General features: G+C 41.5%; 3 protein-coding genes across 3 annotated transcripts; 2 read left to right on the top strand and 1 right to left on the bottom strand.

The window, feature by feature from the left end:
- Positions 1-19243: 19243 nt before the first annotated feature.
- Positions 19244-19672, bottom strand: LOC138886110 (cytosolic calcium-binding protein 2-like). The gene has a single exon (XM_070167143.1). The coding sequence runs from the start codon at positions 19670-19672 to the stop codon at positions 19244-19246; it is 429 nt and encodes a 142-aa protein (XP_070023244.1).
- Positions 19673-20855: 1183 nt separating this feature from the next.
- LOC138886109 (uncharacterized) lies at positions 20856-21802 on the top strand. Its single transcript, XM_070167142.1, has 2 exons — positions 20856-21095; positions 21179-21802. The coding sequence occupies exons 1-2, from the start codon at positions 20856-20858 to the stop codon at positions 21800-21802; spliced, it is 864 nt and encodes a 287-aa protein (XP_070023243.1).
- A 28268-nt stretch (positions 21803-50070) lies between these two features.
- LOC138886108 (uncharacterized) lies at positions 50071-55887 on the top strand. Its single transcript, XM_070167141.1, has 3 exons — positions 50071-50370; positions 52152-52220; positions 55831-55887. Exons 1-3 carry the CDS (start codon positions 50071-50073, stop codon positions 55885-55887), a joined length of 426 nt encoding a protein of 141 aa, XP_070023242.1.
- The last annotated feature ends 16202 nt before the right edge of the window (positions 55888-72089 follow it).

The following is a 72089-nucleotide window of genomic DNA, read 5'->3' as shown; positions in this document are numbered from 1 at the left end:
ACCGAGTACCCTCCCTCGAGGGTCATCGACACTCGAACTCAGGATAAAGACGACCTCGGCGATGGTAGAAATGAGAAGCTCCCTAGGCGCACGGCTAGGACTGACAAAGCCTAGTGGACTAGTCTAAGACCCGAATCAGGGTGTCATCTAGTTGTCAAATTTCCATATCTTTGTAATTAATGTTTGTTGTACTATGATGGGATTCCCTTCCTATATAAAGGGGATCCCTGTCACTTTGTAAGGTTGTTGCTTCAATTGCTCCACACGAGATATACAAGGACATTCTATTTGCTCTCTAATATATTTTCTTGATATTATTGTTTTCATTTATTATCTTCATATTTGTTCATCATTTATTGCTTATCATTGGCCATAAAAAGCCTCTGTTAATTCTGTTATAACGGTTAGCCGTACTCCGACCCCCTCGATAGCTCCCTGTCAAGCTCCAGAATCGACCTTGAGGCCCCGAATCAGCAAGCTCGAGGCCCCGATAATTGGCCCAACGGTTTGATTATCGCCCTATTCTTAACTCTTATTTTGTTTCTAAGTCTCACATACATAGCATCAACTGCTTATCAAACTAGCATAAAAATAGATCACGTATTTTTAATGTCCCATAAACAAATTTAGTTTTTATTACCATTTTCATGGTAAACAGTTTGGCGATCACCGTGGAGCTAAAAATAATAGTGATTATTTTCTTGTTGGTTTCGTCACGCAACGCAAGTTATCTTTCACGCTTTTTCTTGTCCAAGATCTTTGATTTTCAGGTCAGAATATCTAACTCAGTGAATGGAGGTGAAAATAACAATCTTGAGGACCATGGAGAAAATGGTGTGGGTGTTTTAGGTGTTGGTATGCCACCACAAAACCCTGAGAATGCGCCAGAACCAATCCCCGTGGACGTTGTCTCATGCGACGCCCAACACATCGATATAAGCTATCATACCAACAGGAGCATGCATCAGAGAGATCCACAAGAAGCTCAGAAAACCCCAACTAGGGAAGAATGAGAGGTTGGCCTTCATGTTAATTTGAAATGTTGCAGGCACAACAGTTGGCTATTGCTCAGCTGCAAAGTCACCAGAAAACTCCTAGCACGGTAGCACCGGGGACAACTTCCCCAGCTGAACAGGTACCGGAGAGATCAAGCAATAACGGGTCGATGACCAATTCCGTCATCGTAAAAATGCTCGATGACCTCACCAAAATGATCGAATTGGGCGAGAAAATGATAGAAGCCAACGATAAGAAGGTCGAGACCTACAACTCCAGGGTCGACCAAATTTTGGGCGCACCCCCGATCTTGAAAGGCGTAGATTCGAAGAAGTTCACACAAAGGTCGTTCCTAGAGGAAGTGGCTCGGAAACCCATTCCAAAGAAGTTCAGAATGCCAGAACTCCCAAAATACAATAGGACCTCAAACCCCAATGAGTATGTTACTACTTACACTTGTGCAGTAAAGGGCAACGACATAAAGGACGACGAGATCGAGTCCTTCTTACTAAAGAAGTTCGGGGAAACACTCTCGAAGGGGGCCATGATGTGGTATCACAACCTAGCTCCTAACTCCATATACTCATTTGCCATGTTGGTAGATTTCTTCATAAAGGCACATGTCGGTGCCATCAAAGTAGTAACAAGGAAATCTGACGTGTTTAAGATCAAGCAGAGGGAGAACGAAATGCTACGAGAGTTAGTATCCCGCTTCCAAATGGAATGAATGGAACTACCACCGGTCTCCGACGACTGGGCAGTGTAGGCCTTCACTCAATATCTGAATGAACGGAGCTTGATTGCTTCAAGGCAGCTGAAATAGAATTTGGTCGAGTATCCTGCTATGACCTGGTCGGACGTCCACAACCGATACCAGTCGAAGATCAGGGTCGAAGACAACCAGCTAGGATCCCCCTCGGGCTCAATATACCCAATCAGGCTTCTGGCAAAGGAGCCAAAGCCAAACAAAGAAAGATACCAGCCGTACACCGAAGACAAGAGGAATGCCCCGAGGCACAATCCACCTCGCAATGATCGAAGGATAGACCGAGGACAGAATTCTCGGGGACTCAGCAACAGAGCCAGATTCGATAGAAATATGGGGACAACGGAAGTACCTCACTTATCAAAGTACAACTTCAATGTCGATATGTTAGACATCGTGTTCGCCATCAGTAAAATCAAAGACTCCAGATGGCCCAGGCCTATGCAATCAGATCCCTCGCAAAGAAATCATAACTTAGTATGTGAATTTCACAACACGCACGACCACAGGACCGAGGATAGCCACCAACTCCGATAAGAGGTAGCCCTATTACTTAACAAAGGTCACCTCCGGGAATTCCTCAGCGACCGAGCCAAAAATCAGTTCCGAGAAAGAGAGGCAGCCAAAAAAGAATGTGACGAATGAGCCACAACATGTCATCCATATGATTTTGGGAGGCATCGATGCCCCACAGGAGCCCGTGATGAGAAAAACAAAAATATCTATCGTCAGGGAAAAGTGAACTCGGGGTTACATACCCGATGATGCTCTAACATTCAGCGACGGGGACACGAGACCTTGTCTTAGACTCACAATGACATACTGATAATCTCTTTCCTTGTAAATACATTTCAATGTAAACGTGTACTTGTGGATCCAGGTAGCTCGGTCAACATTATCAGGTCGAGGGTGGTAGAGCAGCTCGGACTGCTCGACCAAATCGTGCCTGCCACTCGAGTCCTCAATGGATTCAACATGACAAGTGAAACAATGAAAGGAGAAATCACCCTCCCAGTCAACGTGGCCGGCACGACCCAGAATGCCAAATTCCATGTCATCGATGGAGACATGAGATACAACGCCTTGCTAGGAAGGTCGTGGATACACTGCATGAGAGAAGTACCATCCACCCTCCCTCAAATGATGAAATTCCCGACAAAGGATGGGATAAAAACCATCTCGGGGAGTAGCATGCGGCAATGGAAATGTTCGCAGTGCATGACGTAGCGCCGACGCCAATACCTCTACCACCGAAGGAGCCAAAGGATAAGCAAATGATAAAATAGCGATGACAAGTTACATTCTCGGCTACGCCCGACTTAACGAAGCGAAGGACCATATCCTTATAGTAAACGATCGAGTCACACCGAGATCGGAAACGCCATTCACACTAAGATATAATCGTTTCCCTTTTTTAGTTGCATTTTATACTAACCGGATTGTAGGTATCTGATAAAAACAAACGAAACTCTTCCCAGCACGAAGGCCTTAGGTTTCAAAAGCATGTGTTGTACTCTTTTCCTTTGGCCGCGTTTTCATCCCAAAAAGGGTTTTACCGACAAGGTTTTTAACGAGGCAACAACTATATGCTACCTAAGGAAGACCCAACAAGTATACAAGTCTTCTTTTGCAATCCACCTCGAACACTGGGGGGCATCCCCCCGAAAGGTCACCCACTCGGAAAAGCTAAGAAACTCCAAATGGGGTCCTAACAGGAAAATGATGTACTAGGCCAAATGGCTGAACCAACCGTGTCCTTATATCCGGGCTCCCTACGACAAAAACATGTACACTTGTACCAAATAATTGAAGAATATCTTTTATCAAAGCATCTCACACCCCAAAAGAAGCTCGACACCTTCGCAAAAATGACTCCTTCACCGAAAATGTCCCAAATACACGGGAACTATCGTCAACAATTCAATACCTGAACGACCTCCGGGTCGGGACTCCAAGCTCATAAGCCCTCAAATGAGGCAACATGAAAATCGTGAAATGTCTCCAAAGCCAAAAGTGCCCCGAATACTCGGGGACTGGTGTCAAAATCTCAAAAAATGCATTACCTCAGGGTCGAGATCTCCAAAATTGTAAGCCCTCGATGACGCAATGTAAAGTTTGCAAGAAACGTCTTTCGAGCCAAGATACCCTCGATGACTCGGGGAATGTCGTCAATCGCCAATAATTAAAAAACCCGGGTCCATAAGACCCCGAGCGAGCAGTCTAGGTCTCGTAAGGCCTACATAATGCAGCAAATATATCTGTAAGACCTCAAGCAAGGCATGAACCACTGTTTACCGTGAAAATGGTAATAACAATTAAATTTGTAAATGAGACTCTAAAAATACGTGATCTATTTTTATGCTAGTTGTTAGAACAGTTGATACTAGGTGTATGAAGTTTAATGATGAAATACAAGTTAAAATGGGGCAGTAATCAAACCGAAGGGCTTGCTACCCGGGCTTTGGGCTGATCGATGAAAGGCCTCGAGGTCGATACCCGTCTCGAGCTCGAGCTATCAGGGGTAACCGGGAAGGGGATAACAGTTAAGATATAATTAAAGAAGGCTCTTTATGTCCAATATCAAGCAATAAATGAAGAACAAGTATGAAGGCAATAAATGGAAAGAGTAGCCTCGAGCGAGTAAGTTAGAGAGAAAAGAGAGAGAGAGAGAGAGAGAGTTATTATTGATCTTGTGTAGAGTGGTTGGAGCAACAACAGCCCCTTACAAAGTGGTGAGGATTCCCTTTATATAGGAGGGGAATCTTGTTATAGTACAATGTATATGAATTGTAAAAGCATGGAGATGGAATGGCTAGGCGCGACACCTCGATGCAGGCTCTGGGTAGGTCAGCTTTGTTAGGATTAGTCGTGTGCCTTGGGAATTCCCCATTTTTCTCCAGCCTCAATCTTTGTCTTCTTTGAGTCAGGCCTCGACTAGCCCCAAGGGAGGGAACTCGGCCGCAACTCCACGTCCTCGGGGTCTCGAGATATTCTTCTAAAATGACTTGATAGCAAGAAATTAGGCCCTCTAATTTTGCCGCATACAGATAGTCTCTGCATTTCTCATAACGAAGTGATGGTAAATGACTCTGACACCTAACTACTTGGGATCCTCGTAATGACGCCATACTGATAACTCGACCTATGGCGCGAGGTTTTGCGATAATTGGGACATCCCATAGACTTGTGTCTTCGACATCATTTAATACACTATCGATTCCCATTCTCCAAGGTGAAAGTACCACCATTGATTCGGTTCTTGAAGAACGCAGTAATTGCTTCCGCCAGTCAATTTTCCAAAAGCCTCGATAATCGCGTCATTATCTCCTATAAATGGGGGCGTTCTGGCATTGTTTTTCTCTCCAAGTGCCTTTATCTACTCACTCACCCTTCTCTCCTTATCACCTTCCTCTATTGTTGATCACCATGCTTGGAGTCTACGGCCTCAAAGCCATTTGGCATCGTTCTGATAGGTCGTGTCGTGGCCCTTTGCCTGAGCTCCTCTTTGCCGAGCACGACTATGCTGTCTTGTCGCTGTTGTGGTTGTTGTTACGTCTACTACTGTTGTCCCTATTTGCCCGAGATGATGACAGATGGAGAATCAATTCTCCCCTCTTTAGAAAGTCATTGGAACTATGCTCCGCTGCTCACTCTCCTACCCTAGCCTGGTGTGGCACTTAATCCCTCGGGTTTTTTCTTTCCCTAAGGATAATATGGCTCTACCAGTCGTTGAGGCTGGAGCCCGCTGAATCTTCAACCTTTGGCTTCGGTGGGCTATGTCTCTTTTCTCTGTATCCCTCCTTTTCCTCTTCTTTATCTTTTCCCTCGATGAGGGTATCCCGCGAGATTGAGTTGGGAACCTAGAGGAGATGGCGGTCGAAGGAGTTGCCTTTGAGAATGCGAGCTTGAGGGGGCAACGCTCGAGGATGCTGATATCGGAGATGTACCTTCGAGGATGGACTAGGTTCTTAGGTCCTCACCATGGGTGTATACACTTTTGTTTCTTTGTTTATGCATAAGGACCCTTTGCAGGCTTTTGTAATTGTATGTAAGGACCCCTTGAGGTCTGTTGTATCCAATATTTATGAAATATGAAAACATCTTCTTTACTTATGCTTTTCATTTTTGTCATGTTCTTGTATACTCTTGTGCTTTTGCGGTGATTTTGAATGTATGCCTCTGTTGATGGTCGTCAATATTTTTTCCGACCTTTGGTCGACAGAAATGGCTCCTTTCCAAGCTCATCGTTGTTCCCGGAATCAAGCTTAAAGCGGTCCGATAAACTAGGATCACCGGGGTCCTCAAGCCTCGCGGAGATAGAGCACCAAAGTGAAAGTCGACTTCGGGTGCTTGGAGCTTTTACTTTGAGCTTTGGCATAGATAACCTTTTAAGGTGTTTGTAGGCAGGTTTTTGAGGAAGGGGCTATTCATACTTAGGCGACTTCCTGAGGCCGAGCCCTCGTGGACGGAGCTCGAAGTGATTATTTTTCTTTTCGGGGAAAAACTTTGAGGTCGGGTACCAACTCGGAACAGGAGACGATGTCGCTGACCCTCTGTGGCCTAACTTCTTCTTGACGGAGATCTCTAGGGTCAGGTACCACCTCGGGATCCGTACCGAGGCCGTTGGCCTCCCGGGGCTTATCCTGGGTAGGCGAATCATTGTTATTTCTCACATATACATGGGGCGGCTCTTGCTTCTTTGGAAGACCCCATTATTTTAGATAGCTATCTTTCCGCCTTGACATCGAGTCCTTCATTACCTTAAGCTCTAAAAGTTTTGGTGTAGGTCCCTACTTCAGTTTGCCAATTCTACCATAGTTATGATTGCTACTTCAGGGCCTGCCTGGCATGGAGGAGAGAGTTCCACTCCCAGTGCTCAGTATCCATGGGAGTTTACTCTAAAGACGATGTCTTCGATAAGAGAGGAACATCTAGAGATGGTGAGGAGAAACTGCGAATGGGGCGAGGGGGTAGCGTTGCAGGCGTTTTCCCTGAATGGGGGTATTACAGACCCTGCTGATGGATTCCTAAACGTATACTTATACCATTTCGCACTAGGCCCCCTTGATATGGTCGTGCTTGATTTCTGCATGAAGTATCGGGTTACTTTGGTGCAGATACATCCATCGTTTTGGCGAGTAGTGCTGATGATGAAATTCTTTGCGGAGAAGGTTGGGCTTGAATTCACGCTTAGTGACCTTGTCAGGTTGTACCGACCCTTTCATCATCGAGGCCTGTTAACCCTACGGTTCCGTTTGTACACGCCCTTTGTTATTGATGATGAGGAATATGGGGATTGAGAGTGGGTCAGTCGATTCTTCTAGGTCCGTACGACTGACATTATCCCCATGGAGCTCATGCATTTCCCGAGGGACTGAATTATGCGCATGAGTGGAGTGTCTCATGCTTTCTTAGATTCGGTTAAAGCAAAAACCAGTTTAGTAATCATGTTTCCTCCTTTCCTGCAGCAACTTCGTGGGCTCTAGGCGAAGTTCCTGATTTTCCCGGCTGGGTCTGCAGGTTGGCAACCCATTCGACTTGCGACGAGCGTAGGTAGTGATCTATGTCCCGGGGAAGATGGGAAGAGAAATACCAAGGTATGTGCTTACGCTGCTTTTACCTTGGTCTTCGTATATTTGAGATGACATTTTCATTTTTTTTTTGTACTGGCTTTGCCGTCGTAGGTATCGGAAGGTCCTCAATAGCGAGGCTGTTCTCCTCCGGAAAGAGGCAGGAGTTGTCGGCTTCCAAGTCAAGGGATGATGGCGATAAACAGGATATGCACTCGCAGTGCGATGGAGCTTTTGGCGGGGCTAAACGGGTCCGTGTCTTTGAGGAGAAAACATCGCCCGAGCCTGTTGTTCCTGAAGTCTTTGGTTCTTCCGAGTGATCATGCTTCGATCGAGGTTGGTTCTTCCACGACCGAGGGGGATGGACTAACAGGAGTGTGCGCAGCCTTCGAGGAAGTCCGCCGGCTTCACTTCGTGGTGAGTTTCGGCATAGTCCTTTCGTATCTCGTGTCTTCCCTTCCTTATCGAGTTTTTCTTTTGTAGGCCTTTGATAGGATCAGGTATGATCTGCTCCGTCATGGGGCTAGGCTTCGGAAAGCTCTAGATGAGGGTGGGTCCCATAGGCTCCTCTGCGAGGAGAAGGAGGTTAATTTGATGAACTGGTAATACGTGGCATACCGGAGCTCGAGTTACGAGAGCTATTTGATGGAGTAGGTAACCTATCGTAGTACGCGTTTCGCTTTTTTAACCCTTAAGGTTAATCTTTTTGCCTATCTTAGTTATAGAAAAAGATGGAGGCTTTGGAGTACCTTAGGGGTGAAGATGACCGAGTTAGGAATGACTGTGGCAAACTAAGAGCTCAGGTGCAGGCTCAAGCTTCAAAGGAGAAGGGTGCCTTGGCTAAAGTTCCTGCCTTCGAAGTCCAACTTCGCTTGGCTCGTGACAACGCTTCAGCTCAAGCGGATATGATCACAAAGCTCGAGTCTGAACTTTCGAAGGTCAGGGCTGAGATTATTGATGCTCGGGTTGAAGAAGCATTAAGCCGGACTAAGGCTGATAAGGAGATGGTAATTCATTTGAAGGACACTACTGATGCCCAAGCCGAGCAGAAGAGGGCCCTCGATCATGAAGAGAGTATCAAGGAATATGTTCAGTGCAGATCCCGAAGAGAGGTACTTGAAGAGATCGGCGCCAGGGGTTTTGTCCTCCCAGAAGAGCTGGCTCGAGTGAGGGCACACGAGCGTGATGCCCGGTCACTTCTGGTCGATGCCACGGAGAGTGGAGATGAGGCTGGTAGGTCGTATCCTTCTGAAGCGAAGCGTAGATTTTGCCATTTTATATGTGATATTCGCAAAGCACATTTGTAGATGGAGAACGCACCTTTCGTGCATGAAAATAAAAGAAAACCTGAAGCTTTATATCTTATGTATCCCTTTCTTCTTTGGTTTTGACTAGGTGGGCTAGTTTCGTAGTTTGGCGAGAGTCCTTAGATTTGTAATACGGTTCTGAAGCTTATTAGGCAGGCCCAGAGGTTCTTTCATGTTCAGTTAATACGGCTTCTAATGCAAGTAGGCATTAGAACCCTTATTCTTTGCTCAACTGTTTTGGGTTTAGTCTCTGAGTCAGGTTTTGAGTCGAGCCTACTTGACCTTCAAGCTTCTATGCCTGCATGGGTGGATGACAATAGCTCACACGCCTTTCCCTTGGGCATTTGCATTTTAACTATTTTAGGTTCAGTTTCCGAGTCAGGTTACGACTCGAGCTTAATTGACCCTCAAGTTTTTTATGTGCTGGGGACTATGGCTCTTAGGCCTTGGGTCGAAGCAACCTTTTAGGTATATGGCCTTGAGGCTCGTGAAGTTGGCGACGGTGGTTCTTACGCTGCGCCCTTAGGCATGTATAGTTAACTATTTTGGATCCGGTCTCCGAATCAGGTTACGTCTCAAGCTCATTTTAATCCTCAAGATTTCAAATTTTAAGCTGGTGACAGTGGCTCTTACGCTTTTGGTCGTTGCGACCTTTTAGTGTGTGGCCCTGAGGCTCGTTTGGCTGGCGACAATGGCTCTTACGCTTCTGCCCAAGGGCATCTGTAGGCTTTGTTTTCCTCTCGTTAAGGACTTTTTAAAATAATTTTGCTTAACCCGTCGTCGGTTCGTGAAGAATCTCGATTTCAAGTCGTTAGCGGCGATGTTTGAGGACCTCGGAAGGTTTAGCTTGTAGGTTGAGTAGCTCGAAGCCTTGTGATTTGGAGCTAACATGGTCGAAGCTCGTTTGGCTATTGAGGGTAGCTTGTTTTAATCGGTTCTTTTCAAAGTAGATTCGAAGTAATGGCCTGTGATTTTGTTACTGACGGTCGGGCGTCCCCGAGTCGCGTTAATTTGGCTGGTGCAGCCATTTTGACTGTAGTCAAATGTGTTTGGCCAGAGCCATTTTTGATCCCGAGTGTGATAGTTTTTGCGTCTACATCGAGGGTATTCCCTTTCGGGAGTCTTACAAATGTGACACATAGCCTAAATTTCGGGATTGAGTTTTATGCCTGTAGTAAGGTCTTACAAAAGTTTCATGCCTGTTGAGGTCTTACAGTTTTTTCATGCCTGTTGAGCTCTTACAGTTTTTTCATGCCTGTTGAGGTCTTACAGTTTTTTCTTGCCTACTGAGGTCTTACAGTTTTTCATGCCTGTTGAGGTCTTACAATTTTTTGTTGTTATGTAAAATAGATCTGACTACATCGAATTTTCTCGCTCGGGGTCTTACGGGCTCGAGTTTTTCAGTGAGTGGCGATTGATGACAGTTTCCGAGTCATCGAGTTTGCTTAGACTCGAAAGTCGTTACTCATGAGCTTGGGATTGCCTCGTTGATGTCTTACGAGCGCGGAATTCCGACCTTGAGGTCATATGGGTATCAAATTGTTGACGCTAAGTCTTTGAGTATTTCGGGAATTACTAGATTGAGGGATCCTTGCCATGAGTATGCTGAATTTTCTTTTGAGTACGAGATGCCTTTGGCGAAAGATATTCTTTGATTGCTTAATGTAAGTACATGTTGTTTCGTTGCAGTGAGCTCGGTCTGCGCAGGCACAATTCTTCTGAGTGTTTGGCCCGGTACATTGTTTCCTATTGGAACATAGTTTGTCGTTCCCTGGCCCTTCCGAGCAGATGGCATATTCAGGGGGGTTGATTGCAAGAGAAGTTTTGAGGATTTGCTGAGTTTTCCTTAGGCAGATCGCAGACGTTGCCTCGTTAAAAACCTTGCCGGTAAAACCCTTCTTTTGGGGAAAAAACTCGTTCGAAGGAAAAGAGTCCAACGGGTGAGTTTTAGAACCTTAAGGTCTTCGGTCAGGGTTAGCATTCTGACCACTCTGATTGAGTGCCTGCATAAGGGTTAGTCCTAAATTCAAAACAAAAGGGGAGATGGTCGTACCTTGAAGTGAGATATGCAGCCGACGCCTCGGGATTGATTCGCAACAATCGTGACGGCTGATTTGCTTCAATTGCCCAAGGTGAAGATGTCGTATGGTTCTTTACTTCGTTTTGCCATGTTCGATCGAAGGTGAGGCCTGATTTGCCCTTTAGTTTACTTGGGGGAAGAGGTATGAACGTCGGTACCACATCATGTATTGCGAACATTTCCTTCTCCGCATGCTGTTCCACATAGACAGTTTTAATTCCGTCCTTTGTTGGAAATTGTATCATCTGGTGAAGTGTGGATGGTACTTCTCTCATGCAGTGTATCCATGGCCGCCCGAATAAGGCGTTATACCTCATGTCTCCTTTGAATCCATTGAGGACTCGAGTGGCGGGCATGATTTGGTTGAGCAATCCGAGCTGCTCTATCACCCTTGACCTGACAATATTAGCCGAGCTACCTGGATCCATAAGTACATGTTTTATTTGAAAAGAATTTACAAGGAAGGAGATTACCAGTGCATCATTGTGGGGTTGACACAAGGTCTCGGTTTCCTCTTCGCTGAATGTGAGGGCATCCTCGAGAATATATCCCCGAGTCCACTTTTCTCTAGTGATGGATATTTTCGTTCTTCTCATTACGGGTTCCTACGGGGCATCGGCGCCCCCCATGATCATGTGGATGACATGTTGCGGCTCGTTTGCCTTGTTCTTCTTGGTTGCCTCCTTTTCTCGGAACTGATTTTTAGCTTGATCACTAAGGAACTCCCGGAGATGTCCTTTGTTAGGCAGTCGAGCTACCTCTTCTCGTAGCTGATGACAATTCTCGGTCTTGTGGCCCTGCGTGTTGTGAAATTCGCATACCAAGTTGTAATTCCTTTGCGAAGGATCCGATTGTATAGGTTTAGGCCACTTGGCATCTCTGATTTTACTGATGGCGAACACTATATCCAACGCATCGATGTTTAAGTTGTATTCTGACAAGCGGGGCGCACCCGTTGCCACTACATTCCGATCGAACCTGGCTCTATTGATGAGCCCTCGAGGATCATGTCCTCTATCCACTCTCTAATCATTGCGAGGTAGGTTGCGCCTCGGGGCGTTCCTCCTATCTTCGAGGTATAGCTAATACCTTTCTTAGTTTAGTTTTGCTTCCTTTGCCAGGAGCCTGCTCAAGTATATTGAGCCCGAAGGGGCTCCTAGCTGGTCACCCTCGGCCCTAATCTTCAACTGGTACCGGTTGTGGACGTCTGACCAGGTCACAGCTAGATACTCGATTAGGTTTTGTTTCAGTTATTTTAAAGCCACCGAGCTTCGTTTGTTCAGACCTTGAGTAAAGGACTGCACTGCCCAATCGTCGGAGACTGGCGGTTGCTCCATCCTCTCCATCTGAAAGCGAGACACGAATTCCCACAGCATCTCATTCTCCCTTTGCTTGATTTTGAAAACGTCGGACTTCTTCGTTGCTACTTTGATGAAACCGGCATGTGCCTTTACGAAGGAGTCTGCTAACATGGCGAATGAATCGATAGAGTTAGAAGCCAAGTTATGATACCACATCATGGCCCCCTTCGAGAGTGTTTCCCCAAATTTTTTTAACAGTGCGGAATCGATCTTGTAATTTTTTATATCGTTGCCTTTTACCGCAAAGGTGCAGGCTGTAACGTGCTTATTAGGTTCAGTGGTCCCATTGTACTTAGGGAATTCCGGCATTTTGAACTTCTTTGGAATGGGTTTCGGGGCTGCCTCCTTGGGGAACGACCTTTGTATGAACGTCTTCGAATCCACTTCCTTAAGGAATGGGGGCGCAACCGGGATCTGGTCGACCCTAAAGTTGTAGGTCTCGACCTTCCTGTCATTGGAAGCTATCATTTTCTCGCCCGATTCGATCTTTTTAGTGAGATCCTCAAGCATTTTTACTATGGCTGGGTCGGCTATCGACCCGTTATTGCTCGATCTCTTGGGTACCTATTCGGTTGGGGGAGCTGTTTCCGACGCTGCTGTGTTGGGAGTCTTCGGATGGCTTTGTAACTGAGTGATAGCAAACTGTTGTGCCTGCAACATTTCAAAAATAACATGAAAACTAACTTCATGTTCTTCCCGGGCTGGGGTTTTGTGGGCTTCATGTTGGTCGCCATATTGTATGCTTCTGTTAGTATATGAGGCTTCGTTGACCTGCTGCGGGTCTTATGAACCCACGTCTACTGGAATCAGTCTAGGTGAGTTATCGGGGTTTTGCGGTGGCACGCCAACGACTGGAATAACCACACCATTTTCTCCATGATTTTCAAGGAAGTCGTTCTCAAGTCTGTTTACCGAGCCAGACATTTTGACCTGAAATCAAAAGATCTTGGACAAGAAAAAGCGTGAAAGATAACTTACGTTCATGTAATGAAACCAGCAAGAAAATAATCACTATTATTTTTAGCCCTACGGTGGGTGCCAAAATGTTTACCATGAAAACGGTAAAAATAATTAAATTTGTAAATGGGACTCTAAAAATACATGATCTATTTTTATGCTAGTTGTTAGAGCAATTGATGGTAGGTGTATGAAGTTTAATGACGAAATGCAAGTTAAAACGGAGCAGTAATCAAACCGAGGGGCTTGCTACCCGGGCTTCGGACTGATCGATGAAAGGCCTCGAGGTCGATACCCGTCTCGAGCTCGAGCTATCGGGGATGACTGGGAAGGGGATAACAGTTAATATATAATTAAAAAAGACACTTTATGGACAATATCAAGCAATAAATGAAGAACAAGTATGAAGGCAATAAATGGAAAGAGTAGCCTCGAGCAAGTAAGTTAGAGAGAGAGAGAGAGAGTTATTATTGATCTTGTGTGGGGTGATTGGAGCAAAAGCGGCCCTTTACAAAGTGGTGAGGATTCCCTTTATATATGAGGAAAATCCTATTATAGTACAATGTATATTAATTCTAAAATCATGGAGATGGGACGGATAGACGCGACGCCTCGATGCAGGCTCTAGGTAGGCCGACTCTGTCAGACTTAGTCGTGTTCCTTGGGAATTCCCCATTTTTCTCCAGCCTCCATCTTCGTCTTCTTTGAGTCGGGCCTCGACGAGCCCCAAGGGAGGGAACTCGGCTGCAACTCCACGTCCTCGGGGTCTCGAGACATTCTTCTGAAGTGACTTGATAGCAAGAAATCAGGCCATCTGATTTTGCCGCATACAACCACACTTATACCAAGTGATAATATCTATAAGACCTCAAGCAAGGCATGAACCACACTTGTACCAAGTGACAATATTTGTAAGACCTCAAGCAAGGCATGAACCACACTTGTACCAAGTGGCAATATCTGTAAGACCTCAAGCAAGGCATGAACCACACTTGTACCAAGTGACAATATCTGTAAGACCTCAAGCAAGGCATGAACAATACTTGTACCAAGTATCCAAAACTGTAAAACCTCAACGACATGTAAAACTTGTAAGTCCTTAGTAAAGACATAAACCCGATCTCAAAGTTTTGGTTATATACCGAACTTGTAAGACCCCTAAAAAGGCATACCCTCGATATAGATACTGAAACTATCTCATTCGGGACTCAAAGGCTCGGGCCGAACACAAATGACTCCGGTCACAAGGCTATACCAGCCAAACTAACACGACTCGGGGATGCCTGACCGTTGCTACAAAATCACAAGCCTTCAATTACTTCGAATCTACTTCGAAAAGAACCGGTTAAATAGGCTACCCTCGATACATGCAAAAGAGGTTCGATCATTCAGCTTCTAAACATCGGTTGTGTGATACTTAGCCTCTGAGCCAAACCTCCTGAGGTGCTCGATCATCACCATATAATGACTCGCAATCAAGGATTTTTATTAAGCCGTCGAAGAGTCAGGCAAACACTATTTATCCTTATTCAGGGATAGATAAAGCCCACATAAAATGTCGCACCAACCAAATGCATAAGAGCCATTGTCTCCAGCCTAATGAGCCTCAGGGCCACACACATAAAAGGTCGCTCTGAACCAAGGTGTAAGAGCCATTGTCGCCAGCCTGCACAAATACAAAACTTGAGGGTCGAATGAGATCGAGTCGTAACCCAATTTGGAGATGGAACCCAAAATAGTTAACTAAAAATCCGCATCGACCCAAGGCGTAAGAGCCTCTGTCGCCAGCCCACACAAATACAAAACTTGAGAGTCAAATGAGCTTGATTTATAACCCGATTCAGAGACGGAACCCAAAATAGTTAACTTAAAAGCCGTATTGGCCCAAGGCATAAGAGCCACTGTCGCCAGACCACACTAAAAGGCCGCATCGGCCCAAGGCATAAGAGTCATTGTTACTAGCCCACATAAAAGGTCGCATCGACCAAACGCATAAGAGCATACAGGCCAGCCTAATGAGCCCCAGGGCGATATCACGACTCTAAGGATTCCTACCAACTCAAAGACCAGTTCACCTGGCCAAATTCAAGACAGAAAGAGATACAAAAGAAATAAAGCTGCAATGTTTTCTTTCATACACATATGCGAAAAAGTGCAATATCTATCTACAAACATGCTACAAAAGTGCTACATACAGATGACAAAATCTATACCACCCCGGGGGCTACGGCCTTCCGGCCTCATCTTCATTTTCTTCAGCATCGGGCAAAAGCAACCGAGCATCACTCTCGTCCGCCCTTGCTAGCGCCAATTTTTCTGAGAGGACAAAACCCCTAGCACGGATCTTCTCGAGTGTCTTTCTTCGAGACTTGCAACGAGCATATTCTTCAATCCTCCTTTCATTGTCGAGGATCCTTCTCAGCTCAGCTTGAGCATCGGCAACATCCTTTGAATAGATCGCCATCTCCTGGTCAGCCTTAGTTCGGATCATTGCAGCTTATGCCGGGACATCAACAATCTCAGCCCTGACTTTTGAAAGCTCAGACTCGAGCTTCGCAATTATATCTGCTTGAACCGAAGCATTATCGCGAACTAAGCGAAGTTGAGCCTCAAAGGCGGGAAATTTAGCCAGAGCATCCTTCCCCTTTAAAGCCTAAGCCTCCGCCCGAGTTTTTAGCTCATCATGCTCACGCTTGGCCTTGCCAACTTCGTCCCAAAGGCACTCTGAGGCCTCCGTCTTTTTTTGCAACTGAAATAAATAAAGCGTTAGCACCCGGAATAGAAAGTTACCTGCTCCTTCAAGTAGCTCTCATAATTCAAGCTTCGGCCCACCTCATACCGCAAGTATACCATCTCGACCTCCTTTTCATTGCAAAGGAGCCTAAGTGATCTTTCCTCATCTAGAGCTTTCCACAGCCTGGCTTCATGACGAAGCAGCCCGGACTTAAGCTTGTCGAAGGCTCGAAAAAGAAAATCCAATAAGGAAGGGAAGGCACGAAGTTCGAAAGGCCTATGAGAAAACTCACCACAAAGTGAAGCCGCTGAGATCCTCAAAGGTCGAGCACACACCTGCCAATCCAGTTCCCTCAACTCTGAAAGAGTCAACTCCGATTGAGGCATGGTCGCTCGGCGTATGAGACCCCGGGTTTCTAGTATCCTTCAAAGTACTGTCGATGGGAAAAGAGGGCAACGACAATCTACAACTTCCAACATTGGTAGGGAGTGTTGCATCTTCCACCCATTTGGACACGTAATCTACAGTAATAAGTATGTACTTATTGCCAAAGGATCTAACGAAGGGGCCCATGATGTCTATCCCCCATACATCGAATACTTCAACCTCTTGAATTGGGTTCATGGGCATCTCATAGTGACGAGAAATGTTCCCGGTTCGTTAACATTCATCACAACCCTTCACCCATTGATGTGCATCCTTAAACATTGTTGGCCAGTAGAACCCAGCTTATAAACTTTTGATGCCATCCTGACTCGTCCAAAATGTCCGCCATATGCCGATGCATGACATGCCTACAAAACAGAAGATTGTTCTATCTTGGGGACACACCTCCAAATCATATTGACAACACAAATTCTAAATAGATAAGGTTCATCCCAGTAATACATACGGCAGTCACGGTAAAACTTTTTCTTTTGCACAGAGGAAAGGTCATAGGGAACTATACCGCTTGCCAGGTAATTTGCAAAGTCTGCATACCATGGAACTTCCTCAAGGCTTGTGGTGAGTAGCTGCTCGTCTGGAAAAGTTTCTAGAATATCTTCTGCCCCAACTGAGTTTTCGGCTTCTTCAAGTCGCGATAGATGGTCAACAACCTGTTTTTTCGTGCCCTTACGGTCACAAATCTCCAGGTCGAACTCTTGTAGTAACAACACCCAACGAATCAGGCGCATTTTGGACTCCTTCTCTTCAATCAAGTACCTGAGAGCAGCATGATAAGTATATACACTTACCTTAGAGCCAATCAGGTATCATCTGAATATGTCGAATGCGAACACCACAGTCAGCATCTCCTTTTCAGTCATAGTATATTTCAGCTAGGCTCCACTCAATGTTCTATTGGCGTAGTAAATTAGGTGCATTATCTTGTCTTTCCGCTGTCCTAGCACTTCCCCCACTGCATAGTCAATGGCATCACACATGAGTTCGAATGGTTGCTCCCAGTTGGGGGCAACAATGATGGTTGTTGTGACTAGCCTCTTTTTCAACTCATCGAATGCTACCCTGCAATCATCAGAAAACATGAAAGGGTGATCTTTTTCTAACAACTTACAGAGAGGGTTGGCATATTTTGAGAAGTCTTTGATGAATCTCTGGCAGAAATTGGCATGCCCGAGGAAGCTCCTGATTGCCTTGACTGATGTGGGGGGGTGGCAGCTTTGCTATCACATCAACCTTAGCACGATCCACCTCGACTCCCTTGCTTGACACCAGGTGTTCCAAGACTATACCCTCTTGTACCATAAAACGACATTTTTCCCAATTAAGTACAAGGTTAGTCTCCGTGCACCTTTTCAAGACTCAGGTCAGGTTTGTAAATCACTCATCGAATGAGTTTCTTACCATTGAGAAATCGTCCATGAACACCTCTATTATGTCTTTAACCATGTCGGTGAATATAGTCATCATGCACTTTTGTAATGTGGCAGGTGCATTGCATAGGCCAAAAGGCATAAATCACATATGGACATGTGAATGAGGTCTTTTCTCTATCCTCTGGTGCAATGGAGATTTGGTTGTACCCTGAGTATCCATCCAGAAAACAGAAGTGGGACCTCCCTACCAGTCTGTCAAGCATCTGATCAATAAAGGGAAGTGGGAAGTGGTCTTTCCGGGTGGCCAGATTCAATTTCCTATAGTCCATACAGATTCTCCAGCCTATGATGGTTCTTGTAGAGATCAGCTCATTGATATCATTTTTTACCACCGTCATACCACCCTTCTTAAGAACACATTGCACCGGGCTAACCCAGTTGATGTCAGAGATGGGGAAAATGATTCCCGCGTCCAACCACTTAATGACATTCTTCTTCACCACTCCCTTCATGTTGGGATTCAACCTTTTTTGGTGCTCCCTGGAAGGTTTGTGCCCCTCTTACAGCAGAATTTTATGCATACAATATGCCAGGCTGATCCCCATAATGTCTTACATGGTCCACCTAATGGCAATCTTGCACTCCGTGAGTACCTGCAAAAGTTGTTGTGCCTGCACATCTAACAAACTAGATGAGATAATAACAGGTAATGTGGAGTTAGGTCCTAAGAACACATACCTGAGATGGGCGGGTAGTGGCTTCAACTCTAACTTTTGTGGTTCTTCTATGGATGGCTTGGCTGGAGGATTTTCTCTTTTTTTCTTAGTGCAGGAGCTCGAATTCAAGTGATCTCTCCCAAAACCCTCTGCCCTTTAGAGCCATCACCCAATCTGCCAATTATTCCCCATTCACCTCATCTAAATTCATAATACAAGCATCAAGAGGATCCTCAAGAGTCAATGTCTCATCATCCTCTTCTACAATTACATCCACGGCATCAATAAGAGAACAATTGGCGAATTCACTTGGTCGCCTCATAGATTTCTGAACATTGAATGTTATTTCCTTATCGTTCAACCTCATCTTGAGCTCCCTAATTTCACAATCATTGAGGCCTCACCCTGTGGCCATGAACGACCTTCACAAAATTATAGGAATTTCTTCATCCACTCTACAATCCAGAATCACAAAATCTGCAGGAACACAAATTTCCCTACCTGTATCAACACGTAATCCAAAATACCTGAGGGTTTTTTCACAGTTCTATCAGCTAGCTGCAACAACATAGACGTGGGTTTAGCTCTTCCAATCCTCAACCTCTTATAGATCGTCAGGGGAATAAAATTTATGCTAGCCCTCAAATCCCAGAGTTCCTTGGCAAAGGAAAAGTTACCAATGGTGCAGGGAATTGTGAAACTCCCTGGATCAACCAACTTTTCAACAACTGGTCTAGTTACCACAACACTGCAGGTCTGAGTTAGAGTCACTGTGGCCAAATCTTAGAAATCAAATTTTTGGAACATCAAGTCCTTCATCATTTTTGCATAACCAGGCATCTCCTTCAAAGCATCAATCAATGGAATATTTACCTAAATTTATTTCAACATCTCCAAGAATTTCTTGTATTGTTCCTCTTTCTGATATTTGTCCAGCCTCTATAGGAATGGTGTTGGAGGTATCTTCTTCCCAGTGATTTGGATTTTCTCTTTGTCAGACACCACCTCAATTACGGGTTCCTGGGCTATCTCAGCTTCTTTCTCAGCCACAATCTGTGTGTTGGTTTCTTCCTGGGTAGGCTGTGCTGTCACCTCTGTCAGTTTTGCTGAATCATCTAGCTCAATGGGCACTGGTACAAGTGTCTTAGCCTGTCTGCTTTCTTGAGCCCTCTCTTGCTCCAAGTCTAGGTCTCTGCCATTACGTAGACTCACTTCCATCAGCTGCTTTGGGCCTTTATCTTTTGGATTTACCTGAGTGTCTGCAGGCAATGTCCCACGAGGATGATTATTTAAAGACAACGTGATCTGGACCATTTGCACTTCAATATTCTTTATGACTGACTCATGTGCATCTACGTTTTCACTCATTTTCGCATATGACCCAATAACCTACTACATCATTGCCTCGAGTCTAGCAAACTCTTCTTTCTGTCTCCAACAGTGTTGTCACTGAGGAGGATTATAAACCTGCTACTGATTTTGGTTGTTGTATCCCTGTGGCCTTTGATAGGGTGCCACATTATTGAGAGGTTGCATGGCTCCCATATTCCCATTGTTGTGTTGTGGTTGGACTAGCCTGTATGGCTGATTTGGTTGGACCCAATTCTGACTACCATAATTAGGTACCCAGTAATTATCAAGCCTAACCGGTAGAGTAGTGACATGGCTAGGTCAAGACACCTAGCCTGTGAAGGATATGTGTATACGGTAAAATCGGAGGATCCAATTTTTCGTCGTTACGACGCCTCGTAAGCACGTCTCGAATGATCGAGACTACGGCCGATTTTCATCCCTCAAGGGCCATCGATGCCCAACCTCGGGGCAGTATAGACCGACGGTTACGGAGAGAAAGTGGAGAGTTCCTAAGGCGCATAAATAGGGCTGACAAAGTCTAGTGGACTAGTCCAAAAATGAATCAAGGCATTAACTAGTTGTACCATCTCCATATCTTTGTAATTAATGCTTTTTTTACTATGTTAGGATTCCCCCTCATATATAAAGGGGATCCTTTTCATTTTGTAGACACCTGTTGCTCAATACTAAATAAACAAGAACATTCTCTCTCCTCTCTAACATATTCTCCCGATCTCTTTACTTGCATCTACTGTTCATATCTATTGTGTTCTATTTATTATTCTTTATTTATTGCTTATTATTGGCCATAAAGAGCCATCATTGATTTTATTATAACTGTTAGTCTCCATCGACTAACCTCGGCGGGACATTTAACTCGACCCCGAGGCCCCGAATAAGCAAGCTCGAGGCCCCGATCGACAGCCATTCGGTTTGGTTAACATCTTATTTTAAGCTTTTATCTTGATTCCAAGTACCTCACTTAGCATGTATTACCCTAACAACTAGCATAAAAATAGATCACGTATTTTAGAACCACAAAATAAAATTTAATTGTTATTATCATTTTCACGGTAAACAGTTTGGCGCCCACCGTTGGGCTAAAAATAACAATGATTATTTTCATGCAGGTTTTACCACATAACGCGAGTTATCTTTCATACTTTTTCTTGTCCAAGATCTTCGATTTTAGGTCAAAATGTCTAACTCGATAAATGGAGGTGGAAACAACAATCTTGAGGACTATGAAGAGAATGGTTTGGATGTTCTAGGTGTTGGTGTACCACCACAAAACCATGAGAACGCACCAGAACCAATTCCCGTGGACGCGGTCTCGTGCGATGCCCAAAACGTCGATATAAGCTCCCACACTAACAGGAGCATGCACCAAGGAGACCAACAAAAAGCTCAGAAAACCCCGGCTAGGGAAGAACAGGAGGTTAGCCTTCACGTTATTTTTGAAATGTTGTTGGCACAACAGCTAGAAATTGCTAAGCTGCGAAGTCACCAGAAAACTCCCAGCACGGTAACACCAGGGACGGCTCCCCCAGCCAAGTAGGTACCGGAGAGATCAAGCAACAACGGGTCGGCAGCCGACCCCGTCATCGTAAAGATGCTCTAGGAACTCACGAGGAGGATCGAATCGGGCGAGAAGAAGATAGAAGCCAACGACAAGAAGGTCGAGACCTACAAGTGCAGGGTCGACCAAATTCCGGGCGCACCCCCGATCCTGAAAGGTATGGATTCAAAGAAGTTCATACAGAAGTCGTTCCCATAGAAAGGTCCCCAAAACCTATTCCAAAGAAGTTTAGAATACCCGACCTTCCGAAGTACAATGGAACCTCGGAGCCAAATGAGCACGTTACCGCTTACACTTGTGCAGTGAAGTGCAACGAGCTAAAGGATGACGAGATTGAGTCCATCTTACTGAAGAAGTTCGGAGAAACACTTTTTAAAGGGGCAAGGATGTGGTATCACAACCTGGCCCCAAATGCGATAGATTCATTTGCCATGCTGGCAGATTCTTTCATTAAGGTACATGCTGGTGAAATCAAAGTAGCTACAAGGAAATCCGACATCTTCAATAACAAGCAGAGGGATAATGAGATGCTGCGAGAGTTCGTATCTCGATTTCAAATGGAGTGAATGGAACTTCCACCAGTCTCCATCGACTGGGTAGCGCAGACATTCACTCAAGGTCTGAATGAACGAAGCTCGGTGGCTTCGAAGCAGCTGAAATAGAATCTGGTTGATTATCCCGATGTGACCTGGTCAAACATTCACAATCGATATAAATCGAAAATTAGGGTCGAGGACGACCAACTAAGAGCCCCCTCGGGCTCGGTATACCCAAGAAGGCTTCTGGCGAAGGAGCCAAAGCCAAACAAAGAAAGGTACCAGCCATACGTCAAAGACAGGATAAATGCCCTGTGGCGCAACATACCATGCAATGATCGAAGGATGGACCAAGGCCAGAATCCTTGGGGACTCGTCAACAAAGCTAGATTCGATAGGCACACAGGGCCAATGGAGGCACCTCGCTTGTCAGAATACAACTTCAACATCGATGTATCAGACATCGTGTTCGCCATCAGTAAAATTAGAGAAGCCAGGTGGCCTAGGCCTGTGCAATCAGATCCTTCGCAAAGAAATCACAACTTAGTTTGTGAATTTCACAACACACACGGCCACAGGACCGAGGATTGCCACCATCTCTGAGAAGTAGCCCGACTACTCAGTAAAGGTCACCTCCGAGAATTCCTCAGTGACCGGGCCAAAAATTAGTTCCGGGAAAGAGAGGTGACCAAGAAGAATGAAACAAATGAGCCACAACATGTCATCCACATGATCTTGGGAGGCATCGATGCCCCATAGGAGCCCATGATGAGAAGAACAAAAATATCCATCACTAGAGAAAAGCGAACTCGGGGTTACATACCCGAGGATGCCCTCACATTCAGTGACGAGGACATCGAGACCTTGTCTCATCTTCACAACGACAAACTGGTAATCTCTTTCCTTGTAAATACATTTCAAATTAAATGTGTACATGTGGATCCAGGTAGCTCGGCCAACATTATCAGGTCGAGGGTGGTAGAGTAGCTCGGACTGCTTGACCAAATTGTGCCCACCTCTCGAGTCCTCAATGGATTCAACATGGCGAGCAAAATAACTAAAGGGAAAATCACCCTCCCAGTCAACGTGGCTGGCACAACCCAAAATGCCAAATTCCATGTCATCGAAGGAGATATGAGGTACAACGCCTTGCTCAGAAGGCCATGGATACACTGTATGAGAGCAGTACTATCCACCTACCATCAAATGAAGAAATTCCCGACAAAGGATGGAATTAAAATAGTCTACGGGGGACAACATGCGGCAAGTGAAATGTTCGCGGTGCACGGTGTGACGCCGACACCAGTACCTCCACCCTCGAAGGAGCCAAATGGTAATCAAATAGTAAAATAGTGATAGCAAACTACGTCTTCGTCTAAGCTCGACTAAACAAAATAGAGGATTGTACCGAGTCCTCGTAACAAGCAATTGAACCACATCGAGATTCAAAGTGCCATCAACACTAAGGTATGGCCATCCCCCTTTTTTCAGTTACATTTTATACTAACATGGATGCAGGTACCCGATCACAATGGCCGAAGCGCTTCCCAGCTCGAAGGCCTTAGGTTTTGAAAGCATGCATTGCACTCTTTTCCTTCGATCGGGTTTTTATCCCAAGAAGGGTTTTACCGGCAAGGTTTTTAATAAGGCAATATCTATATGCTACCTAAGAAAGACCCAACAAGTATTCAAGGATTCTTTTGCAATCAACCTCAAATACTGGGGGGTATCCCCCCAGAATGTCACCTACTCGCAAAAGCCAAGATGCGGTAAGTGGGTTCTCAATAGGAAAATAATGTATCGGGCCAAACGGTCGAAAGAATTGTGTATGCATAGAACAACCGAGCCTGCAACAGCAAAATGTGTATACTTGTACCAAGTAATCAAAGAAACTCAGTATTTTTGCAAAAACGGCTCCTCTGTCAAAAATGTCCCGAACACTCGGGGACTGGCATCAACAACTCCAAACAATGCGACCCCCGGGTCGGAGCTCCTAACTCGTAAGCCCTCAATGAGGCAACATCAAGATCACAAAATAGCTCCAGAGCCAAAAATGTCTCGAACACTCGGGGACTAGCGTCGAAAACTCAAGGTCACATGACCTCCGGCTCGGAAACTCCAAAATCATAAGCCCTCAATGAGGCAATACCAAGTTTACAAGTAATGGCTCCCGAGCTGAGAAATCCTCAATGACTTGGGGACAGCCGTTAATCGCAATCTCCATCGACTTATCAAAGCCCGAGGCCATAATACCACATTGGGGCAGCCTCGGTCTCGTAAGACCTATATAAGGCACCAACAATATCTGTAAGACCTCAAGCAAGGCATGAACTGCACTTTTACCAAGTGACAATGAAAAGAACTGGTTAAATAGGCTACCTCGACAAAGGCAAATGAGCTTCGACCATGTCAGCTCCTAAATACAAGCTTCGAAATACTCAGCCACCGAGCCAAACCTCCCGAGGTGCTCGATCATCGCCATATAATGATTCACAATCGAGATTTTTATCAAACCCTCAAAGAGACAAGGAAAACATTATTTCAAAAAATCCTTATCGAGGGAAAAATAAAGCCTATATTAGAGGTCGCATCTACCCAAAGCATAAGAGCCACTATCGCTAGCCCACATAAAAGGTCGCATGGACCCAAAGCGTAAGAGTCAATGTCGACAGCCCATACAAAAGGTCATACCGACCCAACGCATAAGAGCCTAAGGACCAGTTTGAAATTGAATAACTTGAGGGTCGAATGAGCTCGAGTCAATATCCGACTCGGAGACTGAACCCAAAACAGTTGACCAAACATGTCTAAGAGCACAAGCATAAGAGCTCGAATGCCCGCTTATACTAAAAGGTTGTATCGACCAAGCGCGTAAGAGCCTACGGCCAAGCCTAATGAGCTCTAAGGCTATACCACGAATCTGAGAATTCATTTTAACTCAAAAACCAGTTCGTCTGGCTAAAATCAAGGCGAACGGAAATGCATGAAAAATAAAACCGCAGGGTTTCCTTTTATACATACATGTGAAGGAATACAAGCGTTATTTACAAGGTTCACTGAACGCACAATAAACAAAACAAGAAAGGAAAGGCCTAATCTATGTCCCCTTTGGGGACAATGGTCCGCCGGCCTCTTTCTCGCCATCTTCGGCATCAAATAGAAGGAACTGAGCATCATATTCTTCCGCATTCGCCTATTTTATCTCTTCCGAGAGATCGAATCCCCTGGCATGAAATTCCTCGAGGGTTTCCCTCGGATACGTGCACCTCGTGTACTCTTCATTCCTACTCTCCCGATCGAGAGCCCTCCTTAGCTCAGCACGAGCATCGGCAACGTCCTTCAAATAGACCACCACTTTCTTGTCAGCCTCGATTCGGGCTTCCACAATCTCGGACTTTATCTTCAAAAGCTCAGACTGGAGATTTATAATCATATTTGTTCGAACCAAGATATTATCACGAGTTATGAAGTTGAACCTCAAAGGCAGAAGCTTTAGCCAAAGCACCCTTCTTCGCTGAAGCCTGAACATCCACCCGAGCCTTTAACTCATCACACTTGCTCTTGGCTCGGCCAACTTCGCTCCGAAGGCGTTCCATGTCCTCTGTCTTTTTCTGCGACTGAAATAAACAGAACATTTGCCTTAGGATCTAGAAGAAGGAACACGCACTCTCTTGGAACAAAACTACCAGCTCCTTCAGGTGGCTCTCATAATTCTAGCCTTGACTCGCCTCATACCGTAAACGTGCCAACACATCTTCCCTTTCATCACAAAGAAGCCGAATGTATTCCTCCTCATTAACGGCTTTTTGTAATCTGGCCTCACGACGAAGCAGCTTAGATTTAAGCTTATTAAAAGCCTGTGAAAGAGAAACTTGGTAAGAAAGTGAAAATTACAAAACTATAAAAATAGTATGAAAGGCCTGAACCTACCTTCGAGTAAAGCCGTTGAGCTTCCTCAAGAGTTGAGCGTACATCTACTGGTCTGGGTCCATCTACCCCGGTAGAACAACCCCGATTTGGGACACGGTAGCCCAATACATGCGCCCTTTGGCAGCGAACATCCCTCAAAGTGCCTTCAATAGGGAAGAAGCCAATGGTAGAGAACCCTCGGGTGCTGCAGGTTTAGCTGATACGCCCTCTCTAAGCCTCCAGGCCTGACTCGTCTTGCTACAATAACTGTCGTCCTGCAATGGCCTCTCCTGCTTATGGTCCATGATGTTATCCTCCGGGGAAGGCACTCGCAATTCTACCTTTTCTCCCAATCCACAGTCCTTCCTCACCAACTCTAGGTGCTCCTCTCCTATTAAAGAAATGAACTTTGAGGCATACTCCCAATAACCTCGAACATTGGGAGTCTTTTCAGACGGGAGATTCCCTCCCGAAACAAAAAGCCTAGAGGCGGAGCTCCCTTCTCCTTGTCGAGTGGACCCTGAGGTAGCAGCCATGACTGTGGTAAAACTAGAGAATTGGAGCGAGAACCTGAGCAAGGGCATCAAAATTAAAATGAGGAAGGACCTAACACATGAAAGGGGAACTCTATAAAAGAGGATAACTACTCAGAATAGCGGAATCTCCAAAAGGCCGAAGACAACCCTATATATGGAAAAAGCGGCGACTACTCACCTGCCTTAAAGTCCGATTAAAAATACTAGCTAGGGCTTTTATCGCCCTGGGAAAATGTGCTGGCGGGATCACCTGGGTCATTTCATAACCTTGTCATTCACTTAACGCCGCCATATGACGTTTCGAGGTCGGAGACCCCCGCATCAACCAAGTTCTGAGATGGTACCCAATCACAAGGACCTCCATCAGGAAGAAGATATGCTCCAAGGGTCCATTAGTATCATTATGAGACTCGAGATGGTACCCGATATCGAGGGCTTCACTCAAGAAGAAAATAAGTGATAAAACTCTACTCATATGGGCTTGGCCTCGAGGTACCATCTAAACTCGGGTAAGCCCTCATCCTGGATCTATCTGCAACACCTTACGGCTATCTACACTGAATTCAAAACAAGTCCCCAGGTAGCCCGAGCTTGAGCGAACACCCACTCGGGGACTGCTCCTGAAAGCCTAAAGGCTATCTTTATTCTTACACATCCGAGCAAATCCCCCCAACAAAGACTATCACGCGGTCTAAAAGGCTAAGTCTCGTACTGAAAGTTCGAACCCCTACTCTCATTCAACTCAGAGTCGGGGATCCCAAAGACCTGAGTTTATCAAACCGATCTGGGCTCGGTCCAAGGAACGACAAAGGGTTCTATGGGGAATCGTTTTGATCAACCAAGGGTCAGAAGAAATACTTGCACTCGGGCTCAATACTCGCACCGATCGCTGGAGTCTTGCATTCAAATTCTCCACAAATGCAGATAGAAAGAAATACAGCATAAATCAGAGGCAAATTGAAGAAAAATCTTTGTATTCATAAGCACATGATTACAAAAGACCACAAAAGATCCTTACATATGATTACAAAAGCCCACGAGGGGTCCTTACATAGAAACAAAGAAGAAGAAAAATACATATAGTCAAAGCGAAGAGCCTAATCTATTCTCAGGGGTGCATCCTCGGCGGCAGTATTTTCGAGCACCATCTCCTCGGGGGTCTCATGTCGTTCTTCCAAAATGGTATCTCCAAGGTAGAAGATAAAGAAAAGGAAAGTGAGAAGATGGAGAAGAAGAAAGTGAAGAAGCAGAAAAAGATGAAGAAAAAGCCATAGCCCGCCAAAGAGCAAAAGCTTTTACCAGGCCAAGAAGATCACGATCCGATAGAAGATTTGGCGAGTGTCGGCCTTACCTGCATGACATAAAGCTAACAAGGAAGAAATATCAAAATACTGGCAATAACATAAAGAAATCAGATTACAAACAGTAGTAAGGATAAGGGGAACACGAATGGCAACGAGAAATAACCAAGTAATTAACAACAATGTAGTTGGGGTACGGATGAAGTACAAATGTGCTCAAGTATGGAAAACAATGTCAACTCAACCAATCAACTCATTCTAATACACAATTTCAACAATCCCACTTCTCGTAATCTCATATCATAAATCACAACTTTCGAACCTTAAGCACACATGACACCTTGTGCCCATATATTTCCATCTCAATTTGCGCGGCAAAATCCACGTGCTACTCGGTACATAATATCCATTTCAAATGTTGATTAAGATGTTTAAGAGATTTTATTTATATATCATAAAGTAGAATTTCGATTTCTAGACCAAGTAAGAAATCAGTGAGAAAGGTAAGTTTATTTTAGAAATCACTTGGGTGAAGAAAAATAACACTTTCAACTAAAATACAACATCGAATAAGCTATTGAATTTAATATATAATTTATTAAATCAAAGCATAATAACAATTTCTTGTTTTAAGTAAAATAAAAACCTCAGATGGGTTAAGGAGATTAAATTGAGAAATCAATTGAAGTAAAATAAGACAACTATTAGATATGGTAAATACCGAAATATACGGCGAGTTTTAACTTAAAAGTCTCATAAGGTACCATAATATTAATTCTTTTATTTGTAAATCAGTATATTACTAACAGCTCAGTAGGATAGGATGTAATAACTCCACGTAGTAAATTCACCTTGAAAATTAATTCACCATAATAATAGTATTAGGAAATGAGCTCAGGAAACAACGGCTAGGCAATAAGTCAATAACAATATCTCAATCCACAAAAAATAGTGAAAACTGGAAATACAAATTCCCAGAGTCTCGTACGAAGAAACTGAAGCCAATACAATAAAACAGGGAATACAAAATACAAAATATAATAGTAACATCATAATTCACCCTTATTCCACCATATCGATTCACCCTTATTCCACCTGTTGCGGCATGCAACCTGATCTCACCGTCCAATAACAATATCAGAACAAAAAAAAAAATAAGTTGCGGCGCACAACACGATCCCACCGTACAATATTAATATCATAATTCACCCTTATTTCACTATAACAGTCAACCTTTATTTCACATGTTGCTGCGTGTAACCCGATCCTACCGTACAATAATAATATCATAATATAAACATCCTCCCTTATTTCACCACGTCCCTTATTTCACCTGTTGCGGCGTGCAACCCGATCCCCCGTACAATAATTTAAATCAACAGCAACAATTCAATAACTCCATTTACCGGGAGTTCTACAATCAAGGGTTTCAGTGTACGGTCAAATACCACATATAAACGGAATACCCACTCGTCATCTTGTGTGCACGGCTTCAACATAACAAGATAGAACAATCAACTCAATTCCTAAGTGGTAGTTTCCTTCACACGAAGTTAGACAAGACATTTACCTCAGAGAAGATAGACCGTTACTCTTAAATGAACTTCTCAGGTGAAATAACCTCCCGACGGCTCAACTCTAGCCAAAATAACTTCAAAGCATAAATACAACTCACAAGAAACTATTCCGGATAATAAAGCTTCAATGTTTATCAAAAACTAAAATCAACCCAAAAATCGACCCCCCAGGGCCCGCACCTCGGAACCTGACAAATTTTACAAAATACGAACACTCATTTCGGTACAATTTCAACCATACTATAATTATCAAATTCCGATACCATTTCGTCCCTCAAATCATCATTTTACATTTTGAAAGTTTTCTTCAAAATCCCCATTTTTCATCAACTCAAAACACTAATTTAATGATAAAAATAGAGATAAAATGATGGAATATAATAAATTCTAGGTGAAGAACAATTACCCAATTGATTTTCTTGAAAACCCCACAAAGATCGCTCAAAACCGAGCTCTAGAACTCCAAAAATATAAAAAATAGCTAACCCTCGACATAGAGTACTTTTATATTCTGCCCAGGTGTTTGTACATCGCGGTCGCGAAAAAGTAATTGCGATCGCGAAGACGAAATGACCACTGCCCAAATTGATGCTACGGGATCGTGTACGAAAGGGTGAGATTGGGAAGAGGAAAAGTTGATGGCCCAGGAATTGAGCTATACGAACGTGTGAAGCAACACACGAACGCGAAGGAGGGAAAAGTACACTTACACGTTCGCAGACAGAAGAATGCGAACAGGTAGAGTAAATATTATCTGCCTCAAAGTTACACTACGCGATCGTGGAGGAATGGATGAGAATGCGGTTAAGGAAACCAAATATCGGAAAATAGCAGTCCAAAAATAGAAGAAAATGGCTCGTTGTGCATCCGAAACATGCCCGAGGCCCCCTGGATCTCAACCAAATATACCAACACATTCTAAAACACGATACGTACTTAGTCAAGGCCTCAAATCGCATCACACAACGTCGAAACTACGAATCACACCATGAATCGAACTCATGAACTTTCAAATCTTCCAACTTCTAAAACTCGCGCCGAAACCCATCAAATCAATCCAAAATAATGTCAAATTTTGCAGACAAGTCCCAAATAACATAATGGAGCTGTTCCAACTCATGGAATCGCACTCCGACCCCGATATCACCAAAGTCAACTCTTGGTCAAACCTCTCAACCTTCCAAAACTTCAACTATCCAATATTCGCCAAAATGCTTCGAATTACCCTACGAACCTCCAAATCCAAATCCGGACGCACACCTAAGTCCAAAATCACCATCCGAGCCTATTGAAACCATCAAAACTTCAATCCAAAGTCAAATACTCAAAAGTCAAAACCTTAGTCGATTCTTTCAACCTCGATGAGAGTCACTCTTTAAAATCCTTTCCGAACCTTCAGAAACCCGAACCAATGATGCACGCAAGTCATAATACACTGTGTGAAGCTACTCGTGACCTCAAACTGCCGAACCTGACACAATTGCTCAAAACGACCAGTCAATTCGTTACACTGTACTAGTAAAATATGGTCGTACCACTTCACAAGCAAGATAGTCGACACGTGGTAAGTATTTTCTAGTCAGCACTGAGTCAGCCAACTCAACATTGACCAAGAAGTACCTCCCGAAATGGTCCAACAGGGATCAGACAAAAATCATCCGGAGAGTCTTTAGTGTATAGAGTATACAGAAAAGCTGATCCTAACAACAAATTATGAAATATCTGGGATTTGACATTAACACTCCGGCCATTTCAAATCCAGCGGGCGTAACCGGGGGAACGTGCCAATAGTACTCATAACAGACATGCAAGATTTTAGATAGCAATTACGTTAATTGCTCACTATAGAAACTCCCTTCCTCCACAATTGTATTCCATTCAACTTTACATTGACACTGTCATTGTACTAAAATCACGATTGGATCTTCAACTTCAAGCAGCCCGATCAGCTACATCATCCCTTTTTTGAGAATTATCAATTAGAAGCTCTTTCTTTCTTCTGCAGTGCTTTCATATTGCTCTTGTCAACAATTATTGGCTTTATTTACCTATTCCATGTTGACTAAGATCAACTTATTTGAAGTGAAATGATTAATTACTTGTGGCATAATTCTTCAAATTTAATTAATTTAACTTATTATGCCAATTTTAGGTTAAACAGTTTGATGTCCACCGTAGGTAATTGTGCATTTATTTCAAAACGTAGTAGATCTTTTTACAACTCCCTTAGTTCTCTTTGATTCTCACTTGTTAACCGTCATTTGGAGGAATGCAATATCTGGAATCACCAACCAGCCAAATGATCCACCTCAGCAAGTAAATCAAGCCTTAACAAAGGGACAAACTCCGGATAACTAGAGCCCTGGGTATTCACTACGCTCATCCATGGAGGATTCGCATGAGAGATCTTCTTATAGGGGCGGAGAGCAACCAGGGTTAGGAGAGATAATGAGAAGTTTTATAAATCAGTAGCAGGAGTGGAAATATCAAATTGGAGATATATTGATGGCTTTAACTAACCATGCAAATGCCGAAACGCTAGTAGTTCCCGCGTCGAAATTAGAATCATTTGCTGAAACTCCAAATTCTATGATAGAAACTCTTGCAACGCGCTACTAGAAATCAGGAAAAAATTGATCAAGCCATACCGATCAACATTGGTTGGTCAAAAAAAGCGACCAAAAAACCATCCAACATAGACGGAAACTACAAAAAAAATATTTTATATTTTTTTAAAATTAAATACCGACCAAAGTTGGTCTCTATAAAGGTCAAAAAGTTGACCAAAGTGGTCAGACTTGCTTAGTCAAAGAAACTTTTTGATTATCAACCAACTTTGGTCGGTAATTATGGACCCAATATTTTAAATTTTAATAATTATATTATTATTTACAATATTTTATAAAATTTAAAGAATTTATATTTAAGATTATCAACCAAAGTTGGTCGGTTACTGCAGTGGAAGCATTACCGACCAACTTTGGTCGGTATTGTATATGGTTAAAATAATATGCCTCCAACTTAAAGGCTCGAGGGTCCGTCCTAAGCTCGAGTCCGAGCGAGGTTGAATTCGAGCCCGATAGACTAGACTTGAGCTCGAAGACAGAATGCAATGCCCAGAGATAGGAGTACGAGGAATACTGAAGCTGAGTATGCTCGACCCCGAAATTGTACCGTTATGGATTTGTAACAGAATAAGCTAGATTCCTGCCACGTTCCCAAGATCATGGCGCAAATCCTGGAATAGGATTGTACGATTCCGTACTAGGCGGTTAGACAGCTGTATCAAGAATATTCCTTACCATAAATAAAATTATACTTTATTTCGGGTTCCTCTTGTAATATTATTTAATCATTGAGCAAAGAATGTACTCTCTACTTTTTGCCTACTATTCATCAGAATTGTCATTTACATTTATGTCTAGCTTAAAAAATGCACTTGTTCATGACTACGAAGGTCTTGGAAAAAACAACAATGCAGGGGTCGGTGTACCACCGATAAACCCAGGGGAAGTGTTAAATATAGAACCAGTTGATGTTAGTTCACACATTGCTCTAAACGCGGATTTAGGCACAGAACCTGGAGGGAATATATGTAGAGAAGCCCAATCTGGTGGCTAAGGAGCACAAGGAATGGGAGATGGGGGAATTAGCCTCCAGTGATATTCGAGATGTTGCAAGCTCAGCAAATCGCCATCGCTCAACTTCAAAGTCAGAATAAGACTCCGAGCTTAGCTGAACATGAAAATACTCGACGTACCGAACCAGCACCGGAGAGGTCAAACGGAAATGACTCGGTGACTGACTCCCACCCCTATGAGGATGCTCGAAGATCTCACCAAGATGATCGAGTCCGAAGAAAAGAAGATTGAAGGCAATGACAAAAAGGTGTAAACTTACAACTCCCGTGTTGACAAAATACCGGGGGCACCTCCAGTATTTAAAAGGTTTAGATGCCAAGAAGTTTATACAAAAACCATTCCCTCAGAGTGTGGCTCTGATTCCCATACCTAAAAAGTTTCGCATGCCTAACATACCCAAGTATAATGGGACAACCGACCCTGATGAGCATATTACTTCATACACTTGCAGGATCAAGGGAAATAACTTGAACGACGATGAGATTGAATCGGTTTTGTTGAAAAAGTTTGGGAAAACACTATCGAAGGGAGCCAGGATTTGTTACCATAACTTGCCTCCTAACTCTATTGATTCGTTTGATATGCTAGCAGATGCCTTATGAAAGCACACGCTGGGGCCATAAAGGTGGCCACAAGAAAATCGGACGTCTTCAAGATAAAATAGAGGAATGGCGAGATGTTGAGGGAGTTCGTGTCTAGGTTCCAGATGGAGCGAATGGAGTTACCACCGGTCTCGGATGACTGGGTAGTACAAGCTTTTATGTAGGGTTTGAATGAAAGTAGCTCGATTGCATCTCGAATATTAAAGCAGAACTTGATCAAGTATCCCGCTGTGACATGTCATATGTGCACAATTGTTATCAATCAAAAATTAGGGTCGAGGATAACCATTTGGGATCCCCTCGGGTTTAGTTCATCCTGACAGGTTCGCAGCCAAGCGCCCGAGGGATGAAGACAGGGAATCGATATCGAACAAGGAACAATATAAACCATACGTCTAGTGGAGAAACAACGGCTCAGGTCATAATGCCCCTTGAAATTATCGGAGACACGATCGAGGCCAAAGTTCTCGAGGACTCATGAGTAAGAGCATGATCGATAAGAATACCGACCCCGCAGAGGCACCTCGATTGTCAGAATATAATTTCAGTGTAGATGCATCTGGGATCGTGTCAGCTATTAGAACCCAAGCTATTGCATCTGGGATAATTTCAGTGTAAATGCCCAGGCCCATTCAAATTGATCCTTCTTAAAGGAACCCAAACTTAATGTGCAAGTATCATGGAACACGTGGTCATAAAACCAAAGATTGCAGGCAGCTTAGGGAGGAGGTGGCTCGGTTGTTCAACGAAGGTCACCTTCGAGAATTCCTCAGTAATAGAGCCAAAAACCACTTCAGGGAGAGAGATGCAAGGAAAAATGAGCAAGAAGAACCACAACATATAATCCACATGATCATTGGCGAGTCGATGTCCCTTAACGACTTGTATTCAAATGCACCAAAGTATCAATCACCAGAAAAAAAATTAGACTCGGAGCTATGTGCCCGAGGATGCCTTATCATTCTATGGCGAAGAAGTAGAAGGCATATCTCATCCACACAATGACGCACTGGTAATTTCTATCCTTTTGAATAAAATTCATGTTAAACGAGTTTTAGTGGATCCAGGTAGCTAAATATAATCAGATCGAGGGTCGTAGAACAGCTTGGCCTGCAAGATCAGATTGTACCTGCATCCCGTGTCTTAAATGGCTTTAACATGGAAAGTGAAACAACAAAGGGCGAGACTATCCTGTTGGTAAATGTTGTCAGGACCGTACAAGATACTAAATTCTATGTCATCAAAGGTGACATGAGGTGTAATGCGCTCCTCATGAGATCATGGATACACATCATGAGGGCAGTGCCTTCAACTCTTTATCAGATAATGAAGTTCCCAATAGAGAAAAGAGTGAAAATAGTCTACGGAGAGCAACATGCTACAAAGAAGATGTTTGCAATCAAGGAGGTGGTACCGATACATGAGCCTTCGACCTCGAAGAAATCGAGCATCGAAGGTAAACAGGAGGCCAAATAGCAATCATCATCTCCAGCCTCGACGGAATCGGAGCAACAAGTAATCGAAGATGAGAATGAGGATTTCCTTACTCCTCAAACCTTCGTCGTTCCAAAGAGTCTGATGCAACTAAGCCAACAATCGAGGAACTGGAGCAGGTCATACTGATCGAACATATGCCCGAGAGAAAGCTATACCTGGGAATGGGATTAACCCTCGAACTCAGGAAAAACCTCATTCAATTTTTTATTGATAATATGGATTGCTTTGCTTGGTCCCATTTAGATATGACAGGAATTCCACCAAAAGTAACAACACACCGGCTGAGCACCAACCCCAGGTTCAAACCGGAGAAGCAAAAGAGAAGGCCCCAGTCCGAGGTGAAGCATGCATTCATAAAGGACGAGGTAACCAAACTTTTTAAAATAGGATCAATTCGGGAGGTAAAGTACATCGAATGGTTATCCAACGTAGTTGTAGTTCCTAAGAAGTGAAATAAGCTTAGAATGTGCATAGATTACAAAAATTTGAGCAAAGCCTGCCCAAAAGACTCTTTCCCATTACCCAACATCGATCGTATGATTGATGCCACGGCCGGCCACGAATCCTAACTTTTCTTGATGCCTACTCAGGGTACAATCAAATTCAGATGAACTCGGGGGACTAGGAAAAGACTTCGTTTATTATTAAATTTGGAACTTATTGTTACAATGTAATACCCTTCGGGCTAAAAAATGCAAGAGCTACATACCAACGCCTAGTTAACTAAATGTTTGAAGAACAAATAGGTAAAACAATAGAAGTTTACACTGATGATATATTGGTTAAGTCCCTGCACACAGAGGACCATTTGACTCATTTGCAGGAAACATTTAAAATTTTGAAAAAATACAACATGAAGCTTAACCCGGAGAAATGTGCCTTCGGAGTCGGCTCAGGTAAGTTCCTCTACTTCATGGTGTCGAATCGGGGCATCAAAATTAATCCCAATAAGATCAAGGCCATTGTGGATAGTGTGAAGGTCGTGCAAAGGTTAACAAGTTGAATAGCTGCTCTGGGTCGATTCATTTCTAGAACATCAAATCGGAGTAACCGGTTCTTTTCCTTGCTCAAAAATAAAAAGGACTTCGCATGGACCCCGGAATGTTAGCAAGCCTTAGAATAATTAAAGCGATATCTATCGAGCCCGCCTTTGCTTCACACCCTAAAGGTAGATGAAAAACAATACCTATATTTGGCAGTGTCTAAGATAGCAGTAAGGGGAGTACTGGTTTGAGAAGAGAAATGTACGTAATTCCCTATTTATTATGCAAGTGGAACTCTGGGAGATGCTGAAACTAGATACCCTCACTTAGAAAAAATAGCACTTACATTAATCAGCGCATCTAGAAAGTTAAAGCCATATTTACAATGTCATCCCATATGTGTATTAACCACTTATCCTCTAAAAAATATCTTGCATAAGCCCGAATTGTCAAATCGACTGGCCAAGTGGGCAGTCGAACTAAGAGGGTACTGTGAGCACGTGATTTTTGTCCTATATGAAGTACTCTCATAAATTCAAAACAAAACAATTTCTTGTAGTGTTTATAATTTTGTATTTTGTGGCATTTTTGCTAATTGTTTGCATTTGTCTGTGCATGTTTATTTTATTTAACCAACAAAAAATACAAAAATACAAAAAATACAAAAAATACTTGGCATTTGCATTTAGGGTTTAATTTTACATTTTAGGATTAATTAGAAAATTAATTGTTTCATAAAATGGGAAAATCACAAAAAAATAGTTTAATTTGCACTTTTAATTTTAGCTTTGATTCTAAGTAGTTTTTTTGTTAATTTATTTTTAATTTATTGGGTTAATTATCATTTTAGATTTAATTAGTTTTTTTAGTTCTAGGAATTAATTTTTATTTTAATTAATTTTTGAAAAAAAAAGAGAAAGAATAAAAAGGAATTTGGAATTAAGTTTATTTTGAAATAAAAATGAAAGAGGATTTCATATTTTTTGGGCCAACCTTCAAATTAAACCCTCAAGCCCAAATTTTCGACCTCTAACCCGCAGCCCAGCCACCCCAAACCGGTCCGGTCCCCTGTAATAACCAAACGACCCCGTTTTGCCTATAACAAATCCCAGCCGTCGGTTCCTTGATCGAACGGCTGGGAAGCTGGGGTTATTTAATATATAACTGTCCTAATGACCCTACCCCCCTCCCAAGCCTGTCTCTCTCACCCCACCCCTCAGAGAACCCCCACAGTCTCTGTAGTGCGCCGCCTGCCGAAAATCTGCACCCCTTTTCCCTCAAATCCCAACCAAAATGCTCGAATCTTGAATTGAAGAGGAACGACCAAAACCCTAAATTGTCCAAATTGCCCCAAAATCACACCTCACAATCTCCTCATCCCCCTTATCCTAAATCCACATTCAATTCCCTTCAAATACCTCCAAAATTACTCGAATGTCAAATCTTGGGTTCTAGAGTGTTGAACCCTAAATCGGTGCATAAGAGTTTGTCTCAGGCATGGGGTTGTTTTTTAAGGTCTCTTCCCTCAATAATGCTACTTACTTGCTCTTACAAAGAACAAGTGGGTGACATTATTGAGGACGAAACCAACAGTTTGATATCCGTCTCAATTCTGTCCAAATAGGTAAGCATTCTTCACTTCTTTTAAGTTTTCTTTCAAGTTCGACTCATCTTCTTCCTCGCCTCTGTCCTTTAATTTGAAGTTCATGTTCAGATTTTAGACTTGAATTAATTTTTGTGCCTGTTTTCTCCCGTTAAATCTCGACCCTTCCGTTCTGTTTTAATGATTAATAAGCAAAGTGTTCTGTGTTGTTTAATTTAGTTTAAATGATTATTTAGCTTAGTATTGATAAGTTTTATGACTGAGTGTTCTTGTTTAAATGTTGGTGTCAATGCTTGAAGATTTGATTCATGTTTTAATTTGTTTCCAGTAGATTTTCGGCATTTTTTTTAAGAACTGATTCACAGTTTGATCCGTTGGATACCCTCTATGTTTAGTCAGTCCTGTTTGTCACTCTTTTTAAACCTAAGAGGGGTAAGTGAATAGTTAGGAACTTCAGGGGGGATCAAGGGGAAGGGCAAGGTTAGTAATAATTGATTGGACTAAGGGTAATTCAGGGATTCTAGGTCAAGAAGGAATCAATTCTGTTAAGAGGAAAGGCTCTAAAAGATAGGATAAACGTACGTTTGTTAGGGGGCAAGAATTTTCAGATCCTTAGAGGGGTAAGAGGGTAAAAATAATTGGGTTTGAGAGGGTTAAAATGGGAAATAGCTAGCTAAAATAGGGCTGCATTAGATGGGCCTATATAAGGACCTCTTTCTCCTCATTTGGGATAGCGAAGACATTCTGAAAAATCTGAGAGATATAGAGAGCTGAAAATCGAGTGATTATACAGGCTGCATAATATTTTACCGTTTTCATAGATTTCTAAGAGCTGAAAAGAAGAAAAATTTCAGAGAATCAAAAATGGTTAAAAATCAGTATAATCATTGTTCTATTGGTTTGTTCTGCTTCAAGTGGTGAGGTCTTCAATTGTTGAACAGTTTATGCTTCATTTGGGTTGAAATGACTTAAGGTCGAGTCTAGTTTGTTGTTTTCTAGTTCATTGCTTGGACTGAAACTGTTTTCTGGGCCATTTTACATCACTTTCTAGGTTGAATTGGTATACTTGGTGTTGAATCTGAGGTTTGGTTCTGCTCCTATTGACTGAATCTGCTGACCCTCAATTTCCTTTTTGGTTAATTCATTCTTCTTCCAGGTACAAGTTCTAAACCCTTCATGATGTAAAGCCTGACTCAAAGATGAAATGGAAGAACCATTATATTTTAGCTCATTGTTTCTTTGCCTAATATTTATATTCCCTCATTTATTCATAGTATAGTCTCAGTTAAATTCCATTTCAGTAATCAAATTCTCATGCTGTAATTAATCGAGAACTATTGAAACCATGATGTATCTAGATCTTGTTGTTTGTTTAGCTTTAGTGTAATAGATCAATTTAGCAAACCATGTTATCTGAATGAAGAAAGTGATTGGGGAATTGTTGAGTTCTATTACTGCCTAGTATGTGTAAGCTTGACGTTCACATAGTAGTTTGGTTGAGCTTTAATAATTGAGATATGTTGTTCGTGAAGCATGGAAACCATCAGTAGCTTGATTTGTAATGGAATTGTCTCCTTTTAAGTGGTTTTAGGGTTCTACTATCATGTTTAAATGTTAGCTTAAATTTGAAATTTGGAATATTGTAAGAGCATGAGAATGATGAATGGATTAATATGTTTGTTGGCATAAGTATATATATTCTGTGGATACTAGGCATTTAACAATGTTAGTTTTATGGTCATTTGATTCAAGTTAAGAAATCTGCAAATTTAAAATCAGTTGTCAATTAATCTTTCTTTAGATTAAATGTTTCATCTATGTAATTGCTTGAACGTAATTCCCTAACCTCTTTCCCGTTCGATTTTGGCTTGCTCCATGGGCATTGGGCCTGCTTTGAGTCCAAGTCGATTCCGGCTTGCCATGGTCCTCTTCAGCGATTTTAGAGGCTTCATCTTGCACGCAGCTCATGTGGATTGGGCTCCTTTTGGGCCCGAAATTGAGATGGTAACTGATCCACCAAATAGTTAAAACATAATAGGCTTTGGACTCTTTTAAAAATAGACATTAAGATTTCCATAAGGTACCTTAGATCAAGTTAGAATAAACAGAGGTGCACCACGCCAAATAAAATCACAAATTGCGTGGCCCTCTTTAATTATTTTCTTTAAAATATTTAGAATTCGAGGTGTGCCATCCACCGATAGATCACATATGGCCCTCATGAATTAGTCTAGAAATGCTTTAATTAGAACAAATCGATGTGTGCCATGCTAAATAAAAATCACAAATGCATGGCCCTCGTTTTAATTAAGTGTGATTAATTATTTAGAACTCGAGGCGTGTCGTTTAACAAACTTCCACGGCCCTCGCAAAGTTAATAATGCGTTAGTTGCTATAGGCACATTATTTAATAATATTACCTTCATAAACTCGGGTGCGCATTTATGTGACCCAAATCCAAATCTCAATAATGTTGAAATATGTCAAAGACTGCGGGTGCATTTATGTGACGTGGTTCAAGACGTGTTTTAACAGCGACGCAATATTCCTAAAAATGACTAAAAGTGGTTAAAGTTTTAAAAATGCACATAGGTTTAAAGCATATTAAAATCAGATAATTAAGCAGAATATAATAGTTGAGCGACCGTGCTAGAACCACCGAACTCGGGAATGCCTAACACCTTCTCCCGGGTTAACAGAATTCCTTACCCGGATTTCTGGTTCGCGGACTGTTAAACAGATTCAAGCTTTTCCTCGATTCGGGATTCAACCGGTGACTTGGGACATCATAAATTATCCCAAGTGGCGACTCTGAATATTTTAACAATAAATCCCATTTTGATTGTCCTTTAATTGGAAAAACTCCCTTATTCACTCCCTCTTCCGGGGGGTGTCGTAAAAAGGAGGTGTGACAGCTCTGGCGACTCTGTTGGGGAACGAACCCAGAATCTCTGGTGGAGGGTTTAAGAATTCGAGCTTAGATGAATTGTTATAATTGTCTTTATTTATTATCTTATTTTATTACATGTTTGTGCCTAATGTACTAAATGTTGCTTTTACCGCTTTGACATTATCTGAATTGTATATGAACTGCTACGAATCCCCTCTCTTCTCTCTCCCGAAGAGTGCACGCTGATCGTGACTTCTTTCTATTAGTGTCCTATTCCAAATAGAAAGAGGTTCGGACAAGTTGCAAAGCCGGATGATCTTTTGGTTACCGGTACGCAGCTCCCCCCCCTCCCGGCTCGAGTTGTCCGCTCGGGTAAGCCAGGTCTAGAACAAATAAACCTAGGTTTTGAACCTAGTATAACAAGACCTCATGCCGGATCTTAAGTAGGATCGCTTGCTTGCATCATGTACATTTTGACTTTGGGGACTCAACACAGGGGTTGGGTCCGTCTAGGACAGGTGCACCCGAAATAAAAAGACCATCCTGATGCATCATACTTGCTACTTGTGCATTTATTTGCTTCGGATTTGCATGTTGACCGGCTTTTGAATAAAAGGAGAGAGTTTGGAAAAGAAATAGCGGTATAGAAGGTTAAGAGAATTAATCACTAGTTTTAAGAAAAACCAGTGTCCAAATAGCACCGAAACTCTGCCGAATTTTTGAAAAAAAAGAAAAGAAAAACGAATTGAAAAATGAAAAAAAAAAGAAGAAAGTTTGGTTTTCAAAAATAGTCCGTTTTATTTGCCCGAACTATGCCAGTTTGATTCCCACCGGATGTGGGATACGTAGGCAACCCCCATCGGGTCCAACTTCCTTTATTCCAAATTAGCCCAAAAGAACAAAAATTTTACTTTTATTTGAAAATAATTAGGGTGATGCCATTCTTGTCAGAAATAGCCGAATGTCCCTAAAAGGGCGTCGGAAGGTTGTTTTTGCAAGAACAGCCGCATGTGGTCATTTTTCAAGGTTTTCACCGGTTAGCCAACATAACCTTAAAATCTTTGTCTTCGAGGTACTGAAAGGCCGTATTTTCAAAACCGGATTTTTTTTTTAAAATAACAGAAAAAGAGAGGAAAAAGTGTCAATTTTTTCTTCGAGTCAAATGAGTCTTGATTTTTGTTTAATCACCCTAATAAAAGTGCAGAATGAGCACGAGTCCAAGTTTGCCGATAATAGTCATGAACAAGATCCCTTTGGAGTTGCATATATGGTGGGAGGATCTGGGAAAATCGGAGCAAGATAGGGTCAATCTACATTTGGGAGGTCTCATCGGGTTGTTAAAAATAAGACCCAGAGGAGATGTCATAAAGGCTTTGGTTACATTTTGGGACCCGGCCCATAACGTATTTCACTTTTCGGATTTTGAACTCACCGCAACCTTGGAAGAGATAACAGGTTATATGGGAAGTACTGAAGGGCTGAGGCATAAGTATCACATCGCTCCAAGAGCTGTTAACTCTCACAAATTCATGGATTTGTTAAAGATAAGCAAGGGAGTCCCGTACTCCAAATTGGAGGGTGGTTTTTCCACTCTACGTTTTATATATCAGAGGTACGGGCATGTAGGAGGGTTCAACGATCCGGCAAGCGGGGTTTGTAGCAGAGGAAACCGAACAAAATGGGATGAGCATAGGCATTTCGCCTTCATGGTAGCTTTCCTAGGCCTTGTGGGGGTTTCCCCCGAAAAGACAGGAATATCGATTTGCGGGTGGCTGGAGTCCTCAAGGTCCTGATCACCAACGCCAAAAGCATTTTTGCCTCTGTGATAGTGTCTGAGATGTACCGAGCTCTCAAAGCTTGTAAAGTTGGGGTAGATTTCTTCGAGGGATGCAATTTGCTATTATAGATGTGGATCATCGAGCACCTGTGTCATCGCCCTCGGTATATGAGTTACGGGTCCACAAAGAAGAGTTACATTAAAGAGTTTGACACAAGGATTTCAGGGTTCAAGCTGCCAAAGGGGTTCGGAGATTGGGTATCCTGACTTCGTTCCATTACTGCGGGACAAATAGTATGGACATTGGGTTGGTTTCCTGTTGAAGAAATTGTGTATATGCCCGCCACTGGTCCGTACTTCCTTCTAATGGGTCTGCGAAGTATCCAGCCTTACGCTCCTTACTGGGCGATGAGACAGTTGGGAAGGTGTTAGGTGATGCACCCAGATGAAGATCTTAGTGTTCATGCGGTCGAGGTTAGTTCCAACGGTCAATTAAACAGTTCGTTCTATTTGGAATGAATGCCAGTATTTGACAGTGAACACTCGAGTGCGTGACTTATCTAGAGGCGAAGTCTCACCCGCCTATCTTGCCTGGTATAAGAACAAGAACACTGTAAGGGCTGAACCAGAAAGACCAGCCAAAAAGCCTCACATTCAGGAATTCGTTGAGGCGTCGCAAGAACAGTGGGCTTGGTTGGACAAGGAGAATGAGTACAGAGCCACAATAGGAAAGTTGGAAAAACAAGTCAAAGAACTTCAATTCGAGAATAGCTTGCAAGTCGCGGCGGATGAAGGTGAAAAGAAAGAGCTAGCTAAAGAAAATGAGGCCCTTCGAGCCCAAATTCAGAAAATGAAAATAGCAGCAGAAAACCCCGCCCGAAGTGCCAAAGATGAAAAACTCATAGCTAACTTGAGGCAGAAAGTCAGTGATTATAGTTTTGATTTGAACAAAGCAGAAAGTGAACTAGCCAAGGCTCGAAAGCAATTGGCTAAAAACGCAGATCAATGAGCATGCCTGGTTAAGCAGTTGAAAGAAAAGTATGACGATGAGGTCGCGGGATTAAAGAAAAGGGTTATCGCCATGGAAAGCAAAATGATCAAACAGGCTAAAGACTTCAAAGTTGAAAGAGAGGATTGTTATACAGAATTGGCACAATTAGAAATAGATTTGCAACAACTTCAGGAGCAGAATCAAGTGGCCGAACAAACTTTGGAGGCCAGGGCCCAGCAGATTGGGCGTTTGTTACAAGAAAAAGGTGTCATAAGAGAGAGAATTAGAAACATCGCCAATTACATTGTTATGAAGTGCTGTCTGTGATGATATGACTCACACCACCTTTTTCGTGGTAGTGATGACATTTGTTAAGCAGATAATGAGTGACTTGGACCGACTTCAAAGGGATCTTTCATATAGGTCCGCGGCGAGACCGAATGATGTCCCGCGGGCACCAGGAGCATTGATGTATTCATGATTTTATTTTTCATTTGAGTCTGTATTTCCTTTTCCGTTAGAGTCTGTTAGTTGTGTTGAGTTTGTATCTTCTTTCTGCTGGAGTCTGTCATTTGTTTTTGAGTCTGTACTTTCTTCTGTTGAAGTGTGATAGTTTATTTTTGGAGTATGTATTTCATTTTTTCATCAGCGTCTATTGGTTTCTCCTGGAGTGTGTTAGTTTTAGTCTTTATAATCAAAGCACTTGCTTTTTGAAAATTGAAAATCCCCAAAAATTGTTTTATTATTTACTTTCACACTTATCCCCCAGAAGTACGCTCGGTCTGATTCATGCGGGGTCATGATACGTAGGCAATCACCATAGGATTCGACCACAACCAAAGAAAAAAAAGAAAAGAAAAAAAAAGGAAAAAGAAGAGGAAAAGAAAAAAGAAAATAAAAGAGAGAAAAATAAGAGAAAGAAGCAATGGCAAGACAAGAGGGAAATGCGAGGATAAAAACAAAGAAAAGAAAAGGCCAGAATGAAAAGAAAGAGAAAAAGAAAGAAAGTTGCAAATGGAAAAGCCGGGATGATGCAAGCAGCCATTCAAATGCATGATAGAAACGGTTAACTGCTTAGGTGCATTCATATTCCAAATGTGAGATTACCAATTTGTTAAAGCCCTAACAACTAACAAGGTTGTTGTTGATGTATTGAGTCCAGGTAGGTGGTTAGTTGATTGGCATTCTGGCAACTCACTCATACAACACCCGATCAAAATACAAGTTGAACATGGCCAACCAAGAATTTGAAGCAAGTATTGTTGACCCGTCAAAAGAGGTGGAAGAATTGTATGTTAATGCGATGAGGGAAGAGATGTATAAGTTAAAGTAGAAAATGGCTGAAATGTACCAAGCCTGGGCAAAGGGGCATCCACCGCCGGTTTATCCCGCCAACCCTGCTTATATCCCACCATTGGATCAACCTCAGGAACCTCCCACTGTGAACTCATCTCCAGCCTTTCCCCTCTACCAACAATGCCACGACACCACTTCCCATACATCACAAGCTCCTCTACACAGACAAGTCCCGCACCCTCCCCCACCAATCACACCTGTTTTTGTTGCAGCTCCACCTGCTACATTACACTGATCTTCCAGCGAACCTTTGTTCCAGACTCACGACAACCAGTATTATCCCTCTGAACCCACCTTCAAAGTTCCAGAACCATATTCTTACACCCCTCATCTTGATCTCACGGCAGAAACTGAGAAGCCACCCAAGAATCCCGAACATGAGGAGATGATCAGAAAGGTCAAAAGCTTAGAACAATCATTCTGAGATATGAGGGGGTTGGGAGGTCAAGTAAGTGTGGCCTATAAGGATTTATGTCTGTTCCCAGATGTTCAGTTACCAACAGGGTTCAAAATGCCCATGTTTGATCTATACGACGGGCATGGTGACCCAGTAGCACACTTAAGAGGATTATGTAGCAAGATGAGAGGAGAATGCAGAAGAGATGAGTTGCTGATGGCATATTTCAGCCAAAGTCTAAGTGAATCGGCATTAGAATGGTATACCAGACAAGATCACAACAGGTGGTACACATGGGACGATTTGGCCCAAGCTTTCGCCTGTCATTTTCAGTATAATCTTGAAATTATCCCAGATCGTCTGTCATTGACGAAGATTGAGAAAAAGCTCGATGAGAGTTTTAGAGAATATGGGTTCCGTTGGAGAGAGCAAGCAGCGAGGGTTGACCCTCCGATGAAGGAAAGTGAGATGGTTGGTTATTTCTTGCAGGCTTTGGAGCCCACTTATTTAGGTCACTTAGTGTCAGTCGTAGGCAAGTCCTTTAATGAAGTTGTAAAAATGGGAGGCATGGTTGAGGAGGGACTCAATTCCAACAAGATCATGAGTTATTCAACAACCAAAGCGACCACCCAGGCCATTCAAAACAGCACGGGGGGTGTACTCGGGAAGAAGAAGAAAGAGGATGTTGCGACAATTGAGTCGGGAGCTTGGGTCGGATCCAGGAACCTCCCATGTTACTATAACCTGCCTCGGCCCTATCACCAAACTTACCCACATACCCCATATAGCCCACCATAACACTATTACCCACCGCCAGATCCCCATTTTCCGTCCATCACGCACAAACCTATACCTAACCTCCTGTTCACGCACAATGGCGTGCGCCAGCTCCACAAAATCCATACCCAGCTCCGCAAAATACCCATCCACCCCCAAAAACCTACTGAAATTCCTCTAGAACGGGTTTTCGGCCCAATCAAGCCTTTAAAAATGAGAGGTTGCAGAAGCAGAAGACTTTCACTCCATTGGGAGAGTCATATGCTAGTCTATTCCACAGACTGAGACAGTCGGGTATGTTGAATCCAATTGAGGCTAAACTGCCAAATCCCCCTCCTAGAAATCTTGACCGCTCGGTGAGTTATGAGTATTGTTCAGGGGTCCCGGGTCATGACACAGAGAAATGCTGGAAATTGAAAACAGCTATTCAAGAGCTCATTGATACAAATCGGATTGAGGTCCAAGCTCCAGAGGCACCCAATATCAATCAGAATCCCTTGCCAGCCCATTATGAGACAAATATGATTAAGATAGTGCATAAGGGAGGGGAGCCTAAGAAGCCTTCGCAAACTGTTATGACGATTTGGGCAAGTGAAGCCAAGCCGTTTGAAAAGTCAACAAGTGAGAAGTCTGTGATCAAGTTGAACGGGGCAAATAATGAACCATCTGTGTAGGTCAAATGGTCAAGTTTGAATAGGATCGACAGGAAATTGTTGTACACGGCGAAGATAATTTGTGTGTTCCCAACGATGCTATTGTCCCGCTCATAGAGGTCGAAGACGACAAGGGGACATAGGTTTATCAGGTTTTTGACACAGCACCGTTAGAGAAAATTCCAGAAGGGAAGTGTGTTCCAACTCCCATGGTAGCTGCGGCATCAGTCATGGTAGCCGGTGAAATGTTGAAAAATGGTTTTGTACCGGGAAAGGGTTTGGGTGCATCTCTGCAAGGTATCGTACAGCCGATTTCTCTTCCCAAAAACTTGGATACATTTGGTCTGGGGTTCAAGACCATAGTTGCAGATGTGAGAAGAGCCAGGAAAATGAAACGGAGAGCATGGGCCCTTCCAAAGCTAGTTTCGCGTCTTTCCCAATCATTTGTCAGGCCTGGTACCAGAAAGCGCCCAGTGACGACGGTTCCCAGTTCAGTGGTTGATGAGGATGGAGATTTGATGGAAAGGTTCGAGAGGTTATTCGCCGATTTGAACGTGTTGGAAGCTGGAGAGGGTTCTAGCAAGGCGGATGCACAATTCGTTCGGCCCAGTGCAAAGATTAACAATTGGGAAGCTACTGCTCTCCCCACCAGGAGGGAGTTTTGGTAGTTTGCTTTGATTTTATTTCAATTTATCTGGATTATTCCAGGATTGTAATTCAGATTCTATGTTCCGTTCATTTGGATGTATAAACCCTAATATCTTTAATTTCAATGAAATGCAATTTCTCTTTTCCTCTCTTCTTGATAGTTTTATTTTTGTTTTTCTTTTCTTCCTTGTACAGTTCTTTTTATGCTGGCTTCAATGATATGACATGCATGCGGAATCTCTGGCCCAGTCTTAAAAGCCAATCTAATTCTGAAATATTAATTCAAGAAATAGAATGTGATGATGAATCGGAATATGACGAGGATGAAGCCTTTAAAGAGATTAGTAATGAATTAAGCCATTTTGAAGAAAAACCCAAGCCTAACCTGAGTGATACAGAAGCAATCAATTTAGGGGACCAAGATAATATCCAGGAAACTAAAATAAGTGTCCATCTCGAACCATAACTCAGAGAGGAAATAATTAAAGCATTGTTCGAGTATAAAGATATTTTTGCATGGTCCTATGACGACATGCCAGGTCTAAGCACTGACTTGGTGGTTCACAAATTGCCCACTGATCCGCCATTCCCTCATGTCAAGCAGAAGCTGAGGAAATTTAAAACTGATATGAGTGTGAAGATCAAGGAAGAGGTCACCAAGCAGTTCAATGCAAAGGTCATTCGGGTCACTCAGTATCCCACTTGGTTAGCCAATGTAGTGCCCCTGCCGAAGAAGTATGGCAAGACCAGGATATGTGTTGATTATCTAGACCTCAACAAGGCAAGTCCCAAGGATAACTTCCCACTGCCGAACATCCATATATTGATCGATAATTGTGCCAAACATGAGATTGGTTCTTTTATGGATTGTTATGCGGGATACCGCCAGATCTTAATGGATGAAGAAGACGCAGAAAAGACAGCATTCATCACGCCATGGGGAACGTACTGTTATCGGGTCATGCCATTTGGTTTGAAAAATGTTGGGAAAACCTACATGAGGGCAATGACGACCATATTCCACGACATGATACACAGTGAGATCGAGGTTTATGTGGATGATGTGATTGTAAAGTCTAAAAAGCAGTCTGACCATGTCAGAGATCTGAGAAAGTTCTTCCAAAGGCTTCGCAGGTACAATCTCAAGCTCAATTCTACAAAATGCGCATTCGGTGTTCCGTCTGGAAAGTTGTTGGGATTCATAGTCAGCTGACGAGGTATTGAATTAGACCCGTCAAAAATCAAAGCCATCCAGGAATTACCACCTCCAAAGAACAAGACTGAGGTGATGAGTCTGTTGGGGAGATTGAATTACATCAGCCGGTTTATTGCTCAGCTTATGACAACTTGTGAGCCCATTTTCAAACTGTTAAAGAAAGATGTTACGGTCAAGTGGACAGATAAATGTCAGGAAGCATTTGATAAGATAAAGGGGTACTTGTCAAACCCACTTGTGTTGGTCCCACCGGAACCAGGGATTACTTTGATTCGGTATTTGACGGTCTTGGACAATTCATTTGGATGTGTGTTGGGACAGCATGACATCACTGGCAGGAAGGAGCAGGCCATTTATTATCTCAGTAAGAAGTTCACATCCTACGATGTCAAGTACACTCATCTTGAGAGGACGTGTTGTGCCATCACTTGGGTGACATAGAAGTTGAAGCACTATTTTTCATCTTACACTACTTACCTCATCTCTCGTTTGGATCCGCTAAAGTATATCTTTCAGAAGCCTATGCCTAAAGGGAGGCTCGCAAAGTGGAAAATCTTGCTCACAGAATTTGACATCGTCTATGTGACTAGGACTGCAATGAAAGCCCAGGCATTGGTTGATCATTTGGCTGAGAACCCAGTAGACGAAGAATATGAGCCTTTGAATACTTACTTCCCTGATGAAGATGTAATGCACATTGATGAATTGGAACAGATTGAAAAGCAAGGATAGAAACTTTTCTTTAATGGGGCTGCTAACATGAAATGTGTTGGGATATGAGCGGTACTTGTTTCTGAAATAGGGTATCATTACCCTGTTACGGCTCAGCTTTGATTCTACTGTACTAACAACATGGCTGAGTACGAGGCATGCATTCTGGGTTTGAGGATGGCTGTGGATATGGGTGTCCAGGAAGTCTTGGTCTTGGGTGACTCAGACCTTCTGGTGCATCAGATTTAGGGAGAATGAGAAACACGGGATTTAAAACTCATGCCGTACCGGCAATGTTTACATGATCTTTGTTGGCGGTTCCAATCAATAGAGTTCAGGCATATTCCGAGGATTCATAATGAGGTCGCTAATGCCTTGGCTACTCTAGCATCAATGTTACATCATCCAGATAAGGCTTATATAGACCCGTTGCATATTCAGGTCCGCGATCAGCATGCTTATTGTAACGTGGTGGAAGAAGAACTCGATGGCAAGCCTTGGTTTCATGATATCAAGGAATACATCAGGATGGGGGTGTATCCAGTACAAGCCACAGGTGATCAAAAGAGGACAATTAGGCGGTTGGCAAGCGGTTTTTTCTTCAGCGGAGGGGTTCTGTACAAAAGGACTCCAGATCTTAGGCTGCTGATATGCATAGATGCTAGTCAGGCCACAGCTATTATGACCGAGGTACATTCTTGAGTGTGTGGACCGCACATGAGTAGTTACATGTTGGCAAAAAAGATTCTCCGAGTAGGTTATTATTGGCTCACTATGGAGAGAGATTGTATCAGTTTCGTGCGTAAATGTCATCAGTGCCAAGTGCATGGAGATTTGATTCATTCTCCACCATCTGAATTACATACGATGTCTGCACCATGGCCCTTTGTTGCTTGGGGAATGGATGTCATTGGACCAATCGAGCCAGCAGCATCCAACGGGCACAGGTTTATTCTGGTGGCCATTGATTATTTCACCAAGTGGGTAGAGGCTAAAACATTCAAGTCTGTAACCAAGAAGGCGGTGGTTGATTTTGTGCATTCAAATATCATTTGCCAGTTTGGGATACCGAAGGTGATCATTACAGACAATGGGGCGAATCTCAATAGTCATTTGATGGAAGAGGTATGTCAGCAGTTCAAGATTACACATCGCAATTCTACCCTGTACAGCCCTAAGGCAAACGGAGCAGTCGAGGCAACCAACAAGAACATAAAGAAGATACTTCGAAAAATGGTGGAGGGTTCTAGGCAGTGGCATGAAAAGCTGCCGTTTGCATTGCTGGGCTATCGCACTACTATCCGTACTTCAGTAGGGACGAGTCCTTATTTTTTGGTGTATGGCACCGAAGCAGTGATACCCGCAGAAGTGGAAATTCCATCCCTTCGAATTGTCGCAGAGGCTGAGATCGATGATGATGAGTGGGTCAAAACCCATTTGGAACAATTGAGTTTGATCAACGAGAAAAGACTGGCGGCAGTATGTCATGGCCAGTTGCATCAACAGAGAATGGCAAGAGCATATAATAAGAAGGTGCGTCCACGAAAGTTTGAAGTGGGTCAGTTAGTATTGAAACGCTTTCTTCCTCATCGGGTTGAAGCAAGAGGAAAGTTCGCCCCAAATTGGCAGGGGCCATTCGTTGTAACTAGAGTGTTGTCCAATGGCGCATTGTACTTGACAGATGTAGAAGGCAAATGTGTAGAAATGGCTATCAATTCTGATGTAGTCAAGAGATACTGTGTATGATTTCTTTGTTTAATTGTACTTGTTTGTATTCGGCATATTTTGAATATTGAAATGACGACGGCATTTTGTTCTGCTATCTAAACACTTTATCCTTCGTTACCCCTTTGAGCCTTATCTATTTCTTTCATACCCCTCTTTCGGAATCAGTAGCAAAGATTAGAAACGCAAGCGTGAAAGGTGAGCAAAGGAAAAAGAGAAAAGAAAAAGAATGAAAAGAGAGAGAATAAAAAGAAGAAAAAAGAGAAAAGGAAAAAAGAAAAGAAGAAAAACAACAAACAAAGTAAAGAAAAAAAGAAGAAAAACAACAACAAAAAGAAAAAGAAGGAAAGAAGAGAAAAGAAAAAGAAAAGAAAGGAAAAATCACAACAAACAAAGTAATTCTTATAATATGAACTACGTTCGACCTGATTCCTTTTAAGGATACGTAGGCAGCCTCACGGTTCGGTCCCATCAAAATAAAAATCCAAAAGTCCCCAGTCAAGAAACTAGGACGGAAGTTGTGGTTGTTGTAAGAAATCTGATTCCGAAAGTTGTAATTTTAAACACATGATGAGTTGTTTTGAGCCTTTTATGCCCTTTCTTTCTAACCCTATCCAAAAGCCCACATTATGGTCCAAAGAAAGACCTTTTGATCAGTCTTCAAGAAATGCCAAAGCAAGTAGGTAGCGGTGATTCACATCAGGGGAAACACTCTGGTCCAAAGAGGGAAAAGAAATCAAAATGAGAGAGTCTTATTGGTGAAAACCCTCACGGGCACTGTAAGGCGACGGGAGCTAAGAGAAATCAAAAATGAGAGAGTCTTATTGGTGAAAACCTTCACGGGCACCTTGAGGCGAAAGTAAGTTGAGAGATGAACAAATGAGGAAGGTCCGTTGGTGGAAAACCTTTCAAGGCATTGCAGGATGAACAAGGTCAAGGTTTGGGTGAAAAGGTAAGGTTATGGAAATTCTGGGGCAACAAAGTATGGCAACTGAAAGTTGATTGGTTGGACAGATTGGGCTGATTAATCCGAAATGCATGCCATGATCATTGGTACCAGCTATTCCACTCAGATAAGTTTCTTTTTTTCTCCTTTTAGCGGTCATCCGGTTTTGGATTCTTCTTATCCTTAACTTACAAAATCATTGCATTTCATTTGCTTTTGGGGTTTATTTGTCTAAGATGTTTCAATGTTGGTCCTGTTCAAAGCAAGTGAGAAAGGATTTCAAAGCTCACTACCAACTTCCAAAATTGCAAAGCACAGCGTGGTCAGAGCATACTAAGGATAACATGATGTAAATGGGGGGTAAAAGGAATCACCGGAAATTTCATCAGTGGAATGATTTCGTAATGTCATGGAAATGCAAAGGTTCAGATAAAGGGGCCAGAGGTGTGAAACAACAGCATGGTTATAGAACACTTGGGTCATCAAAGGTCAGGGGTTTGAAAGTCAGTCAGAAAGTCAGGCGGTTCAGGGCCAGTGCAGGGAAGACAGTCAAAACAAAACAATGCAGTGGAAGGATCTTCAGCACGAATGCCATCAACTAACCACCATTTTAAACTGACAAAATGTTCTTTGATTGAAATAGGAGAAGAAAAGTTTGTTTGTTTCGGAGGAACTCTCCGCAAAGAAAGGAAGGCATCAAACAGGTTTGACAGTAAGTTTCAGGACCCTCCTGAAAAATGGGACCTAGTTTAAATTTTAAAACAATCATGAGTAACATAATTTAGCACAAATGTATACCCAGAGGAATATAAGTTGGTCTGCATGTTTAAAATAGGATTCAATTAGGAGTTTTCAGGACCCTCCTGGATAATGGGACCTAGTTTTAAAGATTTCCATTGGATCACAAGATGTAGCATAAAATTCCGTCATAAGGTAGTATAATTCAGTCATAAAAGTGTCATTTTTAGGACAAGACTTGATTTTGATTTTCAGGGCCTTCCTGGATAATAGGATGTAGTTTAAAACCCTTTTAGATAACAGGACTTAGCAGAAGCAATACCTTTAGAAGTTATAGCTTAGATCTATAATTGTTAGTTTTCAGGACCTCCCTGGATAATAGGACTTAGCTTTCAAATTCTTAGTAATAGTTGGTAGAATGATTCAGTTTAACACTCACCCATGTGCCCAGCCACCAAACTGGGGCAGAAATTTTTTTTTGTTTTATCTGTTTTGTCAAAGTCAGGAGCCCGCCTGGAGAGCAGGGAATACTTTCAAATGCAGCAGTCAGGAGCCCGCCTGGAGAGCAGGGAATACATTTCAAGTTGAAGTCAGGAGCCCTCCTGGATAGCATGGGAATACTTTCAAGCGCAGCAGTCAGGAGCCCGCCTGGAGAATAAGGGAGTACAATTCAAGTTTTAGTTTTCAAATTTGTTGCTTTGTCTATTTTGAAGTCAGGAGTCCTCCTAGATAGCATGGGAATACTTTTCAAGTTAAAGTCAGGAGCCCTCCTGGAAAGCAGGGAATACATTCAAAAGTAGCAGTCAGGAGCCCGCCTGGAGAACAAGGGAGTACAATTCAAGTTTTAGCTTTCAAATTCTTTGCTTTGTCTATTTTTGAAGCCAGGAGCCCGCCTGGATAGCATGGGAATACATTCAAGTTTTGAAGTCAGGAGCCCACTTAGAGAGCATGGGAATACATATCAAGTTCAACAGTCAGGCATCCACCCGGAGAAAGGGAAACATCTCAGTTTACAATTCAAGGCGGCAACAAAGGAATTTCACCAAGAGAATACAAAACAACAAGGCAACAAGAAACACAAGAGCAAGTTTGAAGATCTAGATAGGATTTTGTAAAGCATAGATCATAGTCTAGTTTAGCTTCTTTTATTTTTGACATGGTGTAATAAGGGGTTCAGTAAGCAGTAGTAGCAACAGTGAAATCACAGCTTCATGGTAGTCCCAGCTACCAGACATTCCCGAACTATACTGACCTGATTCCTTTTTAGTCAAGGATATGTAGGAAACCTCAGAAGCAGGGCACGGTCAAATCTTTCAAAAATGCTTCATACGGAGTATTCAAACGGGCAAAAATCGCTCGTATCCGCTCACTTATCTTTGCACGAAAACTCTTCGTGTTTCTGAGCAAAGAGGGGCAGCTGTGAGCACGTAATTTTTGCGCTATATGAATTACTCCCATAAATTCAAAACAAAATAATTTCTTGCAGTGTTTACAATTTTGTAAATTTTTGTGGTATTTTTGCTAATTGTTTGCATTTGTCTGTGCATGTATATTTTATTTAACCAATAAAAAATACAAAAAATACTTGGCATTTGCATTTAGGGTTTGATTTTACATTTTAGTATTAATTAGAAAATTAATTGTTTAATAAAATGGGAAAATCACAAAAAATTAGTTTGATTTTTACTTTTAATTTTAGCTTGGATTCTGAGTAGTTTTTCTGTTAATTTATTTTTAATTAATTGGGTCAATTATCATTTTAGGTTTAATTAGTTTTTTTTAGTTCTAGGAATTAATTTTGATTTTAATTAAATTTTGAAAAAAAAAAGAGAAAAAGAAATAAAAAAAAATTTTGAATTAAGTTTGTTTTGAAATAAAAATGAAAGAGGATTTCATATTTTTGGGGCAAGCAATCAAATTAAATGCTAGGCCCAAATTTTCCACCTCTAACCCGCAACCCAGTCACCCCAACCCGGTCTGGTCCCCTGTAAAAACCAAACGACCCCGTTTTGCCTATAACAAATCCCAGTCGTCGAGGTTCCTTGATCGAACGGCTGGGAAGTTGGGGTTATTTAATATATAACTGTCCAAATAACCCTACCCCCTCTCCCAAGCCTGTCTCTCTCACCCCACCCCTCAGAGAACCCCCACCGTCTCTGCAGTGCGCCGCCTGCCGGAAATCGCCTCTGCCGGCGGCGTTGCTCCGATCAACCCCAAAATTACACACTAGATTCTTCTCTTTCCCCTCCTTCCAAATCTGCACCCCTTTTCCCTCAAATCCTAACCAAAATGCTCGACTCTTGAATTGAAGAGGAACGACCAAAACCAAAAATCGTCTAAATTGCCCCAAAATCACACCCCACAATCTCCTCATCCCCCTTATCCTAAATCCACATTCAATTCTCTTCAAATACCTCCAAAATTACTCGATTGTCAAATCTATGGTTCTAGAGTGTTGAACCCTAAATCGGTGCATAAGAGTTTGTCTCGGGCATGGGGTTATTTTTTAAGGTCTCTTCCCTCAATAATGCTACTTATTTGCTCTTACAAAGAACAATTGGGTGACATTATTGAGGACGAAACCAACAATTTGATGTCCGTCTCAATTTTGTCCAAATAGGTAAGCATTCTTCACTTCTTTTAAGTTTTCTTTCAAGTTCGACTCATCTTCTTTCTCGCCTCTGTCCTTTAATTTGAAGTTCATGTGCAGATTTTAGACTTGAATTATTTTTTGTGCCTGTTTTCTCCCGTTAAATCTCGACCCTTCCGTTCTGTTTTAATGGTTAATAAGCTAAGTGTTCTGTGTTGTTTAATTTAGTTTAAATCATTATTTAGCTTAGTATTGATAAGTTTTATGACCGAGTGTTCTTGTTTAAATGTTGGTGTAAATGCTTGAAGATTTGATTCATGTTATAATTTGTTTCCAGTAGATTTTCGGCATTTTCTTTAAGAACTGATTCACAGTTTAATCCATTGGATGCCCTCTGTGTTTAATCAGTCCTGTTTGTCACTCTTTTTAAACCTAAGAGGGGGTAAGTAAATAGTCAGGAACTTCAGGGGGGCTCAAGGGGAAGGGAAATGTTAGTAATAATTGATTGGGCTAAGGGTAATTCAGGGATTCTAGGTCAGGAAGGAATCAATTCTGTTAAGAGGAAAGGTTCTAGAAGATAGGATAAACGTGAGTTTGTTAGGGGGCAAGAATTTTCAGATCCTTAGAGGGGTAGGAGGGTAAAAACAATTGGGTTTGAGAGGGTTAAAATGGGAAATAGCTAGCTAAAATAGGGTAGCATTAGATGGGCCTATATAAGGACCTCTTTCTCCTCACTTGGGGTAGCAAAGACATTCTGAAAAATTTGGGAGATATAGAGAGCTGAAAATCGAGTGATTACACAGGCTGCATAATATTTTACCGTTTTCATAGATTTCTAAGAGCTGAAAAGAAGAAAAATTTCAGAGAATCAGAAATGGTTAAAAATCAGTAGAATCTCTGTTCTATTGGTTTGTTCTGCTTCAAGTGTTGAGGTCTTCGATTGCTGAATAGTTTATGCTTCATTTGGGTTTATGCTTCATTTGTGGTTTTCTAGTTCATTGCTTGGACTGAAACTGTTTTCTGGGCCATTTTACATCATTTTCTGGATTGAATTGGTATACTTGGTGTTGAATCTGAGGTTTGATTCTGCTGCTATTGACTGAATCTGCTGACCCTCAATTTCCTTTTTGGTTAATTCATTCTTCTTCCAGGTTCAAGTTCTAAACCCTTCATGATGTAAAGCCTGACTCAAAGATGAAATGGAAGCACCATTATATTTTAGCTCATTGTTTCTTTGCCTGATATTTATATTCCCTCATTTATTCATAGTATAGTCTCAGTTAAATTCCATTTCAGTGATCAAATTCTCATGTTGTAATTAATCGAGAACTGTGGAGACCATGATGTATCTAGATATTGTTGTTTGTTTAGCTTTAGTGTTATAGATCAATTTAGCAAGCCATGTTATCTGAATGAAGAAAGTGATTGGGGAATTGTTGAGTTCTATTACTGCCTAGTATGTGTAAGCTTGACGTTCATATAGTAGTTTGGTTGAGCTTTAATAATTGAGATCTGTTGTTCGTGAAGCATGGAAACCATCAGTTGGTTGATTTGTAATGGAATTGTCTCCTTTTAAGTGGCTTCAGGATTCTACTATCATGCTTAAATGTTAGCTTAAATTCGAAATTTGGAATATTGTAAGAGCATGAGAATGATGATGGGATTAATATGTTTGTTGGCATAAGTATATATATTCTGTGGATACTACGTGTTTAACAATGTTAGTTTTGTGGTCATTTGATTCAAGTTAAGAAATCTACAAATTTAAAATCAGTTGTCAATTCACCTTTCTTTAGATTAAATGTTTCCTCTATGTAATTGCTTGAACGTAATTCCCTGACCTCTTTCCCGTTCGATTTGGGCATGCTCCATGGGCATTGGTCTTGCTTTGAGTCCAAGTCGATTCCGGCTTGCCATGGTCCTCTTCAGCGATTTTAGAGGCTTCATCTTGCACGCAGCTCATGTGGACTGGGCTCCTTTTGGTCCCGGAATTGAGATGGTAATTGATCCACCAAATAGTTAAAACATAATAGGCTTTGGACTCTTTTAAAAATAGACATTAAGATTTCCATAAGGTACCTTAGATCAAGTTAGAATAAACGGAGGTGCGGCGCGCCAAATAAAATCACAAATTGCGTGGCCCTCTTTAATTATTTTCTTTAAAATATTTAGAATTCGAGTTGTGCCATCCACCGATAGATCACATATGGCCCTCATGAATTAGTCTAGAAATGCTTTAATTAGAACAAATCGAGGTGCGCCATGCTAATTAAAAATGACAAATGCATGGCCCTTATTTTAATTAAGTGTGATTAATTATTTAGAACTCGAGGCGTGCCGTTTAACAAACTTCCACGACCCTCGCAAATTTAATAAAGCGTTAGTTGCTTTAGGCATGTTATTTAATAATATTACCTTCTTAAACTCGGGTGCGCATTTATGTGACCCAAATTCAAATCTCAACAATGTTGAAATATGTCAAAGATTGCGGGTGCATTTATGTGACGTGGTTCAAGACGCGTTTTAACAACGATGCAATATTCCTAAAAATGACTAAAAGCAGTTAAAGTTTTAAAAATGCACATAGGTTTAAAGCATATTAAAATCAGATAATTAAGCCGAATATAACAGTTGAGCGACCGTGCTAGAACTACGGAACTCGGGAATGCCTAACACCTTCTTCCGGGTTAATAGAATTCCTTACCCGAATTTCTGGTTCGCGGACTGTTAAACAGAGTCAAGCTTTCATGGCCGATTTTATGTAGACCCTCGTACCCGAAGTAGAAACAGAACTCCTACTGGGATCGGGTACATTATCGGGGGTATGGACCATTTTCACAGACGGTGCCTCAAATGTGAAAGGGTCCGGACTCGGCATTGTTTTGAAGCCACCAACAGGTAGTACTATTAGACAATCTATCAAAACTTCAAGATTGACTAACAATGAGGCCGAGTACGAGGCCATGATTGCAAGTCTCGAGCTAGCTAAAAGCTTGGGGGCAGAGGTCTTCAAGGCCAAATGTGACTCCCTATTGGTGGTGAACCAAGTAAACAAAAGTTTTGAGGATCAAGAAAATAGAATGCAGAGATACTTAGACAAACTATAGGTGACGTTGCACCGCTTCAAATAATGGACCCTCGATCATGTGCCTCGAGAACAAAATAGTGAGGCAGATATATGCACTTGTTTATTTGGGATCCTCGGTTCAAGAAGATAATATTGTCCCGAGGACTGTCGTCTAATTATCAAGGTTTGTGGTTGAAAAGGGACATGCTGAGATAAATTCAACAAGTTTGACTTGGGACAGGAGGAATAAGTACATTGATTATTTGAAAGATGGTAAACTCCCATCGGACCCTAAAGAATTGAGGGCCTTACGAATCAAGGCTACTAGGTTTGCATTAGACGAAGGCGGAACATTGTACAGAAGAATGTTCGATGGGCCATTGGCGATATGTTTAGGGCCGGGGGACACTGATTATGTTCTACGAGAGGTCCATGAAGGTACTTGTGGAAATCACTCCAGCACCAAGTTGGTTCGCAAAATTATCAGAGCAGGTTATTGTTGGGATAGCATGGAAAAAGATACTATGCAATTCATCAAAAAATGCGATAAATGCCAATGATTTGTACCGATGATCCATCAGCCCAAAGAACAACTCCACTCGGCCCTATCTCCGTGGCCTTTTATGTAATGGGGAATGGACATAGTAGGTCCTCTACCAACGGCCCCCGGTAAAGCTAAATTTATTTTGTTTATGACTGATTATTTTTCTAACTAGGTGGAAGCACAGGCCTTCGAGAAGGTTAGAGAAAAAGAAGTTATTGACTTCATTTGGGACCACATCATTTGCCGGTTCGGGATACCTGCCGAGATTGTATGTGACAATGGAAAATAATTCATTGGCAGCAGTGTGACGGAGTTCCTCAAGGCATATGGGTGGTGTTAGAGGTGGGTTTTGGAGCTATTTGCAGCTCGTTTTTGCTGCTATTTCAGAGGTCGTTTTGACTGAAAAACAAAGCTAATTTCAGCTTGTTTTGGTGCATTTTTAGTTGATTTTGTGACTTTTTCAAGGTTGTTTTCGGGTGGGTTTCATGGTTAGAATGCTGCTAATTTTAATGGAGAAATATGGAGATTTTTTGGGTGGTTTTATTGCTGATTTTTTTGGGTAAAGAACATGGAGCTTGACATTAATGGTGGAAGTGAGAGTGGAAGAAAATGAGAGTGGTTAGAAAGAAGAGCAAGCTCTGGATTCTCTCTGTCACAAAAAGCGATGGCTATTCGCGCAGCTTTTCCTAAAGTTGTAGAGTTTTTGCGTGTTTGGGGGTAGAAGAAGATAAGGTGTTGTGGGGTTCTGTGTTTAGCCACTGTGGAGAAAATCAGAAATGGCTACTTATCCTTTGTGAATAAGATGTATCGAGGAAAAAGAAGAAACCTTGGGGGGGTCTGATTTTTGTCAAAAAAACGACGGATTTTTGTCTTAGGGATCTAGGGTCTAGGGGCCTTTTTCTGATTTTAGAAGTGAAGTGTTATTTTATAGGGTAGGAATTAGGTTAGGTCAAATGGGGAATGGGTATGGGCTCAATGTTTCGGGCTTGATGTGATTTGGGTCATGAATTTGGGCTAATTAACTTTGGGGTTGGAAGATTAAATCAATTTTTTTTTTCATTTTTCTTTTTCTTTGATTTTAAAAATATAATAAAATCCTAAATTAATCCTAAATCAATCTAATTTTTTTAAAAATTAAAATTGTTTATTTATTAAAATAATTAATTAACTTAAAACTAAATAAAAACACTACTTTCTAAAAACTAAAAGCTAAAAATGTAATAATGTCCATTTTTGTGATTTTTTCATAATAAAATTAATTCCTACATGCAAATTGGACTTAAGATGACATGAAATTAAAACGTGACATTTTTATGATTTTTTATGATTTAAAAAATTTAAAATTCATGAAATGCAACTAAATAAAGAAAATTTTCTAAAATCCCTTAAAAATTATTTTCGTTTATTTTTAGCAGTCATTTTCATGTAGGACAAATATTATGTGCTCACAGCTGCCCCTATTTACTCCGAAACATAAAGAGTTTTCGGGAAAAGATAAAGTGAGCAATTACGAGCAATTTTTGCCCCTTTGAAACTCCATTTGGAAGCATTTTTGAAAAAGTTTGACCGAACCTTGTTTCAGAGGTTCTCTACATATCCTTGGCTATAAAGGAATCAGGTCGGTGTAGTTCTGGAAGGGTGATGGAGTGATGTGTTCGAGAGTCGAGTGAGGATCCGTCAAGGCTCCAGTCCGAGGTCCTGTTATTACATCAAAATCAAAATCAAAATGACTAACCAAACCTATCAGCTACGAGTTTCAAGATTCCTATCTATAAATCTTCTGAAGCTTGATCTTGAGTCTTGGTTGGTTCTTCCTACAGACTCCGATATGAATCTTGGTGCTCGTTAGCTGTGAACGCTGGTTCATTTTTCTCAGCTCTTCGGATCAAGGTGGGACATGCAAAGTTTGTGACTTCAATCATATCTTGGGCAGTCCGCATCTTTTCTCCGCTTCTGCACTTAGAGTTCAACTTCTTTTCTTGTTCTTCCTTTCTTTTGTTTGGGTTGAGACTTATTCTTTTGGTCATCTCAAACCTTGTGCCTCACGGTGGAAACCTGTTCAAGCACCAAAGCAAACATACAAACGAAATTTTCGTCCTCAATTTTCACTAGGAAAATTTCGTGAGTTATTTGTAACAAAAATCTAAACTATTCCATTATTGAAAGCAATAAAATCAGGATTATGTATCCTTGGAAAAAAGAGATTAGGGAGTAGAGCCCTATATTTATAATGAAATCAACTAGGGAGTGGAGACCCTATATTGGAAAAGAGACTAGGGAGTGGAGACCCTATATCTAAACTAAAATCAACTAGGGAGTGGAGACCCTATGTTGGAAAAGTGACTAGGGAGTAGAGATCTTATGTCAAAAATAACTTCAACTAAGGAGTGAAGATCCTATGTTGGAAAAGTGACTAGGGAGTGAAGACCCTATGTGTAAAATAAATTCAACTAGGGAGTGGAGACCCTATGTTGGAAAAGTGACTAGGGAGTGGAGACCCAATGTATAAAATAAATTCAACTAAGGAGTGAAGACCCTATGTTGGAAAAGCATACTAGGGAGTGGAGACCCTATGTCTAAAATAAAATCAAATAGGGAGTGGAGAACCTATGTTGGAAAAGCATACTAGGGAGTGGAGACCCTATGCCTAAAATAAAATCAACTAGAGAGTGGAGACCCTATGTTAGAAAAGTGACTAGGGAGTGGAGTCCGTATGTCTAAAATAACTTCAACTAGGGAGTGAAGACCCTATGTTGGAAAATCGACTAGGGAGTGGATACCCTATGCCTAAAATAAAATCAACTAGGGAATGGAGAACCTATGTTGCAAAAGTAGACTAGGGAGTGGAGACCCTATGCCTAAAATAAAATCAACTAGGGAGTGAAGACCTTAAGTCTAAAATAAAATCAACTAGGGAGTGGAGACCTTATGTTGGAAAAGCATACTAGGGAGTGGAGACCCTATGTCTAAAATAAAATCAACTAGAGAGTGAAGACCATATATTGGAAAAGCGATTAGGGAGTGGAGATCCTATGTCTAAAATAACTTCAACTAGGGAGTAGAGACACTATGTTGGAAAAGTGACTAGGGAGTGGAGACCCTATGTCTAAAGTAAATTCAACTAGGGAGTGGAGACCCTATGTTGGAAAAGCAGACTAGGGAGTGAAGACCCTATGTCTAAAATAAATTCAACTAGGGAGTGGAGACCCTATGTTGGAAAAGCAGACTAGGGAGTGGAGACCCTATGTCTAAAATAAAATCAACTAGGGAGTGGAGACCCTATGTTGGAAAAAACGTAACTAGAGATTGGGGACCTTAGGCTACCATGTTTTTGGATTTTCTTTTATTTAAGAAAAAATGAGCAAGAATGCAGGAAAGAATTTGGAAGAGACTTCCTTTTTGGATTGATTTTTGCTGCAAAACTGTTGTTAGCCCTTGTGCAGTTTCATTTGGTTGCACCTGCTTCTTGCAAGGTTGCTTTGGATTGCGTTTGTTTCATGTTTTCAAACAAAGAACAATTGTTAGTTTGAAATGGTGGTTGGTTTTGTGGCCTTGATTGTTTCAATCACTTGATCTTGGCCCGGCTTCTTTGATGAAGATCTCAACTGCAACTGCTTGTTCCCTGAGGACTGATTTCATTTCAGGTCGTGGAGAACCTCTAGTTTTTCCAGACTTTGCCATGACGGTTGATCGGTGGAACTCAACCTTATTGACTTTATTTTGCCTTCGTAGGCCTTTCCCTTTTAACTTCCTTTTCTTTCTCTCTTTATTTTTTTATTCTTCTTTTTTTTTCTTTTTTTTTTAAAAAAAAGAGCTTCGAAGCATTGGGAGACTTTTGGCTCCTCAAACTTTGCCGAAACGGCTAGTCGCGTGGGACTTAACCTTTTCCAACTTTATTTCGCCTTTGTAGGCCTTTCATTTTTTGTTTCTTTCTTCCAACTTTAATTTCAGATCATTTGGGTACCTTGGCTTTTCAAACTTTTGCTGAGATGGTTGGCCATGTGGGACTCAACCTTTTCCACTTCATTTGCCTTTATAGGCACTTCAATTTGATTTTCTCCTTCCAAGAGTATTGATTTCGAAGCTTCGGCCGCCATGACCAGTCGAGGCTGACATATGCCCCTAACGAGGCTGGGTGCCTTTTTGCATATTAGCTTGTATCAAATGAGAACCTTGTAAATCAGTCTAACCATCCTTTCTTTGTCTTAGTTTCGAAATAGAGTTAGACGGAAAGGGATTCAAAGAAAACAAACAATGGAATGGAGAATGAGTTTAAAACAAGAAGTGTCCCTTTCGGGGAAAGGAAAGAAGGACTTATCTGGAGTACATGCGGACTTCAACAAACATGACATGCCTTTTGGACTGAATGCCTGATCTGTGTAAACCGTCCGACTCTCAGAAATTCATCCTCTTTTCGATCAGGGGCGCCCTTTGTGGGTTTTCACGAGCTGACCTCTCTCATTTCTCTACTCATCATCGCCTTATAGTGCTCTTTGCAAGTTTTCACTAACAAGTCTCTCTCATTTTGATTTCTTTGCTTAGTCGCCTCACGGTGCTCGTGTGGGTTTTAACCAATAAGACTCTCTCATTTTATTTTTCTCATTCTGAGTTTATCGGATCCAAGTAACTGTATTCTTCGGTCCTTGAACATTCTCAATGATTGATCGGAAGGACTTGAACAGGGTTTGGGTAAAAACGGATTTGGATTGAGTTACAACTTTGGAACCGTTTGGGCGGGATCATCGCCAAACCATTATAATATCTGCCCTAGTTTCACTTTTTGGGGGACTTTGGATTTTTATTTTGGTGTGACTGAACCTCAGAGAGAGGCTGCCTACGTATCCTTTTGGAATCAAGTCGAGCGTAGTTCAGGAAATTTGTTTTTGATTTTTCTTTTGTTTTTCTGTTTTATTTTGTTTTCTTTTCTCTTTATTTTTCCTTTCCTTTTTTTCCCACTTTTTTTCTCATTTTTCATTTCTTTTTTCTTCTTCTTTTAATTTTATTTTTCAATTTTTTTTTCAATAACACTTTCAGGTTCCAAAGAGGGTAATTAAAGAAGAGTAACAAGCTCAAATAAGTTTGCAAAGGGTTAAGTGTTTGGATAGTGAGAAAGAAAGTCTTCTTCATCCCAACCGGAGAACATTAATGTTATATAGAGGATCCAACATAGTACCTTTTGACTGTATTTGCATTGGCAGTTGTTTCAAGGACATTTCCTTTGATGTGTCCCAAGTACAACCCACTCTTTTGGCAGTACTCTTGTTGCAATGTATGGACCTTTCCAATCTGGAACCAATTTTCCTTCAGCTGTTCCAAATCTTTTTTTATTTCCTTAAACTTATCCTTATTGTGATCTAATTCTTGATTAATTACTTTAAGGTATGATAGGTTTTCAGGATCTAGGCCTGAAGTCCGCAAGCATGTCACGTTATTGAAATCTGCATTTAATAGAACTAAAAAGAAAAATAAGAAAAGTGACAAGACTAAGAAAAGAGATATACCTAGACAATGAAATATTAATTTCATTTGATTTTTGATTTTTTCTTTTTTTTTCAATTTTTGAAGATAGAAGGGTTTACATCTAAAAGTAAAACAATAAAATAAAACATCCGAATCACACCCTGAGATAATCCAGATGCAGAAATGATAGCAAGACTGACTGCCGAGATTCCGTCTGATGGGAAACTTTCAGGCTTGACGACCATTTTTTTGGCTTTTTTTCTGTTTCGGCAATGGCTGCAATAGCCTTCAATACCGGATCAAATTCCTCATATTCACAAATCATTCCGACTATTGGCTAAGTGTTATGAGCAGGCAACATATTGTTCATTACATCAGGAACTTCTTCATCCCGAAAAACGATTCTTTCAGCTTCAATCAAGTCTTCAACCGCCCTTTTAAGGGTGCAACAGTCCTCTATACTGTGTCCTACTGCTCCAGAGTGGTATTCACATCTAGCATCAGCTCGGTGCGAGGGGGACTCGGGGATTGGCCGGTTCGGGGCCACATGCTACAATAGATATAGCCTGATTAGCTTTTGGATCAAGCTTGAATATGATTCGACAATAGGGGTGAACTGATTCTTTCTAAAAGGCTCTCTTGGGCGATGATTGTACTAGGAAACATTTGGTTGGGGATTATATGGAGCTTGGTAAGGATGGACATTTTTGGGAGGTGGAGCTCGGTTTTGTGTGTGATGTTGTGGCCGCATGTAAGGTTGCACGTTCATCACCACATAAGGAGGTGGTCTACGGCATAAGCAGCATCTTGAAGGGGATAATAAGGTTGAGGGACCATAGAAGGCACATATGATTGGCTGAATGACTTGCGGACCCCCTTGAGCTTGAAACCATCATGACTCCCTCTTCACTCCCATTTCTATTCATCAAACCCTCCGAACTATTCTGAGCAGCCTGGGATGTGGCCTTAAAAGCAGCATGACTCAAGATTCGCCCTGTTTTTAAACCGTTTTCAACTATTTCCCCAATTTTGATAGCCTCAGCGAACGGCTTACCCATAACGGACATCATGTTCTGGAAGTAGTTGGCCTCTAGGGCCTGTAGAAAAACCGTGACCATTTCAATTTCGTCCATTAGAGGGTTTACCTTAGAAATTTTCTCACGCTATTTGACAGCATATTCGCGGAAGCTTTCCGCGGTTTTCTTTTTCAAATTGGACAAGAGAGTTTCTGCCGGGAGCGATGTCCACATTATACTGGAACTGTCGGACAAAATCTCGGGCCATATCGACTCATACGTGCCAATGGATAATTTCTTTATCCGTATACCACTCAAAAGCGATTCCGGTGAGGCTTTCCCCAAAATAGGTCATCATTAGCTCCTCTTTTCCACCAGTACCCCTCAGCTGGTTACAATATTGTTTCAGGTGAGCGACTGGGTCTTCGTGCCTGTCTTACTTTTCAAATTTTGGCATCTTGAAGCCAGCTAGCAAGTGGACATGGGGAAACATACAGAGGTTAGAGTATGAGACACTTTTTTCGCCACTCAGACCTTGCATGTTTTCCAGGCTTTGTTCCAGGCTCTTTATCTTTCAAGCCATTTCATCTTGCTCGGTATTTTTAACAAACTTTTCTTGCTCTACCGAGAGATCATATTGCGGAGGTTGAGTGAAAGAGTACGGGGTCACATATATTATTTCTGGTTGAAGCTGTAGACCCTGAAAGATGAACATTGGAGGCGATGTCCTTGAAACCGGTGCCTGGGGACGAAACATAGAAGGCATGCTAGGATCATTGGAGGGCATTGGAGGGTGCCCTCATGGGATGAGCGGGTTGGGAACAGGGGTGTTGGTAATAGCGCCTGACTTGGGGATCAAATCACGGAACCCATGGATTGCACTTGGCGGTTCTCTACCATTAGACCAAGCGTCCCACACTTCCAATATGCGGAGACGCAACATCCTATTCTCTTCAGCAGCTACTGATTATGGCTGTGGAATAGCCGGTGCTGGGCTATCCTCAGGATCGATAATTTGTAGATTGCTTGGGGAGGCCATTTGTGCCTTTGGATCTTGTGAAGGAGGAGAGGCTAGACTACCAACAAAACCAACTACCAAAACCTTGCTAGTTTGCACACCCAACAACCTTGTTAGTTTTGAAATATGTAACATATAGGAAATCGCACGTTGGGATGCAATGCACCTATCAGTTAAACGCATCTACCATGTGTTTGAACGGTTGCATGTTTCATCCCGGCCTTAAGTAACTTTTTCAGTATGTACCTCTTTTCTTTTATTTCTGCCTCTCTTTAATCACTCTTGATTTTTTTTCATTTTGTTTTTATCGCTCTTTATTTTTGGCACTCTCCTTTCTTCTTCATTTTTTACTCTTTTGTTTTTGTCACTCTCTTTTTTTTTCACTCAATTTTTCTTTCTCTTTCTTTTTTTTAGTTTATTTTTCACTCAGTTAATTTTATGGCTATGATCGAATCCGATAGGGATTGCCTACGTATCATGACGCCGCATGAATCAGATCTTGCGTAGTTCGGGAAGATCGAAAATGGAGTAAATAAACTAACTCTTTTTTTGTTGGAATTTTTTGAAAGAAATGCTTTAAAAGAAGAAAGGAAATATTTTTTTTTTGATTTTTTGATTTTGATTTTTGTTTTGTTTTAGAAAGAAAGACTTCTAAAAATTCATTTGCTTTTTATTTGAACTTTGGAAATTTTAAAAGTAAAAAGAAAATATTTTTGTTTGAATTTTCATTTGTTTTCTCTTTTTATAAAGAAGAAAGAAAATATTTTTGGATTTTGGATGTTGCCTCTTAATTTTAGAAAGAGGAACTTTTAAGAAAATATTTTGGATTTCTGAATTTTTATTTATTTACGAAAGCACTTCTAAAGAAAAGCGAAAATATTTTTGGACTTCAATTTTTTCAATTGTTTTTAAAGAGAGACTTTTAAACAAGGAAAAGATATTTTTTTTAATTCATTATTTTTTGAATTTTTGAAAAAAATACTTCAAAATAAAGGAAACCCGTATTTTGGATTTTAATATTTGATTTAATTATTATTTAATTATTATTTTCATATGAAAGACTTCAGAAAGAAGGAAACTATTTTTTTGAGTTTTAATTTTTTTTTTGAATTTTCTAAGGAAATGTTACTAAGGACGGAATTAAAGGAAATTATTTTTTGGATTTTTTTTTTAATTTGGGGCCGGAACCGATGAGGTTTGACTACGTATCTCACATCCGGTAAGAATCAAACCCGCGTAGTTTGGTCAATTTTGACATAAAAAACAAGATATTTATACTTGGCTTAAATTATTTAACTACTCATTTTTAGAACCTATGTGCATTTATCTCTATACCGCTTTTAATTGCTTCATTATTTGTAATTAAAGAATTGAGTCACGCGTACGTGTATTCATTTCGTTTGGCGCGTCAAAAATCATGTCACGCATACATGTCCACAATTAATCATGCTTTATTAATTATTTAAGAAAAAATTGGTCGAAGTTGCGCGAACGCATACCTCGATTTATTTATTTTTAGAACGAAATTCATAATTATGTTACGTGAATGTATACATAATCACAATAATAGACTAAGCCGTGCCTAAAGCAAGTTACGAATTTTCATGATTTTCCTAAAACTAATTTGAGATTATTGCGAAGGCCATGATTTATGGATATAAAATCATTGTGAAAAAAAATGATTAATTACTAAAGGTTATTTGGTTTTGATGTTATGAGGCATTTATCCATTATGGAAACATGGACCAGCTTCTTTCGTAGGTAAATACTAGAGTTATTGGGCCTGCAAACTAAAATCATTGGGTGACAATCTCGTTTCCAACTTCAAGATTACACCACGGCCCAACCAGCAAAACCTGAAGGTCTGATTCAAACTCAAATCCCAACAGCCCAATGATCTAATCTAGCATTCTATTTGATAGATGTAGCCAGCTATTCTCACATCTACTGCTTTGGTTCTTTCTCATTATACTCACAAGATTAACCTTTAAAATTTCCAGTACACAACTAAGGGAATGAACACTAGCATAAATAATATAAAGAAAAACTACTACAAACAAAACTTCCTTTTGATTAATAAAGTATATGCATCTTTAAACAAATCGAAGATATGATTTTTTCCATCTTTGGTAAGCAAGCAACATATGAAGAATTTATTTTTTAAATTGCTAGAAAAATTGATATGAATTAAGCAAACAAAATCGAATAACGAAACATTTAAACAAAAACTAAACCAACAGAAGCATTCATCTAGGACAAACAAGAAATTAAAGGAAATGAACCTTTATTGTGGATATTCTGTCAATAACCTTAGAAGACAACCTTCTTCATGAAATGGATACAGCTCAACAATCATTTCTCTAAAACGAAATTAAATCAAGCAACACCACACAGTCAAGAAGGAAACTCGGACGGAACCCTGAATTAGCGATTTCGACCGGCGACGAAAATCCAAACGCGGCTGTTCCGGTTTCTTTTAGCTGATTTCACCAGATATTTTTGGCTTGTTTTGGGTGGTGTTAGAGGTGGGTTTCGGAGCTGTTTGCAGCTGGTTTTTGCTGCTATTTCAGAGGTCGTTTTGACTGAAAAATAGAGCTATTTTCAACTTGTTTTGATGCATTTTTTGAGCTGATTTTGTGACTTTTACAAGGTTGCTTTCGGGTGGGTTTCATGGCTAGAATGCTGCTGATTTTAATGGAGAAATATGGAGATTTTTCATGGTTTTATTGCTGATTTTTTTGGGTGAAGAACATGGAGCTTGACATTAATGGTGGAAGTGAGAGTGGAAGAAAATGACAGTGGTTAGAAAGAAGAGCAGGCTCTAGATTCTCTGCGTCCCAAAAAGCGATGGCTGTTCGTGCAGCTTTTCCTAAAGCTGTAGGGTTTTTGCGTGTTTGGGGGTTGAAGAAGATAAGGTGTTGTGGGGTTCTGTGTTTAGCCGCTGTGGAGAAAATCAGAAATGGCTGCTTATCCTTTGTGAAGAAGATGTATCGGGGAAGAAGAAGCAACCTTGGGGGGAGGGTGGGGGGATTCTAATTTTTGTCAAAAAGAAAGGCTGATTTTTGTCTTAGGGATCCAGGGTCTAGGGTCCTTTTTTTTCTTTTGATTTTAGAAGTTAAGTGTTATTTTATAGGGGTAGAAATTAGGTTAGGTCAAAGGGAGAATGAGTATGAGCTTAATGTATTGAGCTTGAAGGAATTTGGGTTATGAATTTGGGCTAATTAACTTTGGGGTAGGAAGATTAAATTATTATTTTTTTCATTTTTCTTTTTCTTTGATTTTAAAAATCTAATAAAATCCTAAATCAATCTAATTTGTAAAAATTAAAATTGTTTATCTATTAAAACAACTAATTAACTTAAAACTAAAAAAAAAAACACTACTTTCTAAAGAATAAAAGCTAAATATATAATAATGGCAATTTTTGCGATTTTTTTATAATAAAACTAATTCCTACATGCACATTGGACCTAAGATGACATTAAATTAAAACGTGACTTTTTTAATGATTTTTCTATTATTTTAAAATATCCAAAATGCATGCAACTAAATAAAGAAAAACTTCTAAAATCTCTTAAAAATTATTTTTAGTTTATTTTTAGGAGTCATTTTCATGTAGGGCAAAAATTAGGTGCTCACAAAGACTGCACCTAACGCCACCGCTAGACAAGCACACGAGCAAATCTTCCATATTATTTATCCCCTTTTTAACATATATTAATTGCACAAATTTCCTGCAATGATGATAAGTATTTTTAAATAAGTTACCACATAAAAATATATAGTCTACTGCGATAAAAACGACGAGTAAGACAATTCAAAAGAGCTACAAATACCTAAAACCCAGCGCTACAACTATATGAGCAATCTAAGGAAAAATATACAATCCACTAAGACTATTGTCTGAAAGTAATAGAGAGAAATAATAAATACTATAGAAGGAAACTCCGGTGTTGCGGATCGTAACATGGCAAGCAGCACATCCCTAAATCTCCCTAATAGATCGGCTATGCGCCCTCGTGACCACTAGTGTAACATGTCTCAGTTCCTGCGCATCAGTGCTGAAGTGTAGCATGAGTACGAAGAACAACATGTACCCAGTAAATATCTAGTCTAACCTCAAAAAAATAGTGAGAGATTGACTGCACACTTACTAAAGGTCAATAATAATAGTGAAAGTGCATAAAGTGGACATGGAGAACTTATAACAAGTATCAAAGAGACAAATAAAAATCAACTACAATAAATACAACAAGAATCCATAATGCATCACCAATATTTCATATATGGCCGTGAAGACCCTAACTTAATTATGTCCAAACTAGAACCCGTTCTGATTATTTAGCACAAAATTATCTAGGTGAACAGCACGATCCCACAAAAATAGTAGTATTCAATACTGTCGAGACGAATGGCCCAATCTCATAAGAGTGATGTTACCATACTGTCGAGGCAAACAACCCAATCCCATTAAAGTAGAGAAGTTTACCTCGCTCGCGGAAGTACTTGCGATGCGAGAGGACACGATTTTTTGCGTATTTAATAAATATTCCTAAAGTTTCCAAAGAAGAAGGCTACATCGATAACTGCAACTTTAAATCCCTAGATTTAACTTTATTCAAAAGAGTTAGTACGCAAGGTAATCACAATAGTACAATTAAAGCATGGTGTGGATCTAAGTACCCGAACATTTCAAAAAATATAACTACGCACTAACCCTCCTCAACTCGTGCACATGTAGCTCCCCACAAAAGAAATAAACCACAAAATATATCTAAGGTGATGATTTCCCTCTTACAAGGTTACACAAAATATACCTAAGGGGATGATTTCCCTCTTACAAGGTTAGGCAAGAGACTTACCTTGTTCTAAAGCTCACTTTCGGTCCACAAATTCACTCTAAAGCCTCAAGTCAGTGTCGAACGATCCGAAACTAGCCAAATATTGTATGAATCAATCAATATATGCTCAAAAGTTCACAATTTAGCTATTAGAGTGATTTCCCAACCCAAATTGGAAGATTCTTAAAATTTACCCCGAGGCCCACGTGCCCGGATTCCAAAATATTTTATGATAATTATTACCCATAGACTCACGAACTCAAATATATAGTTTTCACTCAATTCCTTAACCAATTTCGTGGTCAAATTTCATTTTTACCAAAACCTAAGTTTTTCAATTAAACCTAGAATTTATACAATTTACATGTTAAAAATCTACCCAAAATCCATATATTTAACTTATATTAGGTAGGAATTACTCGCCTTATAATGCTTAATGAAAACCCCTCTCCAAGAAGCTCCAAATTTGGACCACACAAGTAAGAAATGGGAAAAATAGGTTTAAGTCCCGTCTTTAAAATATTTTCTACCCAAGTTTGCGCCTTTCTCGCCCTCACCGACAAGATCACGCGATCGCGATGGCTAAACTGATGATTATAGGAAAATAACTCCACTCTAGGTTAAACTGGGCCTCTTACTCTTTGCAAACGCGTGACCCAACTTGCAAACGTGTAAGATAACTGGGTTTCCTAGGCCCAGGGCCTCGACTCTATGCGAACGCGATACATCTCCCGCAAACGCGAAGGCCACTGACCCCATGCCTTTGCAAATGGGGGCAAAACTTCACGAACGCGAAGATGAGAACCAACCAGTCCCCAAATTCGTCCTTCGCGATTGCGTGGATTCCTACGCGTTCGCGATGAAGCAAACAAGAAAAGCACACGTGCAGATTTTTGACTTAATGTCACGACTCTAACCCAGACCCGGTCGTGATGACGCCTCTCGTGAAGACAAGGCCAGCCAACTATTCCCAATTCGACGTTAAACAATTAAAACAACAGTAAAACAGTCTAAGACATGATTAATAATACGAAGTAGCAGATAATATCGATAAAAAAAAGCGGAAGTACAACCCAACACAGCCCTAATCGGGGTGTCACTAGTCACGAGCGTCTAACAACAATGAGGACTCAAATGTTACTACAGAGTTTAATACTGAACTAAGGACATAAAGGAAAAGAGATAGGAAGGATCTCCAGGCTGCGAACGCCAACAACTACCTAAAGACTCCTCGAGATCCGCTTGAAGCTAGATTGAATTAGCACTCGGGAGCGGGACCAGCTACGCCTGAATCTGCACACAGGGTG

The sequence above is a fragment of the Nicotiana sylvestris genome, chromosome 2, assembly GCF_000393655.2.
Source record: "Nicotiana sylvestris chromosome 2, ASM39365v2, whole genome shotgun sequence".
In the NCBI taxonomy this organism is placed as follows: domain Eukaryota; kingdom Viridiplantae; phylum Streptophyta; class Magnoliopsida; order Solanales; family Solanaceae; genus Nicotiana; species Nicotiana sylvestris.
The sequence above is the reverse complement of the archived record's forward strand: the minus strand, read 5'-3'. Positions and strand labels throughout refer to the sequence as shown.

Coding starts and splice junctions, on each gene's coding strand:
- LOC138886109 (XM_070167142.1), top strand. CDS start 20,856: ATGTCTAACTCGATAAATGGAGGTGGAAACAACAATCTTGAGGACTAT. Junction 21,096..21,178: donor CGGCTAGGGAAGAACAGGAG/GTTAGCCTTCAC, acceptor GAAAACTCCCAG/CACGGTAACACCAGGGACGG.
- LOC138886110 (XM_070167143.1), bottom strand. CDS start 19,672: ATGAGTGAAAACGTAGATGCACATGAGTCAGTCATAAAGAATATTGAA.
- LOC138886108 (XM_070167141.1), top strand. CDS start 50,071: ATGGTGGAGGGTTCTAGGCAGTGGCATGAAAAGCTGCCGTTTGCATTG. Junction 50,371..52,151: donor CAAGAGCATATAATAAGAAG/GTGCGTCCACGA, acceptor TGATTGAAATAG/GAGAAGAAAAGTTTGTTTGT. Junction 52,221..55,830: donor GGCATCAAACAGGTTTGACA/GTAAGTTTCAGG, acceptor GTGGTTTTCTAG/TTCATTGCTTGGACTGAAAC.